The sequence below is a fragment of the Amia ocellicauda genome, chromosome 14 (genome assembly GCF_036373705.1).
Source record: "Amia ocellicauda isolate fAmiCal2 chromosome 14, fAmiCal2.hap1, whole genome shotgun sequence".
Taxonomy (NCBI): domain Eukaryota; kingdom Metazoa; phylum Chordata; class Actinopteri; order Amiiformes; family Amiidae; genus Amia; species Amia ocellicauda.
This window is the reverse complement of record NC_089863.1, coordinates 13,261,555-13,317,923: the sequence shown is the minus strand read 5'-3', so window position 1 is coordinate 13,317,923 and position 56,369 is coordinate 13,261,555. Positions and strand designations below refer to the sequence as shown.

The window sequence follows — 56,369 nt, the reverse complement described above, 5'->3', positions numbered from 1 at the left end:
CTGATTGTCAGATCATGTTAAATACCTCGACAGAATCCCCTCTCCACAGGTCCCATTTTCTGTATTTCTGGTTGTTTAATCCTGCTGATAAAGTTACCCAAGAGAGACATCCCCTCACCTAACTGTGGCACTTGCAGAGACCACTATCCTCTCCTTTTCCACATCTGAGAGTGAGAGGAGATGGGAGACTTATTGTAACTGTCAGGATATGATAATGAAATATTAAATTATACAATTAAGTGTAATTTAGCAATTGTTCAACAAGTAAAATATGAAAACTACACCTTTTTACTGCATATGGTAATCCTCTCCCGTTTACAGCACAAGTGTGTATGTACCATGTCATACTGTTGTGTAAATAGTTTACCAGGCCCCTTATCAATTTTCTAATACCTTTTACAAATACAATGCAATTACAATTTTCTATTCATTTCAGCATCAAGAATACACTTTTCTGTGATTTCATTCACCTTTTATACTTCATCTGTAATGCATAAATGCCCAGACTCTCCTCTATGCAAAGCCAGCGGCCGCTCCTCCTTACTTAACCGGCAGCTGCGGCTCTTCTGTGGATCAGCAGGTCTCCAGCCAGTCTCTCAGAAACAGGCAACACTGAGCTCTGTGGGAACGATGCTGCCCGTACTTCTGTTTCTGTGGCTGACGGCTGCACCTCGTGAGTTCAAACTAGTCTGACGGTTCAATGTTAAAGTATAATAATAATAATAATAATAATAATAATAATAATAATAATAATAATAATAATACTAATGCTACTATTTGCTGTGGTTCTTATTTATGTATATTGTTGTTCTTTCTCTAGGTGTTGGGGCCCAGATTGTGCTGACACAGTCTGAATCGGTGCTGAGGCAGCCAGGAGGGTCTGCCAAATTAACATGTGCCGTCTCTGGGTTTAGTGTCAGTGGTGCTTACATGCACTGGATCCGCCAGGCTCCTGGTAAAGGACTGGAGTGGATAGTTTACTTCTACTCAAGTTCTGACAATAGCTACGCCTCGTCTGTCAAAGGAAGGTTCACGGCCTCCAAAGACAGCAGCAGTTTGTACTTGGACATGACCGACCTGAGAGCTGAAGACACTGGAGTCTATTACTGTGCGAGAGACACCGTGCCACACGTGGCCTAAAGTCTGAGTCAAAATCCACCTGATCATCACAGTGCTGTTGTGGGGCCTAGGGGGCCAATATGGTACAGACAGGACACAACACCCTCTTTAACATTAACTGAGTGCTGTATAGGAAGCAGGTAAATTATTTGATTAAATCACCTATTTTTTTACATTTAAAAATCTTACCACATTTTAATTTCACAACACTGTGAAGGTTTATGTTTTAAAATACAACTTTTACAGCAGGTTAGAAATAGCAGATGTCCTGATGAAGTTAGAACTATATGTATTTCTTTAATGAAGAGGTATGTAGTTAAAATAAGTATGTGTTTTGTTCTCAGGGTTATTTCTGAATACTAGTTATATATTGACATCATATGGCACTACAGAAGGAAGCTTGTTGCATAATGTAAACATGGAATATTATATAGTTGTTTTACATATTGTTAAATAAGAATACGATATTTAGTACTTTAAATATCTTGGAAGTCTTTAATATATTGCAAGTATGGATTCTCTAATGCATTCAATAACTTAATGAGGATAGTAGCAGGTTGGGGGGCCTGTCACAAAAAGGGCTTGTATGTAGGCAGGGTCTGGTCTTCAAACACACAGTAGGGAGGCAGGTTGAGGGTACAAAACAGGCTCGCTGTTGTTTTATTGCTTCCCTCAATGGCCGGCACAGTCTCCAAACTAACAAAACAAAACCTAGTTCTGTTCGAGCACTAACTCAACTTAAACAGTCCCTAACTAACTAACGGTACTACCAATAATAACAGTAGATGCCCGGGTCAGCAGAGCTGAACACCGGGCATGCAGGAGTAAGGCAGGTTCTTAACCAAAGTTCATTACCGGTGGGAGGTTGTCATACAGTCCGGGTTCGAGAGGGAGAATGGTCCAGGTCCAGAAAAAGGGTCTCAAGCCAGTGAATCAGTCCTCTCCTCTCTCCTCTCTCCTGTGCAACTTGCTACCCCAGCCAAGAATGCACACAGTGATCAGGTTCCTGTTTCTTTTTATAGGGGAAGTGTTGGGTGGGGTTATGGGGATCAGGAGCCCTGCTGGCTTCTGTGGTTTGGAGTCTTGCAGGAGAGGTTTTGGAGTCTCCTCCACTGAAAGACCTGCCCTGACCCCAGCCTTGCCTCTCACACTGCCACAGGATGTATTTAAGCAGAAATGACAACTTTAACTATGAATACTGTTTTAAATAGCTGTTTCTTCTGTCTATGCTATCTTCTTACATACATAAATTAATGAATAAACAAAAAATCATGTATGATTTCATTCTCACCTTTAATGATGAAGCAAGACAAGCTGTTTGCCTATATATAACTGTCTTTTGAACATGACTTGAAATACATAATTTAGTTTTTATTAAATGAACAGATTAATAAATAAAAGAAGTGGTTCAGAATTGGGCTGTGGTTTTTGTATGGGTGTCGATCACTGTGACTATGATGGTAACTGGTCACAGTGATTCAGACCTTTACAAAAACCACCTTTCATTCTAATACGGTATAATACATTATCTACCAACCACATGATCTCAACATAGGAGTATTAGCTAAACTATGACCGAGTGTCTAAGTGCCACATACCAGCATTTCTCCTCAGAGCCAAATATGAACTGCAGACTGTTCTCCCCTTCCATATAATTCAATTCAATGTAAATTCCTCAATAACTTAATGTTAATTGTTCAGTGGACATACTGTTTCCCCTACGGAAGCGTCCTGGTGACAAAGGAAAAAAAAAAAAAAAACCATAAACCTCCTACGTAGTCTTTTTTTCTCCTACGTAGGACTTGCATGTAATATTATCTTGAAGGTACTGATCACCACCGGCGACACTGCCTTCACCGAAGAAAGTGGCAGAATTTGGGACAGCATTTTCTCGGGCACATGGACGGTTATGACAAAGCTTAAGCCCTATGAAATCTGCATCAACGGTGCTATATTCACGATACATCATCTGGCTGGAAGCCCACAAAACCAACAGTGATCCAAAGGTTGTGGCTGGGCACTTCATAGACGCTGTAAAAAAACGTCAAGGTTGTCCAGCACGATTAAGGGCGGATAAAGGTACAGAAAATGGACATGTTATTCACATGCTGATGTGATTCGTATGTGGACAACTATTACTTGGAAGGATCCAGCAACTGCAATCAACGAATGGAACAATGCTGGGACTTCTTCAGAAAACACAATGCACAATACTGGATGGATGTCTTTGCGATGCTGAAAGATATGGGATGTTTCACTGGAGATTTCCTCGATAAGGCTCTTATTCAGTTCTGCTTTATAGACCTCATACAGGTAAGAGATACAGCCATGTAAATATAAATAATTGTACCTATGATATTAATTTACAATATTGAGGCTTTTGTTGTATTTACTGAAATGTTTGATATGAATTATAAACGAATCCTATTCAAAGCTGATGGTTCATTCTAGGTGATTGATAGGATTAAACCATATTGAAAATACATACACAAAGCAGAAATGCACAGTATATTTCCAAAATGCATGGTAATAGAGATGAATAATGCAATACATATTAAGTACAATTAATATTTACACGACACCCCTGGGGCTGCATATGTGTTGTGCTTTCCAGGAAATAATGGGACAATCACCGTGTTTCTCCAGGCAGAACCATATGGTCACCCAATAATTGCTAAACCCACACCCAATATTTGGTGAAAGTTTCTCATTCTGTAGAAACAAGTGTCCTCCTACAAAATTGATGTAATCCCAACACTGGGCAGCTATAAAAACATTGTTTTGTTTGCTTGTTTCAGGCTGAGTTGGATGCAACTGTGAATCTGTGGAACAGCCATCGGATAAGACCATTGAAAAGTGTAACGTACCAAGTGGACGCCCAGTCATAATGCACACACGTAAAGCACTGTATGGGACACAAGACTGTGTATGCAGTGTTACAGCTGAGGAGGTAAATGCTTGTTTGGAGGAGTGCACCCCTAAAGGACCCTTTACCTGCGACGAGACGGTGTTTGAACTGTGTTCTTTGTTGATGGGAGAAGAAAGTCGTCAGAAGCCGCATTATGCAGAGGAAGCAGCTCTTGTGTGTCAATTTCTTCGGGACAAAATTATTGAGGGTTATTTTGAAGGTGGGCTTATATAGCCTATTTTCCATGGCCATGCATTGAATAGTTTTATCAACTGTAAGACGTGAAGAGAGAGAGAGAGAAAAAAAAAACATGCCTCGTGTTGTGTAAATTTTGTTATTATATGTTTAGCCTTATTTTTTATCATCATCATCTCTTGGGTAGGTTAATTGAAAACACACCCGATATGTGCTAATCCTGGTCTATGTTCCAAAGTGTTAACAAAACTAATTATAGAGTTTTATAGTAGCTGTATAACATGGCTTTATTTATGGTTTGTAAGAATGTGTTACATTTCAAGAACACAACTTTGTGTTAAAAATTCACCAAAGCAAAACACGATGTGACTTTTAAACACAATAACGCATTTTTCCCCACACAAACGTGTGTTAACAATAGACATTAAAGTGTTTTGCTTTGTTGAATTTTAAAACAAAGTTGTGTTCTCCTTTAAGAAACACAGAATGTGTTAAAATGTAAAATTCGTTCAAAGCGTGTGTACTGGATAATGGATGTAAACGTTTTTGTCCTATTTCCAAACAGTCAATAAAAGTGGAAATTAATTTGAGTACATCGTTTATTTTGTCTTACACAATAAACTACATTCAAAAGAAACTAACATCAGCAATAATTGTCTTTGTTTTAGGTCAAACAATGTCAGAGAAGTAAACAAATGGTTATACAGATGTCCGCAGAACAATAAGGGAATGGATTTGTCTTAGCCTTGACCCATGTGACAATCTGAAACACTTTCACAATTAACCCAGGGCTACACATGGAAGTATAGTATTATATATGTGTATTAAAAAAGTGAAAACTAAAGAAGGTCACAGGAAGGGCGTTAAACCCAGACTCACATTAAAAAGAATACAATAAAAACAATAATACAGCAATAAATGAGGTGACAGATGGGATCCGAACCCACAGCCTTGTGGTTGCTACATTGTCACTGTCGCGGTTAGGACCAGCAGGAAAGCGGGTATTACTATAACACATTATTCGGAATAAATACAACGTTTTAATTCATATATATATAACATTTTTTTTAATTAATGTTTACAAAACAATTGATAAAAAGTGTTTATTTAAAGTGTTTAAAGCAACAAGGTGCGTGTTGCTTCCACTTAAGAAAGAAAGAGTAATACACACACATTATATATATATATAATTACTGTTAATACAATGTAAAGTAGTCTTACATAATGCAGGTTCCCCGCTAACACTCAAAAGTGAATTGCATTGCTACGTTGTGGCACCGTTGTGCGTTAGCAGGGTTTCACTGTGCTCCGCATTGCTCATCAGTCCTTGTGATGTGCAGGGTGCGTAATGTGCGCTACACATGCCATTAGCACTATGAACGTATCCACATGTCTCGGGACGGCTTTTACCAATGACGACTAGCATATAATGTAGTTGTGTAACACATTTAAAATGCTTACCGGTCTCTCATGATCGAAATGTACCTCATCGTGAACTACACAAACACCCGATAAAAAGTCATACGTAGGAGATAAAAAGTCCTATGTAGGAGATTTATGTTTTTGTTTTTGTTTTTCCTTTGGCACCAGGATGCTTCCGTAGGTTTCCAAGCTTAGTTATTAATTAGGGAGTAAGTCAGTTACTACTATCATGTTATTTTGTTTCATAGTAGCATAGTAGTAGTAGTAGTAGTAGTAGTAGTATACTGTTATGTTGGTAATATAGTGCACCATTTACGTTTGTTCATACAAACAGTAAAGGCTGTATAGCATGTTCTTGTTGCCATTATATTTTCAAGTTGAGAATGAACCAGAGGACAGGTTTGTGGTTCCATATGAGCAGGTGGGTTAAAGATTGGATGTAATTCTTTCCCAAGATTATATGTTTGTATAACATTTTACGATAAAACAAAGTATCTGAATGTTCATTTTAAAGGGCTCCCATAGGTCACCATGCAGGAGGTTTTTGTCAGCCGGTTTATCACTGTGATTATTATAGTAGTGCTTGGTATGGCCACAGTGATAAACCCCCGTACAAAAACCCCTTGCCAGAGGCACAGACAGTACAGAGAAATCCCACTGACCACAGCATGTATTCAAGAGCTTCAAATCCTGCTCCTCTGGGGAAGCTTGAATTGGATACATGAGTAAATGAGGGTTTAATTAGCAACGCTGTGTATTTTCAATGGCACAACTAGTTTATTATGAACGTGCACCAATGTTTTACACACCCTGTGACGAATATGCCTGCAATACCCTGTGTGTATCAGATTTTTCTGATAATACAAAGCACATTACTGTTCATTTATCTGAACACACGCTGTATTAAACACATGAAATCATTTTACCTTGGACTTCAGTCCACTGCCATTTTTAAATATATAGTTTCATTAAATTACAGGTCATGGGCGGGGCGTGACGGGCAATTCACCACTTTTCTTTTTGTTGTACATTTGTTTACTGGTGTCGGGATTGTTTAATTGTTTCTCTTGCAAGCGCCCGCTGCCAGCCACATTCACACCTGGACTCACCTGCAGGTTTCTGCCTAAATTACCTGCACCTGCATCCCTGGCCTTGGGTTTAGTATTTAAGACCAGAGAGGTGGGGGCTCATCACTGTGACTTCACTGCGCTGACGAGCTACCGAAGTGTCTTCAATCACCAGTTTATGCAATATGGTTATGTGTATTTTGTTTGTAACTATACTGCCTTTAGTTTGTGCGTTTTATGTTTCACTGGTCTTTGAGCGAATCCCCGGCGCACAACTCACCTGGGTCCACCTGCACCCGTCACCATGCGTCCCCCTTAATCGCCCTGCCCTGGGAGAGAATAAGGAGAGCATCTGATGCGAGCGAGAGATCTCTCCCGCACTGGACAGCAGATAGCAGGTGAGCAGGCCGGTGGACTACAGGCAGACCGGAGGGGAGGTCGCAGACGGGGGAGCAGGACCCAGATCAACACGGCACGGAGGGACAGAAGCACAGAGAGACGGCAATGAGGGCACCTTCCGTTTTATTTCCATGTAGTGTGGAAACGGAGAAGTTTAAGACTGCAAGCTGCGAGTGATTTCCTGCTGTGCCCCGCTCCTCTCTCCCCTCCTTGGACTAGAACTGATCGAGGAAAGATATTGAACATTACAGTGTGTTAACATGCGGGACTTGCTAACCTGGGGGCTGTATTGCTTGGGTATTCCTCCGTGCAGTCGGCAGGGCAGCTGGAAACCAGCAAACCGAGAGACCGAGAAGAGGGTTAACATTGTACTCCCCCGGGTACAGCGCATCTATGGACACTTAGCTGCCGAGAGCCGCTTCTGCAGCATCTATGCCACAGCTGGCCCTTGTAGTTTTGTTTAACTACAAACCACATGAGCTCAACATAGAAGATATTAACAAGTGTCTGTGTCCAGCATTTCAATTCTCTTCGGTGCAAGGACTGTTTTATTCATTTTAAATAATACTACTGCCGAATATAAAATACTTTCATAAATTCCTTTATACTTTAATGTTAATTGTTGAGCAGACATTATGCCACCTAGTTTATTTATTAACTATGAAGTAAGTCAGTAACTTTCATGTTATTTAAAAAATAAAAATAAATAGTATCATCATTAATAGTATTTGTTAATACTAACAGTAAGGGTTGTATAGCCTGTTCTTGATAGTGGTTATATTTACAAGTTGAGGATAAACAAAGATGCCACTGAGGACAGGATTGTGGTTCCCTATTAGCAGGTGGGTGTCAACACAGACAGGACAAAATACGCACATTAACATTTTTTTAGTGCTGCGCAGGAAGCAGATAAATTCAATTCAAATTCAATTGAATCACCTTTTGTGTTACATTTAAAACTCTTACCACAATATTTGAATTTCACAACACTATGTCTGTTTGTGTTTTCAATACACTTTTACAACAGCTTATACATAGCAGATGTCCAGAAGAAGTCAGAACTATATGTATTACCTTATTGAAGAGGTATGTGTGTAAAATAAGTATGTGATTTGATCTCAGGGTTATTTCTGAACAATATCTATGTATCAACATATTTTTTCTTGTTATTCATAACTCAATCATGGAATTTAAGAATATTGTACAGCTGATGTACAGTATGTAATATCACTTGGTTTCATGTTTTGGAAACACTTTACAATAAGGTGCTGGTATAACTAATTAATTAATATATGAATTCCACAGGATTTAAACATCAAGAACATCATCTGAGTTCAGATGTCGAGCACATGAACCCACATTTAGCCTAACCCTAACAATAAAACATAACCCTAACCCTGTTATACATGTGATTAACATAAGAACCCAGATGAAGTGCAGGACATATTCCTGTGTTTATCCTGTGGTATTCATATATTAATTCATGGGGAATTACAGCACTTTATTCTAAAGTGTCACCCATGTTTTTGAAGCCTTGTTTGAATTGTACCTTTTGGGTTACTTAATAAATCCATATAAATAGTCTATTAAGGATTTAGAGAGCACAACAGCATTACATTTAAAGTTTATTTTCAAATTATTGTTACTTCATTCTATGTTCTTTACTTACACAAAAAAATAAATTAACAATCTAAAAATCATGCTTGAGTCTATGATTTAAATCTGTCCAATGAAAAACAGCAGAATTTTTTTCCTTTGTGCAGCAGGTTCTTAGCACTCCATATGTATTGGAGCAGCAAATGCACTCAAACAGACTCAAACAGACAAAAACGAGTTTCCTTTATCTAAAAAGAATATATATTGCACCCAAATAAGAATTTGATTTGTAAGTAGCAGCGGATGTAACAATTGTAACAAAAACAAATTATATATCAGTAAAATCCACAATATATTTCCTTTAAAATCCTTATCACAGGTACAGGGCAAACTCCAGTAGAAACAAATAGCCAACAGCTTTACAAAACAATTCCCAATAGCAACACAAAAACACAAAAATAAGGACAATAAATCAACCTTTCATCTATATATGAAACATTCAAAAAACTCATACACACAATCAAAATAATAAGTAAAACACTGATGAATCTGACCCCTTCCCACCAACCAACCAACATCCGTCTCTACTTCAATGTCAATCACACTCCCTAGTTCCAGCTCTTCAAGCGGCAGATTAATCTACCAATACTATATTGTATTTAAATGTCACTAGAACATGACCTCAAAAGCATCTTTTAGTTGTTCTTAAATGAACAAACAAATAAATACAATAAGTGGTACAGCCCACGACTGCCCTTAATATGAGTATTTGAGAACAATACAATAAACATATTAATTAGAATTAAAAACATATTTGTCCTGATTGCAGGGGTTACAGTGTGTGAGATATGAAAGCATCTGGATGCTCATTTTAAAGGACTCCCATAGGTCACCATGCAGGAGGTTTTTGTCAGGCGGTTTATCACTGTGATTATTATGGTAGTGGTTATTATGACCACAGTGATAAACACCCATACAAAAACAGGCACAGACAGTACAGAGAAATCCTATGCAGTATGATTCCTAACAGGATGTATTCAAGAGCTTCAAAACCTGCTCCTCTGGGGAAACAGAAGAGTTTGAATTGGATATATGAGTAAATGAGGTTAAAATAAGTATTGCTGTGTATTTTCTATAGCAGAACTGGTTCATTAAGAACATACACCACTGTTTTACACACCCTGTGACAAATATGCCTGCAATACCCTGTGTGAAACAGTTTTGCTGATCACACTGTCATTACAGCCTCACTGCACAACAAAGCACATTATTGTTCATTTATCTAAACACAAGCTGTATTAATCACATTAAATCAGTTTACCTTGTACTTCAGTCCACCAGCATTTTTAAATATATACAATTTCACTGTATTACACACTGAAGGAGATTCAAATGAACCTTTCCAAGCCAAATTTTTCATCCCATGTTTCCGAAACGTGGTGAAACAAATGTTCCCAGAAATAAAAGTCTGTGAAGGCCAATATGCCTATATGGCCAATTTTCTGACAAAAGTAGTGAATCTTGAATAGATATTATGCAACATTCCCCAACATTGTTATGCCATATTTATATGATTTATGTAATAAGATCAGCATCAGAGGAAACTGTTATAATTTGGAGCTCAGTCTGTTCCAGGTGTTTCCCTGTTGCAGTGACACTGATGCCTCATATTTATTATAGGGGGCTGTTATCAGAAGAGAAATAACGAAAGAAACAGCAGCAGAAGACAGACTTTTACAGGATCACCTTCTTGTTCACAGCACCGTGACTCAAATGCATAATTCCTACATTGTAGGTTGGAAATAATGAAATATCATAATAAATAAATAAAATGTGTGAGTTATTGTGTCTTTTCTTTTAAGAGGTCTGTTTGATAATAGTACATGGACTTATTAAAATTATTATTATTTCAAGTTTGGATTATGACATTTAACACGTGATTTTGATCGGGAGCAAAACACAAAAACATTGAAATCCTATTTTAACAAAATTGCTTAAAAAAAGGTGCAAAAAAGGAGTTACTTTATAGTCAGTTTCATATCTTGCCCCTTCAGTAAACCCAGCCCTAGTCAGTGAATCATATTCTTGAATGCCCTCACAGTGTCCACACAATCTACATGGATATGTTTCTGTCAACGCCTGGCTTTAGCAGCAACAGCAAGATGATCTTCCTTCTCTTCTTATTCTTCCTGCCCCTTGATGCCCAGACTCTCCTCTATGCAAAGCCAGCGGCCGCTCCTCCTTACTTAACCGGCAGCTGCGGCTCTTCTGTGGATCAGCAGGTCTCCAGCCAGTCTCTCAGAAACAGGCAACACTGAGCTCTGTGGGAACGATGCTGCCCGTACTTGTGTTTCTGTGGCTGACGGCTGCACCTCGTGAGTTCAAACTAGTCTGGCGGCTCAATGTTAAATAATAATAATAATAATAATAATAATAATAATAATAATAATAATACTTCTAATGCTATTATTTGCTGTGGTTCTTATTTATGTATATTGTTGTTCTTTCTCTAGGTGTTGGGGCCCAGATTGTGCTGACACAGTCTGAATCGGTGCTGAGGCAGCTAGGAGGGTCTGTCCAATTAAACTGTGCCGTCTCTGGGTTTAGTGTCAGCAGCTACAGCATGTACTGGATCCGCCAGGCTCCTGGTAAAGGACTGGAGTGGATAGTTTACTTCTACTCAAGTTCTGACAATAGCTACGCCTCGTCTGTCAAAGGAAGGTTCACGGCCTCCAAAGACAGCAGCAGTTTGTACTTGGACATGACCAACCTGAGAGCTGAAGACACTGGAGTCTATTACTGTGCGAGAGACACCGTGCCACACGTGGCCTAAAGTAAGAGTCAAAATCCACCTGATCATCACAGTGCTGTTGTGGGGCCTAGGGGGTCAATAGTGTCACCACAGACAGGACAAAATACGCACATTAACATTATTTGAGTGCTGTACAGGAAGCAGGTAAATTATTCAATTTAATCACTAATTGTTTTACATTTTAATATCTTGTCAAATCCCTTTCATTCCACAAAACAATGAAGGTTTGTATTTTCAATTCAGCTTTTACAGCATGTTAGAAATAGCAGATGCCAGAACTATATGTGTTACCTTATTGAAGAGGTATGTAGTTTAAATAAGTATGTGTTTTGTTCTCAGTATGTGTTTTGTTCTAGTTATGTATTGACATAATATGGAACTACAGAAGGAAACTTGTTATTCATAATGTAAACATAGAATATTAGAATATTCTATAGCTGTTTTACATATATTTAAATAAAAATACTGTCTTTAGTACTTTAACTATTTTGGAAGTATTTAATAAATTGCATATATGGATTCTCAAATACATTAAATAATTTAATGAGGATGTATTTAAACAGAGGACAACTTTAACTAAGTTAATCATTTGGCAAAACAGATTAAAGCTTATTTTGTGTAATGCGAATATGGCTATATTACAATATTGTATAGCTGATTAATATATTCTTAAATAAAAAATATATATTGAGTAGGTTAAGTGGGTTACACAAATAAATCAATGAATACATGTTTAAAAATGTGTGCATCTATGATTTAATTCTCACCTTTAACGATAGTCAGATGAAAAAGCAATAGCAATTGTTTTGTCTTGTATTTAAATATCATTTGCACATTACTTCAAATGGATCTTTAAATAATTATTAAAAGAACAGGTCTATAGATAAATAGGTGGTTATGAATTGGGCTGTGTTTTTTGTATGGGTGTTGATCACTGTGATTATGGGGTGGTATGGGTCACAGTGATACAAACCGTTACAAAAACCACCATTCATTCTCACACTGTACAGTATATTCTATACAAACCACATGACCACAACATATTAATTAAGTGTCTGTGTGTCTAGCATTTCAATTCTCTTCAGAGCAAGGACTGTTTTATTCATTTTTTTAAATAATATTACTGCCAAATATACAATACTTCCATATAATTAAGTTTAAAGTCAAAGTTAATTGTTGAGCAGACATAATGCTTCCTAGTTTATATATGAGCTATGTAAGCTAGTTACTTTCATGTTATTAAAAAAAACATTATCATCATCATTAATAGTAACAGTATTAGTTAATACTAACAGTAATGACTGTATAACCTGTTCTTGATAGTGGTTATATTTACAAGTTGAGGATAAACAAAGTTGCCACTGAGGACAGGATTGTGGTTCCCTATTATCAGGTGGGTGTCAACACAGACATTAACATTATTTGCATACAGTACATTATTCAGTTATTCAATTATTCAATTGAATCACCTTTTGTGTATCACATTATTTGAATTTCACAAAACTATGATGGTTTGTGTTTTCCAAACAACTTTTACAGCAGCTTATAAATAGCAGATGTCCAGACGAAGTCAGAACTATATGTATTTCCTTATTGAAGAGGTATGTAGTTGAAATAATTATTTGTTTACAAATCATTGTTTCTTCATTCTGTTATTTACTTACACAAATACATCAATTAACATTTAAAAATCATGCTCAAGTCTATGATTTCATTCTCTCCTTCAATTAAAAAATTAAGACATTTTTTTCCAATAGCAACACAAAAACAGGAAAATAAGGAAAATAAATTAAAATTTAAACCAAACATGACACATTCAAATAACTCATACACTCAATCAAAATAATAAGTAAAGCACTGATGAATCTGACCCCTTCCCAGAACCTAAATCCTGCAAAATCCCCCTCTTGAACACAATCCGATCTTCCTACAAATGTTTCCTAAACCAACATCCACCTCAATCACAATTATATATTTTGTTCTTAGTCAATCACACTCCCTAGTTCCAGCTCTTAAAGCGGCAGATTAATCTACCAATACTACATTGTAATTAAATGTCACTTGAACATGTCCTCAAAAGCATCTTTTAGTTGTTCTTAAATAAACAAACAAATAAATACAATAAGTGGTGCAGAATGGGGCTGTGGTTCTGTATGGTTTCACTGTCACTGTGATACAACCCATTATAAAAAAAACATTTTTTATTCTCACACTATACAGTACTTTATATATAAACCACATTACCTCAACATAATAATAATAATAATAATAATAATAATAATTATTATTATTATTATTATTATTATTATTATTATTAGTAGTAGTAGTAGTAGTAGTAGTAGTAGTAGTAGTAGTAGTAGTAGTAGTACACTGCCAAAAGTCATTTCTTACTACAGGATTATTTTTTCTTCTGTGAAGAAACAATTTCTTCCCTGAAGATCCGTGGGCCAAGATTTTTTTTTTCTTTATGAATTCTTATTGGCTCCAGAAATATATTCTCATCCCATGGTTATGTCAATTCCAGTCAGAATTTACTTGCTACAATAAATTATTTATTGTGTCCAGAAATTATTCCAATGAAACCAATTACCTGATTTCTTGAACAAGAGATTGGTTTCTTCTATCAAGAGAGAACGTTCTTGCAACAATACATTTATTGTGTTTAGAAATAATTCAAATTCCTTTTTTTCCCGAAAAACAGTGCTTTCTTAAAACTTTATTTTAGAAATACTTTCTTAACTAAGTGCAAAAGACAAATCAAATGAACAAAATGAAGGATGCAAAACAAACACACAAAAACATCAATGGGATGTTGTATTAAATTGAAGATTTCATTTATTGATCCATCAAAATACACGTTAGATAATGTACAAACTGGAGCAGCATCACACTATTGTTCAAGCCAGTTGGAGTAAATGCTCCTGCAGAAGAGAGATCTGGCAGAATCTGAAGAGCCTTCCTCGTCTTCTCTAAAGCAAAGAACAAACCTGTTACTCCAGCGTTAATAATATTCATTTTAAATAAGTGGCATGCATGATAATTGTCATTGTTGACTTTTAAGCACATCTGTGAAACAAGATGGCACAATGTTACACTGCCAGACGATTTCACAATATGCACTGACGGGTGTCTTTATTGAAATTACCTAAATTCATATTTTGTATTTGGGGTGTTCCTTATTGTACAGTATAAGATAAGTCCTCTGATGCAGTTTGTGTGAGCAGAGGACAAAGTTAATTCAACTTAAGGCTTATTTTATACGAGACACATTACACAAAACATTGTATCTATATCATTGAGTTTTTAATCTGTAATAGGAGTAATATCAATACGTTTACATGCCGTTATGGAGTCCTGAGTTTGACCTGAATGTGTTACTTCTAATATCATTTTATGAAACTGTATTCAAATACACAATGTGTACATATAATTAGTTAACTCGCAACAGCAATAAAACAATATTATATAAAAAATACTCACGAAATACCGAAATGAATAGGTTAATGACCTCTGTGTTATCTAATTACCTGTTAAGAGTTTTCCATTTTCGAAAGCTAATTCAACATGCGTTGGAAGTTACTGACCCCCAATAAGGTGTGCAATCACAGTAAAGTCGTCTTCATTTTGTGGAAGAGAAATATCGACTGCAGTTTTGAGTGACGCAGTCAGTGATTCAGTTACTCCCTCCTAATCTGCCATCTTCGTTATTTATTTTTCCAAACATTAAAAAATTAAATAAAACCCGTCTCTCGCAAGTGCATGGGTCATATCAATAATATACTCTCAGATTAACCAGGTTTTCATAAACCGTGTAATATAAACCAATGCCCTAAAAAGTGACCACCTGGCCGTCTACAAGTACAGAGACTGCAATTTTAACTTGAACCAAAACGCACATCCATCATTAGTGTATAAGAAAACGTTAAATATAGATTATTTTCCTCACGTTGATATACCTTTGCTTTGATCTTTGCTGCGTTTTAAAAGTGTAAAATATGTTTTGTGTTTCTGCTGTTTGTACTGACTTCCTTTTATTTTGAACCCATTGTTACATTTACAAACAAAATTATTAATTTTGAATTAAATATTCGATTTGTATCCGCTAGGACTGAAATATGCACTGCCATAAACTAGCTATTAATGGCTATTGTACTGCTGTTACTGTATGGTGATTCTTGAAATGTGTATATTTAATCTGTAAATCGCTCTTGGTAAGGTCATCTGCTAAGAAAAAATATAATAATAATAATAATTATTATTATTATTATTTGTATATTTTGTTCTTAGCAGATGACCTTAACAAAAGCGACTTACAGATTAAATGTCGCTTTTTAAACAAAAGTGAACCAAACTGTGTATGTTTAGTTAAAAGCACCAAATTAATACCCAGATTAACTCAGGAACTGTAGTGCATTGCAGAATTTTGCTTGCAAAACCGAACATATTTATTTTCCTTTCTTTTTATTTTTTTTATTTTTTTAATTGCTCCACACCTTTCAAAAAATATTGTGAAAACGATCAAGCAGAGAACTAATCTGCATCTAAAAGAGGAATTCGTCAGCCCTTTACAGCACACAGTTGAAACCAGCTATAGTTTATATGTATATATACACACATATACACAAAAAAAAACGTGTATATTGACACTGCCCATCCCTTGTCACCATGCAGGAGGTTTTTGTCAGCCGGTTTATCACTGTGATTATTATGGTAGTGGTTGGAGTGGCCACAGTGATAAACCCCCGTACAAAAACCCCTTGCCAGAGGCACAGACAGTACAGAGAAATCCCACTGACCACACAGCATGTATTCAAGAGCTTCAAATCCTGCTCCTCCGGTGAAACACAAGAACTTGAATTGGCTATATTAAAGAGGGCAGAACTGGGTCACACCTGTCATGAGAGGTGTCTGATGAGCTCAATTATTCCCAATTATTGTTTGGTTTTTGCTATTTATTATTTTCATTATTATGCATGGGTTTTGCACTTGATTTCTTATTTTATCACTTTATTGTTGAATTACCTTGTTTGGCTTTTTTCACTAATTGTTTGAATTTTCACATGTGCTTTTCACTACATTTTCACAAGTTTCTCAGCACTTAAGACACTCCTGATTTAAACAGTGTCTTTCCCAGGCAACACACAACGTTGTGACAACATTATTTGTTAACAGGGTTTCCTTCCTCCAACTGCAGCGCCTTTCCACCTGTTTCCACTCAATGACTACAATATTCCCTGATTATAAAGACTGGTCTGAAAGCACATCCAAAGACATAGGAGACCGTAATCTAAGTATTGTATTGCTTCGCCCTATTCCAGTGGTTCCCAAACCGGTCCTGGGGGACCCCCTGCCCTGCTGGTTTTTGTTCCAACCGAGCTCTCAATTACTTAATTGAATGTTAATTGAAGTAACAATCTGCTTAGATTTTACTTTTTAAATTGTGTAAGAAAATAGTTGTTTCTTCAATACGTTTTTTAATATAATTCTATACTTAACTTAAAACCCCTACTGTTTAAAATAATTAAAAGTCTCTGATTTAGGAAATTATTAGTTGAATTAAGGGTTCAATTAAGTAATTGAGACCTCGGTTGGAACAAAAACCAGCAGAGAAGGGGGTCCCCCAGGACCGATTTGGGAACCACTGCCCTATTCCCTGCTGCGCTTCGCTCTCCAGTCAAAAGAACCTGCCAAAGAGAGAGCATCAGATACCCAAAAGGTTCCCATTGATCATTTGCTGTTACTTACCTTTCCAGAGACAAAGTCCTTCTTTAGAAGCGATGTCCTGGAGTCTGGACTGGTCCAGCCTGGGGAGAGAGGCACACTGTAAAGGAGGGTGAGAAACAGGACGTGTACCGTTAAATAACCTTGGAGAAGTGTATGGAAACAACTCATCTGTTGTCATGCAGACATTGTCCTGAGCTCTCTTTTGTCTCCTGTTGCGGTTGTTGGCTGTGCCATGGGTAAGAGCCCAGGGAGGAGAGAGCTGTGAAGAGGGACCCATACACCAGACCTGGATTGATAGAGGACTTGGACATTTTCAAGTGAAGGAACTCAGGACTGTGAAGTGTGTTTAAATTTCTCCTTTTCTTGTTTTTTGCTACTAATTTTTATATTCTGTCTTGTTGCTGTGTTTGTATTTTATAGGGCTGTCGGTTTTAGATGTTGGTTTTATTGACATATTGCCCCGTAAATTAAAAGTGATTTTAATATTTACAATTAATCTGTTGTGCACAGCAAACTTCATGTCCTGCAGTGTACCTGTTTGCTCCCTGTTTATCAAATAAACCCATTTGCCTCATAATCTTTGATAGTGAGGTCATCCCCCGCCCCCTCATGGTAAACTAACCTGGGGTGGCATTGTCAATCTGTGGATCAGTGCTCAAACATCCCCCATACCACTGTCATACACCTTGTGACGCATATGCTTGCAAACGTTTTGTCCCATAAGTCTGCACAGGGAGTTTGTGTATTGTATCCCATATTACCCTGTGCATAGCAGATTTTAGAACATAAAGTTTGGAAACGAGAGGAAACCATTCGCCCCATCATGCTCGTTTGGTCTAGGATTGGCAAAGCTCTGTGTGTTGGCAAAGCTCTGTGCTGATGGAGGCCCCCTTGTAACACATTTGGCCAAACTGCCTGGAGGCAACATCAGCAGAAGACTAAGATCACAATGCACAATGGTAAGCGTTGGCTGTAGTGTAAAGCTCGCTGCCATTGGACTCTGGAGCAGTGGAAACACAATTTCTGGAGTGATGAGTCACGCTTCACCATCTGGCAGTCCGATGGACGACTCTGGGTTTGGCAGATGCCAGGATAACACTACCTGCCCGATTGCATAGTACTACCTGTAAAGTTTGGAGAAGGAATAATGCTCTGGGGCTGTTTTTCATGGTTCGGGCCCCTTAGTTTCACTGAAGGGAAATCTTTACAATACAAAATACAATGACATCCTAGATGATTTTGCACTTCCAACTTTTAGGCAGCAGTTTGGGGAGGCCCTTTCCTGTTTCCTTTGCAAAGCCCCATGCACAAAGTGAGGTCCTTACAGAAATGGTTTGTCAAGATTGGTGTGGAAGAACTTGACTGGCCTTCACAGATCCCTGACCTCAACCCCATCAACACCTTTGGGATGAATTGGAATGCCGACTGTGAGCCAGGCCTGATCGCCCAACATCCCGTGCCCGACCTCACTAATGCTCTTGTGGCTGAATGGAAGCAAATCCCCTCAACAATGTTCCAACATCTAGTGGAAAGAGTGGAGGCTGTTATTGCATCAAAGGGGGACCAACTCCATTTTAATGTTCATCATTTTGGAATGAGATGTTTGATGAGCAAGTGTCCACATACTTTTGGCCATGTAGTGTATGCACTTTGACCCCCTGTCCAGTAGTTTCGGAAGATGTCCAGTTAGTTTAAGTACTGTAATCATTGGATATGTCGTTAAAAATGTTATAAGTGTACAATTTGCCCTCAACCTCCCGTCGATCACCAGCATCCCCTATCGGTTGACATTTTGCCAACACCCCCCCTCCAGGGGTCTGGTATTTTCGTATATCTTAAAAGTGGCAACCCTAGTGGCAAACAAGGTGCAGGGGGCATGACTCCCCTTAACTCCTTGGCAACCTACATTTGGACAAACTGAAGTCAGGACATTTCAGATCACAGATGGCTATACAATTAAATTAATTTAGGCAGATGAAGAATTTGGTCTGTAGATACTTAAAACTTCAAAGTTAAAATGGACTTTACTTCTTTTGCAAGTGGTTTATGAGAGATGTGCCCTGAGAATCAATCACTTCTTGAACAGAGTGAGAAAGTGAAGGTGTCATATAATTGCAAGTATGTATTATGTACTAATAGCTGGAGTGAGAACCGATCATATTTTATAACCCCCAACACACAACAATACCTATGAAGTTATATATTTTGTTAATTTAAAACTGTATTTAATATATAGGAGAGGTTAATTGAAGGGGGAGAGAGTGGAACAGCTCTATGACCTCAGCTGCTGGAGTGCTCCGATGTGCCTGAGTCTAGCTCCGCTCCGGCTCTGTGTCCTGGAGCTGGCCAACCCTAGTTTGGTATCCATTAATAAGTAAGTGATCCAAGGATCCTATCCAGTCTATTTTTAAATGTTCCCAAATTTTCAGCTCCACATCGCTGGGGAGTTTGTTCCAGATTGTGACAACTCTCTGTTTGAAGAAGTGTCTCCTGTTTTCTGTCTCAAATGCCTTGAAGCCCAATTTCCATTTGTGTCCCTGGGTGCGTGTGTCCCTGCTGATCTGGAAAAGCTCCTCTGGTTTGATGTGGTCGATGCCTTTCACGATTTTGAAGACTTGAAGCAAGTCCTCACATAGTCTTGTTTGTTTTTGTATCGGGCTGTAACGTTATTAAATCTGTGACTGCTTTGTTTACTGGGGACAAGGGACTCAAGTGGCTGTCACATCAGGTAAGAAATGTAGTATATAACTGGCATATTTACTTTCAGGTTGATAGTTTTATCATTTTTGTTCACGTGTGTAATTAAATTTGAGTAGGGGGCTAAAAGAAGTCCAGTAAAAACATCACAGCATGCTTTAATACACTGCAGGGCATTGAGTCTTCTATATCAGTTTCACTTTTTTGTTGATTTAATACATTATTTTTCTTGTTGCAAGGTTATATGTAATACAGGAGAAAAATGTTTTACTCTGCATTGGGACAGGTATTGGGGAATGATACAGATATTATAATAAACCGTGTACAAGGCTTTTTTATTATTTTTTTTATTTGATGGATTTCAAAATGACAAAGTGAATCTAAATAAAATTACTCCAACTCAAAAAGGATTATTTTCACATGAGCTGTTTATAATTGGAGAGACAAAAGATGTACACAAGCAAAAGTTAGAGGTTCTTGCAATTGCAAATAGTAAATCTTGTAAATTACTGTGTGGGTTTGAGTACTGAGGAAAGGGAACACAAGTCACTGTGACAAATGGTACGAGTACACACTTATTTACTTTCTAAACTTTCATGGTAGATTTTGTTTCTCTTATGTATTTATTTACACGGCACACTAGGATCATGTATCCTGCATTTGACATTTCTGTTTGAACTTTATTTTAAGAGTGAAAAAGTGTTCCTTATGTATTAAAAAGAAATTCAATCCTTCATCTGTAAACTTAGGCTTTTGATCTCCAGGACTAAAAATATAAAAGTTTGAAGTAAAACTACACTGTAAACAATTTATATCTGTGGTCGACACTGAAGACTGCTGTCCACTTTCAAGCCTCCTGAGGGTATTTTATTGCATTTTGAATCTTGTGCTTTAGACATAATCCTTTTTGAAAGAAGAATTAACAAAGGGACTATTCATATTCCAGTTATGAGATGTGCAGTGTTTTTGTGTGAGTGCATTTCATAGTGATATGGGCTGGGGTGGCACAGTGATACATAATTGTACAAAAACCTCCTCTAATATATATCCATGTTTACCTTCAAGCTCCACATCCCTACACTGGATGTCTTTTGTGACTGTAAATTAGTCAAGGAAAAAATGCTTTTCATTCGATTGTAAAGGAACAGTGCTATGAACCAATTTAAAACAAGCTTTAAAGTCCTTTTATGACTTTGAGGTTTTGGTTCAGTTGTTGCAGTAACTGTATCACTGTGATGATGCTTTTTACAACTGGGGGAAAGGAACCCAAGTGACTGTGACAACTGGTAAGAATTTGAACACTATTACTTCTGCTTTATCTTCATAACACTTTACTGTTTACAAAAGGTTAGACTGAGGTTCATGTAAACTAAAGTTGTAATTGCAAGCAGACCTGTTCCTGCACTTTGACTAAGTGTATTGTCTCAGCAGAAAGGTGTTGTGACATTTCTGAGTTAATTACAGCTTTGTGAGAATATGATGTAAAAATATATTCACAGAATTGGAAAAGATGTTGCCAGCACAAAAACCTTCCCTTCAACACTCTAGTACTTTTCTATGAATGTGGATTTCCTCCATCTATCATCAGACTGACAGTAAAGTGAACAAGAACTGTAATCCATTTCAGAAAAATAAAAAGCATTTCTTGGCAGCAATTCATAATTTTCCTTCGTATAAATAAATCCTCAGTGCAGGGTATATTATTTTCCTATAAATTGACTTTTACTGTCCTGTGGAGTAGTTTTTGTACAGTCTAGTATATTTGTTGTATCCCTGTGATTGGTTTGACTACTGGGGGAAAGGAACACAAGTCACAGTCACACATGGTAAGGGATATTTGTCTTTTGTTACCCTTTTTAATTTACTTTAATTCTATTCTGAAGAGTTCTGATGGTCACCAGTAAAGTGACGTCATTACCTTTTAGCAAAAGTCTAAAGGTTAATGTTAACTCAAATGTTTTATATACAAAATGCATGCTGACAATGATATTAATGCAATGTTTAAAATCTGCCATTTAAAATGGTTCAATCTTCTAAAGCAGTTTGCAGCCTTTTTATCAAAATGCTAAATTCTGTATATAATCTTGCATATAGCCAATCACTACATATACTTCTTTCTTGCTTGCTTGAAATTCACATTTCTTTTATGTAGGAAATGTGCCTTAACCGTGACAAACTATTTTACAGATGAATAAATACTTGTCTAATAATAACTATATATATATATATATATATATATATATATATATATATATAGGATAAGTGATTAAGAAAAATCTTCCGATTGGAGAAATAATTTGCTGTTGAATCGATACAATTGGTTTAAAAAATACTTTTTTTTTAATGTACTTAGATTGTACGAACTAATGCATGACATTAATGGCTTTGATCTTTTCTAAATGTAATCAGTGTAATTGACTTACATATAACATGTATCAAACACATACAATGATACTTGTAAGTTATGATTAGTGTAAGCTCCTTGATATTTTCCATTTAGTTATGTAACTAAAGATGTAACTAAACTTACATGTAAGTAATACTTTAATAAACATATCTGGGGAAAATGTATTTGAAGTTATAGGTGTAGACCAAATCAATGCTTCGGGTACGCTCAATTTAAAAACATAGTATGGTGGGTTTGCATTAGGTAGTAGGAAAAATTGTTTATTAAACACAAATATTTTTTTTAATTGTAATTTGCAAATGTTTCAAAGTTTATAGTTTTTTTGTTCATGAACCATAGAGTAATTATGAGAGCAGTATTCTGATTAGTGTATTCACTCACATCAAAATGTGTTGACTGTTATATATTTTTAATGTTGATTTTAATTAAGGAATTGATTGATTAATTAATGTATTTATGTTGCTTTCCTTCATAGATGGTTTTATACATGTTTCTTTTATGGACTTTTTTTAAAACAACATCTTTAACAAAAAAGTATTTTCAATTTAGTTATTACCTGAAAAAATTAGTTTTACCAATAAATGTATGCCTTTTTTGCATTATATTTTACATAATCATTAGTTAGAAATTACTAATCTACAGAACATTTTATAACATAACATGTATTTGTGATAAACTTATTACCTGAAGATATAATACTTTTGAGTAACATGTCGATGTTTGCAAGTTTGGAAAAGAAAAAGATGACACTCAAATACAATTCTCGGAATAACAGCTCAGTGTAATATTTTATTTTTCTTCGGCACAGCAAAAAAATACCTAAAATACCAAAAGTTGCATTTTGTTTTATTTTTAATTTTATGTAAAAGTACCTGTTTTGGGCAATTACGGGGTGCTTGCTTGCATGTAAGTTTAAAACAGTTTGGAAGTTATTTGGAATAATCTTTCCTTTCTTATAAAAAGCATAATTTTAGGGTAAACAATATGTGTTAATTTTTATTTATTTTTTATCTTCCAAAACAACAACAAGGTTTTTGATCAGAGTATTAAACATTTTAGAAACCAAGCTTTCTTTTCAACTAAATTGGTCTTTTTTTGTTTGCTTTTTAAAGAAAACAGATAACAATACATGTCAATGTTGTGTTGCTTATTTCTTGTGGTATAGCTCCAGAAGTGGCACCACATGTCTATGTCCTGCTACCTTGTGAAGAAGATCTGGAGACAGCTGGTAAAGTCACCATTGGTTGCCTTGCTAAAGAATTCAGTCCTTCATTTGCCACCATGACTTGGTACAAAAATGTCTCAGAAATCACTGCTGACATAGTGATGTACCCCTCTGCGGAACTAAACTCAAGATACAACCAGGTGAGCACGATCACTGTGTCAGAGAGTGAAAGGCAAGAGGACACCAGTTATACCTGCAAGGCCAGCACGAGTGCACAGTCAATGGCAACATCAAGTCCTCAAAAATTCCCCAAAGGTAAGTTGCATATTAATGCCATTAAATGTTCACTTACAGATTGTTTGGTTTTGTATTTATGTGCCATCTTGTTATTTTACATTCTTGTGAGTCCAATTTCATAACTATGTATATGTATTATTATTATTATTATTATTATTATTGCATTTTTTATTGTATTGTTTAAAAAAGCATTATCCTCTGGGTTTTTGGTTAGATTTTAATTGGCTTATAACCCACTGGGGAAAGTACTCAATTCTTCAATGGGCTTTAAAATAATGAAGTATACAGTATTTGTACAGACACAATTATTTTTATTTCTGTATGTGGTGTATCATGTATGTTAGTGATCAATATCTAAAGTATTTCTTTTGTTTTCCAGGAATTCCTCCACAAGTTTCCATTTTCCCTCTGTCAAAGCAACAAACAGATACCTTAATCCTAGTTTGTGTTGTCTCTGAGTACTATCCCAAAACAGTGAATATATCATGGACTCGTGATGACACTTCTGTGACAACAGGTTTCAGCACAATGGCTCCTGTTCAAAATCCATCAAACAGTTTATTCTGGACAATGAGCCATCTCTCAGTCACCACTGATTCCTGGAATAAAAACAATGTGTTCAGCTGTATAGTAGAACACAAAGCAAGCACCACCAGAAAGCAAACCAGTAAAGCCCAAGGTAAATATTAAAATGTATACATTTACTTCAGTTGAACCCAACCTTTTCATGTTTTCAGACTTTCAGGGTATCAGTTTTAAAATAATCTGTTCTTCATGATTTCAAACATTTGATGTAATTTGGCACTGTGTTTAGGGTCATTATCATAATGAAATGGACATGTACAAAACATAAACATCTGTGTGTGTGTGTGTGTGTGTGTGTGTAACTGAGATTAATTTGAGGGTTAGTCTCAGTCTGTGTTGAAGCATTAATTGAGAAGGTAGTCATAAAGAATATTTGGCTGAATAATATAGCAGAGGAAAAGGACCAGAAATAAAGCTGTGAAAATTAAGATGTAACAGTTTGACCTGCCCATTTCTTATTCTCTAATCCAAAGGAAGCAGAGTGGAATAATGCAAATAATATGTCAATATCAATTTAATTTTGAATTCAATGCTCTTATCATGTTTTTTAACTAGAGCACATAATTTCTGTTAAAGAACTCTGACTCTCCATTAAGAAGCAACAGATCATAGACTAAGAAATGTTAACCAGATTTGGAAGTTAAATCACTATACAAACAAATAACACATAAGAATCCAGAATAATTTTTGACAGAATATAACCTGCTGGTATAGTAACTCTGTAAACATTGCCATTTTCAGTTATCAGTTTAATCACTTATATCACATATTCTTCAATTGCAGAGGAAGATCCAGAAATGCCCTGTCTTGAGGTGGTCCTCCGTGAGCCAGGAATTCGGGAGCTGTTCACTTATAACAGAGCGGTGTTGGATTGCGAGGTTGTTGCTGCAAACTCAGATGTAAAGATATTCTGGACCATAGATGGAATAAACGTGACAAAAGACAGCAAAAAGACAGGCCCGCATACTACCAATAACAAAGTCAGCATGAAGAGCACCCTGAATGCTTCTCACGAGGACTGGTTCAACAACAAACGGTTTGAGTGCACTGTGCAACACAACTCCGGTTCAGTTGTAAAATCCACTCGGGTTTCGGATGGTAAGAGATTTTTGTGGCCTGTTTCAGAGTAATACTGAAGAAGGTCTTCACATTTCTTACTAGAAAGACACCATCACAGCTGCCAAATATAGTCAGCTTTGAGAAGGTCTTTGGCTTCGATCAGGAGCTTATAGTTTAAGATTGTGTTCATCTTGAGTTATGTCATTATGTGTTTAATTAGAAAACCAACAAACAGATATAACCAGAAATGGATTAAAGCCTATTTTCTTACCCTCTTAATTTGATATTTGTAACATACAAGATGTGATGTGTGTGTGTGTGTGTGTGTGTGTGTGTGGCTTTTCACAATAGTTTTTCTTTGTTTGCTTCTTTTGTTTTCAGTCGTCCAACAGAGGCCTACTGTATATACTCTGCCTCCATCTGAAGAGGAGATTAACATAAATAAAACCGCCACCATGATGTGCTATGTTTATGGATTCAAACCCAGAGATATATATGTCTTTTGGAAACATCACATATTAGACGGAAGTGACCTCCCCGCCATCACTGGAGAACCCGTCATGAAGGGAAACAGCTACTCTGTCATCAGTCACCTGACAGTGTCAAAGGCCGACTGGGAAACTAATTCATACCTGTGTGCAGTCAAACACTCCTCAATGGGAAACAATATTCATATACCTTTAACCAGCCACGTTAAGAAAAATGGTAATGACACTTGTGTCTGTCCCGAATAACCTAATGTCTGACGAGCACCTCTGTCCTTGTGTCTCCTCATGCTGTCAGTGGTGTTGCATTGATTGTGTGCTTTGTTATGCTCTGAATCCCTGCTTGTATTGTCCAGCTTTGAATAAGCAAAGCACAATTATGGAAAGTAACTTAAATTAAAAATGCAATACAACTTATTATTATAATGAGAATAAAAAACAATCACAGACAATTGGAATGCAGTGAAACAAATTGTGTGGTATGTATATCAAAAAATGTAATAATGAACAAGTAAGAAATTAATTTACAGAGATAGCATAATTGATACCATTCCTGTGGTCTCTTAATATCAGTTAATGCTTTTCCTCAGTTAGGACAGAGGATTTAAACAGACATGTTTGAATAGAGAAACAAAAAACATTCAAAGTCTATCACAATATAATTATCATTTTAGAATACTTTTCTGTTCAGTGTGTAAAACAATGTTGCATTTAAAGTCTGTGTACGTTTTGTTAATCTGTGATTTGTGTAATTATTTTGTTAAGTATTGTCTTGTACGGTTTTGTTTTTTGTAACACTGTTTCTGTGTGAAATGTCTGTGCAACCACCCTGTTTGACAGTTTGGAGATTACAAGACACAGCTGATTGAACTTTTCAAAAACATTTGCAAAAATAAAGACAAGCATATCATACTTCAGTCTAAAAATATTTTTTAAGCTCTAGGATATCACACTGCACAGCTGAACGACAACAATGTCAATAAAACATTCACCTGGGATTTATTCACAGGCACAGCCCATTTTACTTTACCTAGTTAAGATTACTTTACTACTTTGTTTAATGTACTGGTACTCAGTTTAGTCTGATCCCAATCTCTCTAAAATTACTGGATCATGGGAATTGGGTCTGGTTAGAGGGAACAAAGTTTAACTATTTAATTAGCAAATCTCCGAGTGTGCTAGAATTCACAGTTGATCTGAATGGTCAGGTGACCATTACAGCTTGTGTACTGGAATACTTTCATAACATTGCAAACAGAATATGAGCAAACCTAGTCCGTCTCCAATGATATATGGGATCAGATTTGAAAGACAACCCAGATTCATGTATTGCCACAATAGAAATGTGGTCCTGCCATATATTATATAACAGCTGTTTAAGCTGTACATGTATCCCTATGATATTTACATCCAAGATATTTCAACTATAAACAGAGCAAGAAAAAATAATGCTTACTAAGTTTCACACAGTGAAGCTATAAAGTGTAAACTACTAATACTATTCATAAAAACAATTATAATAGGTATGAATGTTGCCTATGAAAAGACTAAATGCCATATAAATCATTATACCACATATTTCACAAAATACTTGTGTGCATTCTAGCAACAGATGATTTTCAAACCCAAATCTCAAAATTACTCATAGAGTTAGAACTGGCTTGATGATGGCTTCTCTGTGGACAGAAGCACCCATAAAGGAAAAAAAAAAGATCCTATAATGGCTCTGAGGTTAAACATTTCTCACTTTTCTTTATCATTTGAAATTTTCAGTGAACATTCTAGTATTAACAGCCTTGTTAAACTGAACCACTGGGCGACATGTAGTGGAAAGTTACTTTTTATTTTTGCCCAAAACCTATTATGTATACTGTCCTGACATTTGGTAACACAATGGCCATTGTTGTTGATCCAGTATGTTATTATTTGCAGGGATGTCAGAGTACTTTAGCTGTAATGGGATTGAGGACGAGGAAGATGTGGCCAGCCTGTGGTCCACAGCCTCCTGCTTCATCATCCTGTTTTTATTCACCCTGATGTACAGCGCCCTCGTCAGTGTGGTAAAGGTACTACAGCACTAGAAAACTGCGTTTCGTATCACAAACACCTATACACACATGGTAAAATAAAAAACAGTATAAACAGACATAGTGCAAGTGTTGATAAGCAGAATTAGCTCATATGTTGTATCAAATAATGTTAATCTTAAACATGACAATGGTGTAATTGGAGTGTAACTGACGAGTGATTGATCATTTACCTGAATTACAGTCAATACAATTGTAATTGTAATTGGGTTATGGGGCCAGATTAAATCATAACTTTGACCCACCTGCTAATAGAAAACTACACATATGTACGTAGTTGTGGTTACATTTACGATTAAAAGAAAGAGGCATCTTACTAAAAATGAACCGCAACTGTATACAGTTTTGTCGTTTTCTATTAGTGCTTAGGTCAAAGTTTTAATTAATCTGGCCCATGATCCCCAACTGCCAGCCTCCTTCACTAATACATTAAATAGATTGAACGCACCATCTTCTCTGAACACACATCTCTTTCTCCTTGCAGGTAAAGTAGACTTTAGTGAAACTGCAATCAACTACGAGGATAAACTCAGGAGGAAGGAAGGGGAGCGCCTTCAAGGAGATTTGAAAATATATTGTTTTTATAATGCTAAAATAAACATTATTTGAATTGTTTAGAAATCAATCAATCAATCATCAATCAATGAGCACCAAATCACAAATTCCAAATTACTGCTGTAATTCTGTTAAGTAAAAGCTTAATTGTACTAAAAAGTTGATTTGTACTAATTTTGTATATATATATATATATATATATATATATATATATATATATATATATAAAATTCTGTTTCTGAACATATATGCATTTTCTACAGTTTTAATTATTAATTTGCTGCATTATTCGAGTAACTAATGACAAATCAAATATGTGAATACTATAATGATATTAATATGTGTTTGATGAAAATAAATTCAAATGGAAAATTATGTGTCTGTGCTTATGTGTTACTAAATGGAATCATATAATATCCAAAGTCATTTATTCTTGTTTCCCCATCCCAAGATGTTAATGCTAACTGTACACATCTTAAATATATAAATAAATACTATATATTTAATACATAAATATATACTTTAAAATATTACTTGCTATCTGAATTTGATATTCATAATAAAATACACAGTGTAAAGCATTACCTTTTTAAAACATTTATTGAACATAACTTCTTATATGTAACTCCTTATATTACCCCCTGTTAACATAATTAATTATACAATAATTAACTTGATCTAGCATTGCTAATATAAAATTGTAGGTTACAGTGTGGTTATTATTATTATTATTATTATTATTATTATTATTATTATTATTATTAAAAGAAAAGAAAAATTAAAGTTATTCTACATTCATTTAAATGAATTATATTATATAATTGATTGGATTTTACACATAATCAACGGGGTGAAAACAAAATAAACTAATGAACTGCAATACAAAACTACAATGAACGGACTAGAGAGCTGCTTCCTGGCCGGGGTTTGCATGCCGCTTATCTGCAGTTGTCTGCGGGGCACAGAGACCGCAGGCTGCCCGCAGCGGCCCTTTCAGGCGGGTTTGGCCAGATGTCGGTCTTGCATGGGCGAGGCTGCAGTCAGAAATAGACCCGACTGCTGCCCTGGGCGGCTGACCGCAGCACACACTGCAGCTGGGTTTCCTGGAAAGAAAGGCAACACTGCTCTGCTGCCTCTGTAAACCACAGTTAGAAAAATAAGTACACATCTGTACCAAAGAAAGTAGAAATGCTAGTTACTGCTTTCAAGGTACTATATAAGTACCCTTTTATGGGGTACAACATTTAACATTTGGATCTAAAATGTATCCCATTAAACAAGTTAAATACATATCTCAATTCATTTTAAAATATGACCATTTCAGGATATATTATTTCAGACAGCAGCGTTTGGACATAAACTGTGTGCTTACATGTGGAAATTGATGTGTTTCTGACTTTTTTTGTGGTGGAGCGTCACATATTTTTTTTTTAACTAATCAGAAGGTCATTCAGGTTGTCATTGCTCCTTAACATCTGATTACATGGTATGTTGTGTTGATTTCAAAGCTACTGATTCCGATTGAAAACTAGTTCAATAATCGCTAGCTTGTTGAATGCATTGAGGTCACACACAAGCAACACTCAACACAACAGGTGAGGTGAAATAATGAATAACGTCTGAGAAATGCCTCTACCTTGCACGTTCTTGTCCTTGTCCTCTTTTCTGCACTCTCTTTTAAAATATGCCTCTCTCCACCTCACATCAGCACATGCCCCTCGCACACTACTTCACATGGCAGCTCGGGCTACATCAGAGTCACTCCACTCGTAGCTGGGAAAAACGCTGGGTTGAATTATTATTATTATTTTATATATATTATGTATGTCATATTTTAGGGGCCCCTTGATGTTCTGGGGCCCTAGGCAACTGTCTAGTTCGCCTGTACATCTGGCCGGCCCTGAATGTAGTGGCCAACAATAAAGGGAAGGAGCCTTAATAAGCACCATTTCTGTGATGCAGATCCAACAATCCCTCCATTCTGAAGAAGTTTCTCAGATATACATACAGGTTTGTTTGCTTTGCCATTTTGACCGGTAGCTATTCTTTTAAGTTCTTTACTTACTTCATGCAGTGGTATGTGCCTCTCTCTCTGCATTTTTAATACAAGTTTAAGAACTAATGTCACTATACCATCTAAAAAGTCATCCATCAAATCGAGGGGGAAAGCTGTTGGAGTAGCAAAATAATGTAATTCTTCAAAAGGACAACAGGTTTGTATACCATAAACTGCTGAAATCTCTGGATTTTCTCTGATGGATTGCAAGCTGTATTTATGAACTTTTGAAGTTCTTAATTGGAACTGATCCGCCGAAAACTTTATTGTATGTCTCTATAACTCACTATGCAGTACCTACAGACACAACCTGTGTTAAATGACATAGTAAACCCACCAATTTAGTGTGCTGACAGGTTGTCTGCAGATATTGTTGCTATTGCAGCATGAATTTTAGTCAATTTCATTTACAGTTACAGTGACGCCATTAAATGCCAGCTCTTGTAGATCATAAAGCATTTAAGCATTGGTTGTAAAATGCTATTTAAACGGCACTGCTGCACAAATTTGTATGGAAGTAATAGTCCTAGATGACAATGTGTCAATTGTGACCTGTACCTACTGTGTATATTCCCTACAGTCTAGTACATGGCACACAATTTATGTTTGGGTTTTTTAGACCCCAGAGGGTTCACTACTTCAAATTAATCTTCATAGAAATGCAAACGTAAAACATTTGGGTCTGCTGAAAAGACTGGATGTTCCCTAAAATTAAACCCATCACAATAGTCAGTTAGCTTTTCTCCATTCCTTTCTGTGTGGCTTGAATATGATCCCACACGTCCTCATGACTACAATACTTTCTCAGCACATCTGCAATGGGAATGTATGAGTATGTTCCTACTTTACTACCATTTTCATTTCGGAGAACATACTGTACAGGTTCTGTCATACCTAGTAATAATTTGCAGTATTCTTTTAACATGTACTGAGAACGAATTACATTTGCAGCCTCAGAAAATAAATTAGGTGTCCAAACTAACTGTTCAAGTTGAGGACATTCGGAAATATTGAAACCACTCTGTTGGAGATGATACACAATGAATGCATCATAATTCTCTTTGAAAAATGTGAACAGGAAATGTACATCTTCGAGAATTTCTTGCTTTCTTCAAATGTTTTTTAAATTACTGTCACCCAAAACTTCAGTCATTGCCTCGGTATATGGTTTGTATTCAACAGATTTTTTTGTCCTGGGTCAACTTCAACACATCGCTAACAAGGTTTTCAAACATTTCAAAGGAATTTTCTGACAATATTTCCAGTGTGGTGTAATAGTATATGCTCAAATTAGCGCCATAAGTAAACAATTAAAAATTAAAAATATGAAGAATTCATATTTCATTTCATACGATCGTACGACTCCCATCCCACAGACATCACCCAGCCCAGCCCACCCTGCTCAATGATTGGGTTAGGACAAACAGTCACTCAAACGTAGTGGACCAATGGAGAGCCATGACCTACGCCTCCCTCTAAGCCCCGCCCCCACGACAAAACCCCGACAAAACTCGTTACGGAAAAAAAAAAAAAAAAACGAAATCAAAGAAACTGGCGGCGAAAGCAAAGCATCGCAATCAAACACAGGGACTGCAGTGCTCTGCTTTAACATTATTCCCTTTATTTGTTTCGTTGCATTTTATGTAATTATATTTGTTTACAATTCTATAATTTTTGCTCTCGGTTGTTTTATTTTTTTATGTCAACATCATTTTCTTCTCAACTTTTTTACAATATTTTTTATTTTGAGTTCGTTACTTATGTTGCTAATTTGAGCCCATACTATTAGATCATACAGAAATAGCATCTAGGAGAGAACTTATGTATTTTTTTCCAAAGTTCATAGTTCTTGGAGTCAATAATAAAAACGAAATGGTACATTTCAATATTTAAAAATAGAAGGTAACTATGTAATGGATTAGATAGCCTATATAAAATGCACTGCGTGTAAAGAAATAAATAAAATGTAACCAAATAAAATAAAATAACCAAAGAATTATAAAGAACAATATAACAATGCTGTTGGATATAGATAGAACTATATACAATACAGTGTAAATTATTTTATTTATTCCTATTTGGAAGTTCACAAACACATTGCTACACACAACACGAGATTGTGTTAAGCAACAGTAAGAATATCATACAATGCAAAGATGAAAAGTACAATTTATTGCAGGCTATATGAAAAATAAGCAAGTAAAAGAATTGATGAAATGTTGAACAATTCGGACGAATCTCTAGAGAATAAAACGGCAACGAAAGACTAGTTCAATGAAACCGAAAAAAAAAAAAAAACGGACTAGAGAGGGTTTGTTTACGGTTTCAGGAGCTGTTTCGGTCCCGCTCGTCAGACCACACTGTCCCTCCTGCGCCGTGTGCGCAGCTGCTTCCTGGCCGGGGTTTGCATGCCGCTTATCTGCAGTTGTCTGCGGGGCACAGAGACCGCAGGCTGCCCGCAGCGGCCCTTTCAGGCGGGTTTGGCCAGATGTCGGTCTTGCATGGGCGAGGCTGCTGTCAGAAATAGACCCGACTGCTGCCCTGGGCGGCTGGTTTCCTGGAAAGAAAGGCAAGACTGCGCTGCTGCCTCTGTAAACCACAGTTAGAAAAATAAGTACACATCTGTACCAAAGAAAGTAGAAATGCTAGTTACTGCTTTCAAGGTACTATATAAGTACCCTTTTATGGGGTACAACATTTAACATTTGGATCTAAAAAAAGGTTTCCTGGAAAGAAAGGCAAGACTGCGCTGCTGCCTCTAAACCAGGGTCGGGCTGCTGTGAGTTAGACGCCACGTATTAAAACCAGTTAACAGTTAACACATGAAATAAAGGAGGATCTGGAACAAGATTAGCGGCGATCATAAAAGGTCTTCGCCTGTTAAACTTAAAATCCCAAAATGATTAAAACGAACTTGCTTTCATGACGGTTTGTTTGTCTGTTTTGCTTTACATTAAAACCCCCGCAGTAGGCTACAGTTCTATACATTGTGTAGAACATTTTGAATTTGTACAATGTATTATGTCTTGAAGTGCACTGTATTATTGAACTTTGTATTGCGCTTATATTTTGTAATTTGTTCTGGACAAGGGCGTCTGCTAAGAAATAAACAAACAAATAATACAAATATAATTAATAATAATAATAATAATACACATTAAAAATGTGCACAATGTGTACAAAATGAGTTCAAAATACAGAAGGAAGATATTGCACCTAGTGTACGTCCAGGTTATGTACACGCAAACAATCATATTCTGGATTTCTAGATGTGCTTCTTATTTTGTTTGTCTTTAACAACCTGACCGTAACAAACGCTCAGAAAATTACATTGTACCATTCAAAGAAAATGCACAATTACAGAAAATACGTGACAGTTAATAATTCAAGATACTTTAACAGTAACGTGTTTTACATTCGAATGGATAATATTGGCGTCTAACTCTTATGATTTTATAGTTTGTATATTTGTGTATGTATTGGGCGACTAGCCTATATGTTCTTAAGGGACACAAGGGTTTTATTTTTCATGCAACAAACAGAATTGCAGTAGCATCCCTATACAATTCTAAATATTATTTTGAAGATTGTCTAACGCCTCACTTTATACAGCAGACAAGTGCTAGGAATTGAGTGTCTTATTAAATGCATATTGATATGTTTTTATTATTAATATTATTGTAGATTTGGTTTGTGTGTGTATGGGTGGTTGGGGGGCGTGGGGGGAGGAGGGTCCTTTTACAACTGAACCAATCATACCGTGGAAACCGTGGATGACTAATTAAGTCATCATAACGTCATTAATATGTAAATAATAGCCAAATAATGTGTGGCAGCGGACAAGTGTGAATACCCGGTTACATTGAACTCTTAATACATTAAGAACTTTGCATTCATGAATAGTGCTTTGGAAATAATTAACAAAGCAACAAGCTGTATTAATTAAAGCAACACTACTATTTAAATAATCGATGATTGAACATAAATAAATGTTCATCTCAATGATTGTTATAATATACCCCAGAGTAAATAATTATTCGCTACCATCAGTAGAGAAACTCCACGTACTATTTATTTGTCAAAATATCTATAAAATGATGCGAGACGCTATTTTCATGAACATGAACATATACATGTGAACAAAGTTTCAATGTATTTTGCTTTTACTGCTTCAACCAATCATAGTGAAATAATCTACTGTGATGGAGTAAGTAGATTTAATATGAGTTAATATGTTGTTAGTAACTAATGACCAAGCAAAAAAGCATCGGGATCAAATTTACTCTTCTGTAGAATCAAAACGAATCAAAAGACAGTACTTTTACACAGAGAAAAGACCACAAAAACTGCCGTGACCTAAATCATAATATAATGAATACATTTATAACAATCCATCAGTGGATACAAAAAAAAAATGTCAAGAGACCGTGTATGATGTATCCCCTGGCACATATAATATACTCCTATTACAAACATAATGTAAGGACCCCAGGGTTCAGGGTAATTGTGAAAATAACACAGTTCTGCGAGGTACATTCTTGCCTGCAAAAACACTCAGCACGACGGGTCGAATGGCTTCCTCTCGTTTCGAAACTTTCTTGTTCTTCTGTTCCAGCTCTGTTCGTCAGAAAACTCCCACTCGCGTCACCTCGCCATAATATACCCCCGGTCCTGTGACCCCCACCCCCCAATCACCGCTCCCCGGCTGAACCACCCCGGAGACATGGGGGAGCCACATAACCTCAAAACACACAACCATCCCTCCCTATCCCAACACAACAAACACCCCACATACACACACTCATACAGACAGACAGGGTCCCCACCCTCCATACACACTTGTACAACCCCCCCATCCCTTAGACTGCCCTACTGGTACACACACACTATTTATCTCTGCAGGTCCCAGGTAGGATCACTATAATATAAACAAAACCCCGAAGATGTCAAATGTGATAATTTCCCGAGAAAGAATGACAATTATATTAAACAAATCATGAAATATGTTATAATTCTTACAAAATGAAGTCATTGATATGATACATTTTCCATGGTATATTGTTTGGTTTTGGTTTGTTTCTGAATCTCCAGTTGACTTTCACTTCACTTCAAGTGCTTCTTTTCTCTTTTCTCTTGTGTCTTAATGAAGTGGTGACTGTAGAGTTCTCTGTAGATGCATATTAAATCAAATGATTGCCTCGATTCCGTCTTTAACAGATGACTCTATACACTGTGTAGAATAAGACGTCTTGTACGTCAAATCACGTGTAATACGGGACAAACATTTAAATGTAATGTTATGATTATGTAATCCATATTAGTTTTTTGCAACCAATATGTTTGATTCAACCAGCCTGAAATGAGAAAATAATAAAGCACCAGACACGTGCATGTATTGCACAGTAACCTGCTTTAATGGAAATAAGTCCAGTTTTCCATAATGAGTGAACATGCTGCCACCTGTTGGCTCGAGTGACGCTGTGTTGCATTTATTGTCAAATTAAACGATTTCTGTCCAGAGCTTGCCATCTACTGTTAAGAAGATGCATTGAAAAATATACAACCAATAACAGGTTTATTTTGCTGTTTCATAAATCATGTTATAAATCAATAAATAAAAAAGTATGGTCATGCATGTACTGTTCATTTCAATGCACACCAGCACCATCATCAACAAGAACTCATCGACTGTATTGGAAACCTCATACTACTATAGCAACATTTCAGTAGTATGCAGTATGCATATTGGACGTAGTATATTAATTTGTAATATGGGAGAACAGGGGTTCCCAAACCTTCCCTGGATGACCCCCAGTCCTGTTGGTTTTTGTTCCAACCAATATAATTGATTCCTTAATTGAACTAACAATGCAATATAAAACTCAATTATATAATTATGTACTGGGTTGGAACAAAAACCAGCAGGCAGGGGGGCCTCCAGGACCGGATTGGCAACCCCTGTAAGTACCAAGATGGCTTGCTACATTCTCCAAAGCATGCAGTATACATCCAGGGGTCCGTTCTTCGTACGTGGATGAGTAGGTTAGCCGGCTAAGAGTCAGGATAACTTGCATAAACCCGGGACTTGCCGTTCTCTGAATGGAGTTTAAAACTCTAGCTATTTACCAGAGAAACATGTCTTTATAAGTACTTTGATGAGTGCTGTTGTGGGAATCGAGTGTTGTCAGGGGGATATTTTCCTTTGAAAAATAAGTTTATTGCACCAAAGGCATCAGGGATCAGCCTGTGAACAGAAAGATACATAATCAGATCGCAACAGATTGCTGGGCAGTGCACAGGTGGTTCGGACCCAAGTACAGAGAGGCAAAAGGCAGAGTCGGAGCCAGGTAAAGGGTCGACAACAGCAAACAGAGTCCAGAGGGAAATCCAGGAGACGTGGTGGGTTAACAAGCAGGAAGGTCGGTACACAGACGAAAGTAGCAATGCAGGAAGTCTGGGAGACAGGTCAAAAGGAATGCATGAGTCAGTAATGCAGGACTCAGCGGTAAGTAAACGATGCTTGGACATGCAGCTCAGAGAGAATACAATGTTTCGCAAAGTGTTTGGGGTGCTGGACCAATGGGAGGAGAGGGTGGAAGAAGCAAGTGCACATGATGTGAAGGAATGTCAATTGAGGAAGTGCACATGCTGCCGAGGAATGTGAGAGTCAGGGTTAGATTGTGGGGGATGATGACCTCAGGTGGCGAACTGGTGAAGTGTGGGGTGAAGACATCACACAGATCCAGTTTAACACTATATATGTGGTTGAAACATTGATTAGTGTAGACATGACTAAAGCCCTGCCCGGCCCTTGTCCGACAGCTCATCACAATCTCGCCCCGAGTCCGACTGGAGCCCGTGGTTTTATGTTCTTTTTTTTTTTTCCATTACACAGCCTATACTACTGTTGCAGCCATTAAAATAGTTCAGTTTTGTTTTTAATGGCAAAGTAGTTATTTCTTGTCGTTTCTTTATTAAGTTAATTTAGAAAAATGTTTGGAGCATTTTTTGCTTGTTAAATTAAAGTTTTTGTTTTTTAAAGTGACGACCAAGCGGCCAGCGACCGACAGTGAGTTGATCACGTTTGATCAATTTAGCCTCTCAAATCAACACTTGACTTGCTTACAATAAAATCCATAGATATAAAACACTTCAAGCAAATCACACAATGCTAGTTTAAATGTTCATGATCACCACCACAGTAAAAAGGCATTTTTGACGAGCTGACCAGGCTGCTCTGCTGCTCGCAACGACGTGCGGAAAACCGAGCGATCTAAACAAATACAATAAAACACGCAGGTCATGTGACGTCACAAATCAATCGTCACACAGAACATGGCCATTCAAATATCCAACAGTTAGACTAATGGAAATAAAGTCCAATCAAACGAAACACAAGACAGCCTGCTAGTCTTAACATGGAGCCAGAAGTACAGTCTGTTACAGAGCATCGTGGAGAGAAAGCACCGCGTCCACAGCGGAGGTTTCAGTCAGTCCGGTTTCTTCTGTAACTTCCAGCTGCGCTGAAGACGCGCCGCCGCCGCCGGGGACACTACCAGCGTGCGAGCCGGTCTGCGCAGGCGCGTAGCCTGTGTGCGTGTCAGTGTGCTAGGTTATATAACATCTTTCTATGTTTGTTTTACCATCATCAACTTCTCATAGTTTCTTTTAATTAATTAATGTCTAAAATATAAAAAGGAGGAGGAGCCTAAAACAGGCCCGATGCCCGGCTCGCGTGTGAACTATGACGTGAAAATTGGCCGGAAGCCCCCCGGCCCGAGGGGTTTAAATAAGTCCGGGCCGTCGGGGTCGGGCAGAAATGCAGGGCTCTAGACATGACAACTAAGTTGTTTACAGGTCTATATTTTATTTTGTTGTATTTATGTATTTTATATTGCTTTACGTTTGTTGTATGTTTACCAGTCTGTAAAGCGCTCTGTAGGGCGCTATACAAATAAAAATTGATTGATTGATAAATAAACTTTTATAAACTAAAGTTCACACTCTCAGCCAGCTTATTATCCAACAATTTATTTTCCGTCTCCACCATCCACATCTTTAAGGAACTGTAATTCAAATAGGCTTTAAGCAAGATCAAACAGGGTACATGTTCTAGCAGCCAACGAATCATATACACTACCGGTCAAAAGTTTTAGAACACCATTTTACCAGTTTTTATCGAGATTTCAGCAGTTCAAGTCCAGTGAATAACGTGAAATGCTACACAGATAAGCAGTACAGTACCAGATGTTAAAAGATAAAAGAAAAACTGAAAAATAATGTACATTTCCGAGTTATATACTGTGTTACTACACCCTCTTAAGCATTATTTGGCAGTGTTACACGCAGCTCCTGTGCATAGAAGTTACACTGTATTCCTACAAAGCGCTTATTCTCTTGGTTTACTGGGGGGTTAACACACAGAGTTTTCCAACTTGACATTTTGAGCTCTCTACTGGTGTGTGTTGCTTCTACCAAAACGTGGATGGTTTTGTTTGTTCAGAAGACTGCCTGGTTCCAGAATGTCATAATTGTCAATATCAAGTATCCCTCCTCCCCCCCATTTTAGAATGTGGGGGGGGGGGGGGGGGGGGGTAAAAAAACATTTTTTTAACATTAGAGAATGCTTCAAATCATTAGAAAGCTGAGAGTCTCAGCTTTCATGGGATAACAAACACTAATATATATAAAGTGTTCTAAAACTTTAACTTGGCTAAATTATGAATATATATTTCTATAAGGTATACTGTTGGCCAGCACAGAGCTCTATGTAATATTTGCATACACCGATCAGCCATAACATTTTGACCACCTGCCTAGTATTGTGAAGGTCCCCCTTTTGCCGCTAAAACAGCCCTGACCCATCGAGGCATGGACTCCACTAGACCTCTGAAGGTGTGCTGTGGTATCTGGCACCAAGACGTTAGCAGCAGATCCTTTAAGTCCTGTAAGTTGCGACGTGGGGCCTCCATGGATCAGACTTGTTTGTCCAGCACATCCCACAGATGCTCAATTGGATTAAGATCTGGGGAATTTGGAGGCCAAGTCAACACCTTGAACTTGTGATTGATCAGACCAGGCCACCTTCTTCCATTGTTCCGTGGTCCAGTTCTGATGCTCACGTGCCCATTGTAGGCGCTTTCTGCAGTGGACAGGGGTCAGGGGAACATGTGTGTTCTGACGCCTTTCTATCAGAACCAGCATTCACTTTTTCAGCAATTTGAGCTACAGTAGCTCGTCTGTTGGATCGGACCACACGGGCCAGCCTTCGCTCCCCACATGCATCAGTGAGCCTTGGCTGCCCATGACCCTGTCACTGGTTCACCGCTTCTCCTTCCTTGGACCACAATTGATAGGTACTGACCACTGCAAACCAGGAACACCCCACAAGAGCTGCAGTTTTGGAGTTGCTCTGACCCAGTTGTTTAGCCCAGTGGTTCTCAACCTTTTTTTAGGGAAGGCACAACCAGGCACTTGGAATTATCCTGATACAAAATAGGCCTACCATTGTAAACTTATCAGTGCAATTGCAATGGCCAGCCTGAAATTCAGGTTCAGACTGGACAGATAAATGTATCCATGTTTTTGACTAAAATGTAACAAGTGACAATCTTAAACATTGCAATGCACTCCTATACAAATCGAGAAAAAATACTATAAAACAACTGAGCTAATATGGCATTGTATTCATTTTAAATTATTAATCAAAGTATTAATTCAGACATCGATAATGTGTGTCAAAGGAAGTGTATTGTGCACCGTAATTTTAATGCAGGCGTTAGTTTGTTTTCTGATAATCACTTGGTGTCACCACACATGCACTCGCCCACTTGTCGAGAATATGGTGAAGGATGAGTCATCTGACGAGATCACTTTTTCCACATCTCTGTAGACCAGTGCCTATGGTTTTTGCACCACTGAACTCTCAAATGTGCATTTGTCTTTGTAATGATGGGTTTCTGCACTGCAGTCCTACTATAATATCCCTCTCTGTGTAGTTCTTGATGGACTGTTCTTGCTGACACAGTCTGATCACGTCCTGCATTGACATTCTCAGTCACCTGGGAAAGAGCTGCTCTTCTGTTTTTCCTTACATATTGCAGTAATGCACAAGCATCAGGGTCATTGAATGTATGCTTTCTACCACAGTTTCCAGCCATATTTACTGTTGTCTTTCCCACAGATCTAAATGCAGATTAGTCACTGTTCCTATTGAAACACTAGCCAGTTCATGCCCCAATAATGACCCCTCTTTCAAAGTCACTTAGATCCTTTTCTCTTGCCATCTTGCCTTGTTGTGCGTCTAAGCAAAACAGTATTTTACAAAGGTGGAATGCTGGGCCATATAGAAATTGGTGAGAAGCACCAATTGACTTTAGCACCACTCACTCCAGCTGCAGGAAACTACACCAAGATTGACAAGGAAGCCTTCTATGATCCTGGGTGTAGAGAAATTCAACCAATATCTTGAAGGATGTAATTTTGTGATCCATACAGACCAAAAGCCCCAACTTGGCTTATTGCTCCATTGCCAAGCCTATGCCACAGATATTGTCACCTTGTATGCTATGCTGGAGTTTGATGTTAGAGATGACTATGAGTTGTGTTACAGAATGGCCAGTGGACAGCCAAGGCAGTTGTTTAACACCCTTCTTACATTGTCAACATGAGCTAGCTGCACACAAAGACTGTGTTCTGTGTGGAAACCGTGTGGTTAATTGGCAAGGAAGGGGGTTATGGCTATGTTGTAAGCAGCACACACAGGGATATTGCATACGAAAGCACAAACCAGAAGCTATACATGGGGACCAGAGATGGACACACAGGCTGATGAGGTTGTCAAGGGATGTGAAGTCTGTCAAGAGGCACACCATGCACCACTGTAAGCCCCAGTGCAGCCCCCACCAGGCCTTTGTCATGCTTGCACATACATTTTACTGGCCCATTTCAAGAGAACATTTTACTTATTATAGTCATCTCTCACCCTAAGTGGCTAGAAGTCACTAGAAATTGGAAGACTTGAGGTCCATGCCTTCCAGAGCTGTGGTCACCTAGTTTGTGGCAACCCTTATCAAAGCATGGAAAACTAGATGTTATGTGTCTGACAATGGAACTCCTTTAAACATCAGTTGAATTCCTGCTATTTGTGCATCATAACTTTCTGTAGTTGATAACTGTGTAAAATGCAATTCTGTTACTTCTGTTACTTCTGAGTTGGAGGTTGATGACTTATTCCTGGTGATTGGCTGAGTACTGTACAGTTTTCAATAAATAAATGCAGTTGACAGTTACATTACATCGAAATAGCCTAGTCTTAAACCATGAAAGGAATAGTCTTTTAATACCACTAGAGGCCGCAGTACACAAACGTAGTTGCACTTTATACTGTGCAGTAGCAGTAGAGCTTACTCTAATTACACTATGCCGTAGCCTAAATACCTTTCAGACAGTCGCGTACAATACAAAATTAAATTTGGAGTGCCTTTATAGCTTTGATATTATAGCCTAGCTAAATCGTTATTTGAGTAATTGAACAGAATTAATTCTATGCATTTGATTAGTTTTATATATCAAATGTGATTGAGGTTGTTCCCAGTTTGTATATTAAATTGATTCAATTGAACCTTTCCTTGTTTCTCGTATTTATTTGAAACCGGAGAAGCTCCTGTTTGCAGGGATATTCATATAAGGATTGAGATTGAGCAGGATCCCTCTCCTTTTTATTAAGGGCTTGCTGTACTCAACTGTGCCCACCAGGGGGCACTACAAGTTCACCTGACCCTTTCGTTTTTTTAATGTGGGGCTGTTCAGACACTGATATAACTGCATTTGTGTCACTGTATTTTTTTGGCTTGAATATAGGACAATGTTGTATTTTTAAATTAGTTAAAATCACTCTGCTTATATTAAGGCCAATATGGTATATCTATTTTTGACAATGTACAATTTTACATAAGTGTTCATATGATGTACCTGATCATTGTGAAATATAGAATTAATAGTTGCTCTCTTCCATAAAAGTCCAGCAACTAGCTTCTCCAAGCTTTCTTATGGAACTTCCTGCATGGGGACATCATGATTAGTGTAGCTTGCATATATACACACAGTACACATAACCAGTGGTGTAGTCTACGTGATACGCAGGTATACCCACTAGAAAAGCTCAAGGATTTCCGTATACCCACTTAAAAAAGCGCCAGCATACGTAACAACATCGGTCATTCCCGGCGCAAGTTTGAAATTAACTAACGTGACTCATTAAAGGACTCAAACTCAAACTCCACTCTGTCAGTGTTTTTCGTAAGCCTGGCCTGAAGGTGGCACTGCAGCTGCAGCAAATGACACGCACGTCGCAACGTTACCTGTAAAAGCAGCATGTACGTTACCATTAACGTAACTGTAACAACAGGGGATTGTTGGTATCTTGAATTGTATCTAGAACTAGCTAACTTCACTAACGTCAGTCTGGTGGATCAATGAATGTGGGAGAAGGGGGGAGATAACGTAGATACTGTGTGTGTGTGTGTGTGTGTGTACAGTAATAAACAGAATACAATGTTTAGATCTCCTTGTTTCAGATGATGAGAGAGATCAGAACTCCTGGCCAGCCCTGTGGCCTGAAAGTCAGGCTAGGGAATTTAAAAACACATCCTTGGTTAGAGTGGAGGGACGTAAAGTTAGGTAGATATCACTACATTATTTGTCATTTAGCAGACACTCTTCTCCAGGGCGAATTACATTTGTATCCATTTATACAGCTGGGCATTTTACTGGAGCAATCTAAGTGAAGTACCTTGCTGAATTCAAATTCATAAAGTCAATTACTATGCAAATGAGAGTTAATTCATGGTCATCTTAAATGTGCATTAATTTAAAACATTTACACCATTAAATTACTATATGGTGATGTTAGTTATCAATAGTTGTCAGATAATTAGCTATTGAAAGAGAGGAACATTTTCACCTTTCTCCTGCTTTTCATGAATTTGTTAGCTATGATGTGAAGCTTATTTGTTAATTAACCTTGTTTTTGTTTTTTTCTTATTTGAAGCTTATTTGTCTTGTAGCAGTTCCTGGATGCTTTCTCATGCATTTAAGCTGATACAGTACATAGCCTAAGTTTGACAATGGTTTTGGAAGATATAGACCACTTTTTGTTTCCTCATAATTCAGTTCATAATATTCTGTAATGAATGAGTGTTGGTGATAGAACTGCACAAATGTTCATTGTTAATACTGCTACTGATAAGCCTCAGCTTTCCATTATTATTAATAATAGTTGCAACTTGCACTCTTAAATGTGCATTGAAAATTGCCAGCTGATAAAACCTGTGCTCCAGGGACCATATTCATATAACATCTAAGGCTAAATGTAGCTTTAGATGATTAACACTAATCAGTAGAAAATCAGTCCAGTCTCAGTCTTGTGTTGCTTATTATAAATTGTCATGTTGATAACACATAAGCAGTCTTTCAGAATGTTCTCAATTACATGTAGATGCATGCTGTATGCATTAGTGAGTGTGGTGGTGCTTATGGGGTGTCGCTCTGGGACAGGTGAGTATGAGGCTGGGAAGGAAAAATCACAGTATACGCACTACAAAAAACTAGACTACACCACTGCACATAACCCCCATGTGTGTCATAGTTTGTGTTCATTGTCAATGCAAGAACCCATAAAACTGAATTGGCACTTTAGTATAGGTCAATGAACCTGTCACAGTAACTAAAACACATGTAATGCCCTTCCTCCATTGGTTCATTTATACCACTCCACCCCCAGAATAGATTAAATGTGTGTGTAAAACTACCATTTATATAAACAAAGTACTTTTCCATCATACAGAAAACCACAGAGAATTCTCAGAATATGAAAAAATTGAAACATCACAGCTTTTTCACAGACCACTTGTTTAAATAAAGTAAATACAGTGTTTCCTTGAAGTGAACTAAATAGGACTGCACTTAATTTATGATATAAGGAGAGCTTTTAAACTCCACAGCTTAGTCAGATGGGTATCTGCCCATTTAATGTATTTAGCAGCCCTTTCTGCTTTAAAAAAGTGCTTTGAGAGGAGGATTTAACTGGTCTGAAATTAAGGAAACTAAACCGGGATATTTAGGGAGAAGCTGCCAAAGGATACTGTAATGGAACACTGTGCTCTGCAGAAATGACTCTGTGGATTGGGGGAAGTTACATATCAATGCAGTGAGCTATAGCCTTTATGCTGTGGGAGTCACTTGAAGAAACAATGGGGTAGATGGAAATCTTGGAGAAACTCTTACACCTGGTCAAACTGGATCTTTCTCAAGCTTGGAAGCTGCCAGCAATTCTTATGAGAACAAAGCCAAACAGTAGCTAGTAATAGACCAGAAGGTATGCAGACGCTTATACACGCCAGTAGGTGGCCCAAATATGCTCATCAATAGAGCAGGTGTTGCATCCAAGTGTGTTAACATTCAGAAAAGAAAGCCATTATAAAAATAATTTAAACACATCTTTTTCCCCTCCAGTCACACTTTGTCTCTTCTCTAGAAAGTGAAAATGAAACTAGAGAATCTAGGACAGCCAATGACTTTGGTTTTCATTTTGTCTGGATTGGATTTGGATTTGGAAATAGTGGAGCACATTTTTCAACCAGAGGAGCATGATCTCAAAAGCATAGCGATAATAGAACTAAAAAGTAACAGTGCTCTATGTGGCACAGACATTTGGATATGCATTTTAAGGTCATACATTTTATTTGACATAGCTGACATTGACAATTAGTTTACAATATACACAGAGTGACCAATCAACAACCTTCCTGTAGAGCAAATATAGCGGTTTAAAATACACACTTTGTGTATTCACCCAAGCAGAATCCACTGGCACAGGACTTCAACTCTGCCAAAAGCAAAAGGGTCAACTGCAGTTCTTGGCACATTTTCCACAAGGAGCAGTTGAACTTACAAACATGAAACATGAACTTGTAAATATGAAAGTACTTTTAAGCACAAGGTATCTGCTTTGCAAGTTGTATCAATTTTGTGGGGAATTAATTCTGGTTTTCATAAAGGATTCATTTTGTAAACCTGCTTCATTGGAGGTCATGGCTTTCCTCAGCATCTTCAGGTGCTTAACCAATCTTGCATTGTATTGAAATGTGACAAAATGGTTTTGAGAGACAATGAATCTGTCAGAATCCCAGGTTTGGATGAAGTTATTTTATGAGGAAAACACAAACAAGCCCCTACATTTAAGGAAAGAGAAAATAAAAACAGGACCAATACATTTATGATGTATACATTTTATTAAAATGTAGAACAATTTCAAATAAATACAATACCAGGCAACCTTATTAAGAGATAGACCAGTGAGCATTGACAATTACTTAAATAAAATTAAGACCGCAGAACATTTTTTTGTATCCTTATTTGTAACATGTACTGGATCTGAAATGCAAGACCAACAACTCCAAAAGATGTTTTTAATTGGTTTTGTGGAAGACTATCATATCTTTAAGAGTCCTTGAGTCAGTGTTATATTGATCCAAGGGACTAAAATGTCTTCAATCACAGTTTCCTCACAGTAGATGAATCTTAGTTTACACATTTCTCATTATACCAAAGCATAATAAATTCTAGTAGTTAAAAAGATAATAAATATTGAAAAATAAAATAAAAAAATCCTAAAAGGACAAACTATTTGTAGATTTTACAGTTCAGGCAAAATAAATAAAGAGTACAGTAACCAACAAATGCTTATTGTCGACAACAGGTAGATAGGATACATAACAAACATAACCATCCTGACACCTCTTAAATAAAAAACTTCCCATAGCAACATTTGCGCGAACATTTCAGCAACTTCCCAATTACATGGAAACATTGTTGATCTGTGTGGTAATGTTCATGTTCAAGTGTTAAGGTATTTCTTAAATCACATACTAGTAACTGGTGACAATTCAATGTAATACGCTGGCTGTTAGTCAGCATTGTGGAATATTAGTCCTTGGTTTAGGTTTTTCACCACTGCACGTTCCCAAATACCAACACACAACATTCATCAGTAACGAAGACGATTAATCATACCTGCATCTGACCGCTATCACATTAAAAAATGGAAATACAAGACTATTAGGATTCATAAAATGCCACTCCCAGATCTCTTCAATAGTGTACAGTATATGCTCATCCTAGCTCCACATTATTCTGGATTCAAGTGTAGGTCATACTGTAGACTAATGCAAAACAGGGTCTGGAAAAATCATATCTTTAACTTGCTCCATGGACCGTTAAAAGGATTTCTATAAGCGATTATGCCACTTGTTTTATGTACTTTATTTAAGACTATGCATCTCTTTGTAGTTCCCAGTCCTACTAAGATAGGAATGATATGGAAAACTCAATTATATGGAAAATTTCAGTAGCGGATAATGGTTTGAAATTTCTAGGGAAAAGTAGAAAATTCCCTGTGTGCAAACTTTGGAACAAAACAAATACAATTTTAAAATTAACTTCCTTCCGAATTACATTAAATATCTTACAGAGGACATTTGGGTTGCCTAGTATGGATAAATAAACAATGTTAAGAAGAAAAAAAAAACAAAAACAAAAAAACTCAACATTACCTATAACACATTAAAATGTACCGTATATATATATGCCAGATAAATAGATACGTTTTTCTAAATTTAGCAAATAATAATTTAGACGTACAAGTAGCAGATACAAATGAAACCACATAGATCTCAGCTGGATGACACTTCTACAAATATATTGGGTGTGACGTCTCATTTTGTCATAAAGTGTCTGGATGCTGCTTTAAAATCTACATTCCATTGGTTGTGGAGTTTTTACATTTTGAGATACAAATTGACTCATAGGATATAGTTGGTACTGCGTCACTTACCTCAAAACATCAAAACCATCAAAATCTGCAATTGTTAAATACATTTTATACACTTTAAATGCTTCTAGATCCGCTTTTATGCCATAAGGTGCTCACATAATGAGAATGATGCCTATATTACAATTAAACCACGGGCCTTCATTTCTCATCAGTTGTGTAACAGTTCTGGTTGCAATTCCTCCATCTAAAAAGGTGTTTGACAACAGGGGACTGTTTCAGCCCATTTTAGAGGTTTGTGTGCAATCCAGCAAGCTCTACTGCAGTTTCATTTCATTTCCAAACAGAACTGTACACTACAAACATTGAAAGATTTACACAATGTTCTTTCAGTGTTGTCCCCCCACAGTTTCCTAAGGAATGTACACAAATACTCAGAAAACAAAATAAAGTTAACTAGCTGCCTTTTGGGTTTGTTTCCCCTACCCTCAGGCTTGTATTTATAATTTGGGGGGGGGGTGGATTTGGGTTGGGGGATAGATCTACAGGTTGAGAGAGAGAGAGAGAAGCAAGTGGGGGTCTTAGAAATGGTAATTCAATTCTGCACCATCATGAGTTCACCAGCAAAGGCTCTGGTCGACTGAAGGCATAAAAGAAAACCCAAATACTTCTGCAGAGTTGAGGGGCAGCACAGACGCAGGGGAGCAGAAGTACAGAGGGTCGCCTAGGCCCCAATTCCGGCACCTCAGAAGTTGTTGTTGTGCTCGATGCGGCTCACGAAACTGGTCACCAACTTCTCCAGCTGGCCGGCCCTCAGCTTGCCCGTCTCCAGAACCTCCTCGTGGTTGGCTCGCTGTTCGCTTTCGTAGTCCATCACGGCCAGGTTGGTGATGAGGGACAAGCCAAAGACCCGCATGCCGCAGTGGCGAGCGACGATCACCTCGTGGACCGTGCTCATGCCTGGGGAAAGGGGAGGAGAGAGCAGCCGTCGGCTTTGAGAGCAAGACATTGCACCCAGAATCAATTGAAATTGAAAAGCGCTGTGATTTTCCCATAAGTCCTACAAACCGCTCTTTAAAGATCACGGAGAAACAAGCTCCGCCACTTCTCAGAACTCAGACCATAATATTCAAACCCCTTGTGTATGCATAGCAATGGAACGGCAAAATGAAACCACAGAAGACAAAGTCATTGGCTTACCAACAGCATCAGCACCCAGACGGTTCAACATGCGACACTCGGCGATGGTCTCGAAGGACGGGCCCCCCAGCACGCAGTACACCCCTTCCCTCAGGAAGTCAGAGTACCCCAGCTCAGCGCCCATCTTCCGAGCCAATTTTAGCAGATCCCGATCGTAGGCATCTGACATGCAGGGGAAACGGGCACCGAACCTGAGAAATACAATTACATTGAAAGTTAAATAAATGTAATGCGTTCTATATGCAGTCTAACTTGGAACAAAGGTTTTAAAATTGGATAGGTATCATTTTTGATATTGTGCCCCAGAGGAGGGAATCGAGGCACGTCCAAGACAGACCTCAGAGGAGAATTTGGGTTTTCACATTGCAGAGGCTTTGGAAATACAATACCCAATACTTAAAAATAAACAAAACGAAAGAAATCTCCACTAAACTTCAGCACCGATTAATAAAAGTCCATTTACTCCCCAGATTACATGCCGCCACCTCAATGGAGACCTGCCAAGTGGCTGGGTTGTTTAGCGATGAAAACACCGGTATGGTAAGGGTGAATTGGAAAGCGATACTTATGCACCCACAGGGAACATGACTTGCTATAACTGGACTTAAAAACAAAACATTTACAAGCACTGTGTAAGCTTCGAAATTGAATCCGATACTCCCAGCCTAAACCTTTTCAACAAGCATCTAAACCTGTTACTACCTCATTACTGCAGCAGCCACTCCGTCCCTGTCCTGACTGGGCTGGACTGGCGCCACCAGGCATGCGAGCCACTTAAACCAAAAGGTTATTTGTTTTGTTGCCATTCCTAAAAGACACGTGAATGCATTCTCAGCCCCCATGAGAGAGAACCGACTTTTCCGCATTACAGCCTCAAACATCCAGCAGCCAAACTAGCCAGGCGAGTTCTGAAGAGCTGCTCTGCCCCACACTTCCTGAATTCCTGCAGTGCCTTCCAGAAAGCTTACTGTTCTTCATTGGGTCCCACCAGGGGGTTGTTTCCAGCAAAGCCAGGCATGTTGATGTGGTCTTTCATCAGCATGATGTCACCCACTTTGTAATCCTGGTTGAGCCCCCCCGCGGCATTGGTCATGATCACGGTCTGCACCCCCAGGAGCTTGAAGATCCGGATGGGGAAAGTCACCTGCAATACAAATCAAAACCAGTAGAAGAGGTTAATACCAGTTTATGGAAACTATATAAACTATTTGCACCAGTTTAAAATGTTATTCTAGCACTTGCTGTTGTTGATGAACTATAAACAGCTGTATAGGAGGATCTGACATGTCCCTTTAAATGAACTAGGAGAGGTTTCAAAATAAACAGGTATAAACTTGATCACATGGTCTGGTTTTGGTCTCATTATGGAAGCAGGAACTTGGGTTCAATCAAAAACCATTCAGAGCTGACCTGACTCAATGTTTAAAAAGATAATCATTCTTTGTTTAATACATCTGTATTAGTCCCTTAAATGCCCTTACCTTCCAGATGGGATACCCTTCATACAAGTGGAACCTGCCCTGCATGCAAACGCACGGCTTGCCATTCAGGTTCCCGAAAATGAGACGTCCAGCGTGTCCATGAACTACAGAAGCAAAGAAGGAAACTGATTGTACCATGTAGAGTGCGTGTACAAACCATACAACCAGACATTAAAACAGGGAACTCAGGTGCACTATTAATACGTTCTACGAAATCTCTTGATCAAGTAGGGGAACTCTGGTGATTGAGGGATTTGCCCATTCCAAATTATGTTAAATTTTTCAAAACACCCACTTAGCTAATCATTGCATCAGTAATAAATTGTACTGATTGTACTACTGCTCTTTCATAATGCTTTCAATTGTATTTTGTATTATTGTGCTTTGGTAATGATTGAAGTGTTTGTGTAAAGTAATTCACTCTGGATAAGGAAATCTGCTAGTAAATAAATAATTAGTCTTCACGAAGTGATCATTTAAAGGTGACAAGGTAGACTGTGTTGGGGGGGGGGGGGACAGAAAGAAAGAAAGACAGTAAGAAAGGACAGCCACATATTTTACCTGTGCTCTGGGGGAAGTTGGGAATGTCCGAGTACTTGATCACAGTCTGGTCCTTCAGCATGTCCGCCAGCCCGCCCAGGCCGGACCCACAGACAATAGCAATCAGAGGCCGGTGCTCGGTCTGAGACAGCAGCCAGTCTGCGGTCAGCTTGTAGTCTTCAAAGGTGTATCTGCAATGGAGGGCAAAGGTCACAATCCAGAACTGTTCAGACAAAACAAACAAAACCAAAACATTGAATCATTTGGTGGTTATAAACCATTACCTCTGATGAAGGAGGAAAAAAATTAAAAGGACTTCACGTCTATTTCAAATCACTGAGGGTTTTATCGTAAATACATATTTGCACTAGAACATGTAGCTCAGCTGATTTATGAACCGTTCCAATACAGAACTTGCAAAGATTAGCCAGCAGTTAGCACACTGGCTGGGAAACACTGGTCTTGAGTAAACAAGATTCCCTGCCCCTCCTTTTATGATGAGAGAAAAAAAGATAAATCTACATTCTTATCTGTATGATAACACTCATTTAAAAAGACATGTTCTGGGAATTATCACTTCCTACAGGTGCCATTAAGTCAATAATAGCTAGCTAAGATAAGGCACTGCTGTAACCATAAACATTTGTTTTGCTTATGAAACGTTAGGGTTGCGCAAAAGACAACTACCTTCCTTCTTTTTATTATAATTAGTAGCAATTTCTGAGCTTCTCCTTTAACTACTGTTTTGACCACTGCATTTAATAAAACAAGCCAAAAGCAGAACTATCAGTTCACCCAGAGTGCTTATTTGTTCTCTTGGGGCCACACAAATCTACTGAAATGACATGGGACCAGAATGTCCAGAAACCTCAGCTGACAGAATGGGGGTTTTATGTATTCGACTTAATGCATTATTTATTTCACTCAGTCCAAGAAAGCCGTGGGCACCCCTGTAGCAGAAAAACTAAAGAATTTCCTGGCATTGTTTGACTCCAAACACCCAACACACAACCCTCAGAGAAGCCATGCAATAGAACAATCATTCCCCCTTCTTTATGTAAAGCACTAACTTACTGCATTATAATTTTATTAAGCTAATCTACATTGCTTACATTTGTAGTTCCTGTGTAAATGTGACTCATCGTGGACACTTAATCAGCAAAGTAAATAAAACCTCAGGTCACATGCACTACAGTACAACATTGCCACCCCTTGCTCACTGTGACCTCAGCCTTTGGCATCCAACACAGCTACAGGAGCCAACAGTGTTTTAAAGCAGATAGACTTTCTAAATGTTCTCAATTGGGCCATTTGTGCAAGAGAGGTAGCTGGCCGAGTCAAATATGCACACCAGTCATAACCAAAAAAGGACGCAGGGCCAATATTACACTCCTAGTCAGACCATGTTAATAGGAAATGAAGCCACGTTCTTGGTAATGATAGAGAGGCACGAAAATTCCTTAGTTTGTTAAACTTTTTTTTTGGAGGGGCACCAACAAAGTGGCCAATAGGAATTATATACATTGTTAACAATGCTAAGACTATGCTCTATAGAGATTAGAGATGGGGAAGAAAAAATACATTACATCAACAAATCTAATCAAAAGCCAATTTATGCAATGAAGTTCCTTTTCCTTTTTTTTTTTTTTTTTTGTGAAGAAATCCCTCCTCATATGTCCAGAAACGCAGGGAATCTTATCAAATCAAACAATTTAATAGTTGTGGTGCCATTACAACAGACTGTCTTTGTGGGCAACTTGGTCACAATGATAACCCCTGGCAGCCAGAAGCACAAATTAAATAAGCAAGTCCACACATGAGTTTTATTAGACTGTGAAAGCTTTGCCTTGAATGTTGCAGAAGAATGTTATGAAGATAACATGCAATTCGCTCGGGTCTCGGTTTAAACCTACAAGAGCTGTTCATTTAGGCCGCTTTTGACATGATCCAGCAATACAATCTGGAATGTCAGTCGTGACATGATACAGAGATATATACAAGGCTTTTATTATTCAGGGTTACATTGCTTCCCCCCCCCACATCCAGTCATGAGAGTGCCCTTAGTTGGTGAACTATTAGGAATTCAATCAATTTCTAGGCAACCACTACAACAAATCATCTAACAGGCTAATGTTTGGTGATGCAGAAAAATCGAAAATATCTGCAGACATTTATACATTTACACACACAGTACACACTACAGTATTATAACAAACTGTAAATAAGTAGTTGATGTGGTGGTGGTGGGGGGGGGGGGGGGGTAGGGGGGTTACTTTAATGGTACATTCATGTTCACAACTACACCACATTATAATGTCCCCTAGTCACAATTACTATAAAACATGGTGCACTTCCTGTTTTTGTATGGTTACTATTTATATGAACTTCCCAAGGCCGGGGTGTAAATATTCTGGATGAACTCAAATATGTTCTAGAAGGCTTCTCTTGAGAGCAGGACGTGCGTCACATCACTTTTGGCAATGACTGTACAACTGATCCCACCACTCCCTTTCCCCAAAACCCACTAAAACACGCCTCTAAACCCAGTCACAGCCTGCCTGCTTCGGACACAGAAAATATTATTCATGTGCCCGTTCACGTTTGCAGGAAATCATGGCCCAGTGACGCAACATGAGTGAATGAAGATGAAGAGACGCATGTGGGCAGGGGCACCGTGACCGTGTCCAATATCACGTAGCTCTGCCTGACACACACATCATTTAATTTCCCATATTAAGTCATAGCCTGAGGGATCCAAGTCAATTACACAAGCAGCAACACAGAACTGCATTAAAAACGCATTTAGATACACATAAATATGCTCAAATGCGCGAATATAATCTATTCAATCTATTCTCCATCAATCATTTTAAGCCTAGATGTCATGTTTGTTAATAAATACATGACTGATAATGTGCGATTGATAATAAATAGCCTCTCCTCACTGCACATGGCGGGATACACATGTACACATGGCCAGATGCTGCTCTGAACAGCCTGCGCAGTCCCACAATTCAGTGCACGGATACAATGAATCAATTGTAGCATACACGTTATCACATACTTTGTCTCAGCTAAGTGCGCTGTCATAGTCAATTATATTATTACGTAGGTCACAAAAGGGACTTCCGCAAATGCATGGGAAGTCGCTGTATAATATCCAGCAGACACTACACAGACGAGCCCGATCGAAACGAAAATGAAATCAGTGGAGAAGCGCCTTCACTCACCCGGCTTTAGTCGATTCGGGAAACATCCTGTACTGTAGTGAAGAGGGAAAAAATGTACGTCAAAAAAAAAAAAATTAAAAAAAAAAGGAAGCAAACGACCCGTGCTCAAGCGTTTTCAGTCGCCGTAAAGAAAGCGATTTAAATGAACGTCGCAAATATAAATAACAGATGGTTAATAACAATGATCAACAGTATTCTTCTTCGGTTTCCCAGAAAAATCGTGTCCTCAGTAGTGTCAGTCCTCAGTCTGTGCTGCGCGCAATGAAAACTTGAATGGATCCGCTGGAGCCGGATGGTTTATGAAGTATCCCCCCCGCGTCATCCCTGTGACGTACGTGGGCTTGTCTGAAACGACACTCACACACCTCCTGCCTGGGGGCCAATCAGAGAAGACCATTATTCCAGACAGTCGAAGCGCATGACGCAATCATGTACCACATTGAATGGACTGTTTCCTTCTATTATTATTTATTATTATTATGTATTTATTAGCAGACCCACTTACCCAGGACCACTTACAAAATATTAGTCCTTTACTCTCCTGTAAGATGGCACTTTACAACGTTTTATCATACTTCTTGCGTTACTAGTACTCTTATTGTTATTTTGATTTCCCCTCTGCTCCCTTCCCCTAGGCCCTTGACTGTGACCTAACATCTTGTCTCCATCTTGTGCATTTACAATCCACGATGTGTAGACCTCATATATTGTAGTCACTTGTGTAAATCGAACTTGTAAAATGTATTTTGCCTTGAGTGGCACTTTATTATGTAAATTTGAATTTTATTTTATGAATGTTTTATGCCTTGTACTGAACTGTATTTTTGCACTTTGTATTACGCTTGTATTTTGTAAGTCGCCCTGGATAAGGGCGTCTGGCAAATAAATAAATAAACAAACAAATAAATAAATAAATAAATAAATAATAACCGCATTACAAAAGTGCAATAATACAGTACAACATTACAAATCAAACCAATACAATTACAAAATTACACAAGTGCATAGGAAAAATGTACAGTTAATACATAGTACTACATCCTAGATTGTAACAGCTAATAATTGCAAACAAGATGTGAAGTCATAGTTAAGAGCTCAGGGGAAGGGACATAGGGGAAATCAAAATAAACAGCATGAGTATTACCTGTGTAAAAGCAAGTAGTATGATGAAAATGTTGTATAAGTGCAATTTGTACAGGAGATCTGAACGACTGAGCTTCTTCTTCTTCTTCTTCTTCTTCTTCTTCTTCTTCTTCTTATTATTATTATTATTATTATTATTATTATTATTATTATTATTATTAGTTATTAACCTACACATGGATTATTGTGTTCTGTTCTTCCTGTACCAGATCCAATATCATTGTCATATCACATTATATTAAATGATTGGTTTTAATTTAGGAATATGTGTAAAGTTCACACTGGGGGGTGAAAAAACCCATAGCAGGTTGTTTACAGGAAACCCAAAAAGTACATAGCAAGAATTGTGTAACCCAATGTGCTGTAAATCTGTTTTGCAAGTCACCCTACAATGAGCAAGAACAGGATGCTAACAGCAGACGACTGCATTGCCTACTAAATGTTCATGTACGTAATGGACATAGTTATTAATTTAATTAGCTCTTTCCTTGCCATATGTTTTGCGGTGATCAGTTGGTTTTGTAATGAAAATAGTTTTCACACTAAAAACTACACTAAACACTGGCACTAAAGCTTGTTAGGCCTATTTATTGATGTATTAATGTATTAATTTTTAAATATCCAGACAGTTTAATTAAACCTGTTTATTCATTTTTGTAGTCTCTTTCTAATTTAAACCGATTTTACACCCAAGTTCGCTTTGACAGAGAAATGCAGTACTGTAATATGTACATATTTTAGTTTCAATGTCTTGTAACAGTAAGCAGCTGACCAATTTTCCACTGCCTCCTAGTTTGCCAGAATGCCCTGGACATGTTAATACATGTAAATGCATGTACAGGTGTTTGTTTTCAGGATAATCCACAGCCTCAATGCCTTTTGAGGGTCCTGACCAGTAATGATCAATACAATAAGCACAGTGGTAGAATGTAACCTGAGTTGTTGGTTTTTTTTCATGTGGGGACTGTGAAATTACAAAGAATGATTAATCAGCATGATAACCTAGTGACTTTATCTATTTTCTCCAAAACATTTGTAAAGACACTGGGGGGGTGAAAAAACCCAAAGCGGTTGTTAATTTACTAACTGTACAGGAAACCCAAAAAGTGCATAGCAAGAATTGTGTAACCCAATGTGCTGTAAATCTGTTTTGCAAGTCACCCTATAATGAGCAAGAACATCGAGCTAACAGCAGACTGCACTGCCTACTAAATGTTTGTGTATGTATGGTATATATTTATTTATTTCCTTGCCATATGTTCTGCGGTGATCAGCTGAAATTGGTTTTGTAATGAAAATAGTTTTCACA

At 37.6% G+C, this 56,369-nt stretch overlaps 1 protein-coding gene and 3 gene segments (V, D, J or C); 3 read left to right on the top strand and 1 right to left on the bottom strand.

Moving 5' to 3' along the window:
• The first annotated feature begins 489 nt into the window (after positions 1-489).
• Positions 490-1,199, top strand: LOC136767281 (immunoglobulin heavy variable 3-66-like). The segment is given in 2 exon segments: positions 490-673; positions 821-1,199. Coding segments are annotated over 2 exon segments (504 nt in total).
• Positions 1,200-10,928: 9,729 nt separating this feature from the next.
• LOC136768770 (immunoglobulin heavy variable 3-66-like) lies at positions 10,929-11,622 on the top strand. The segment is given in 2 exon segments: positions 10,929-11,081; positions 11,220-11,622. Coding segments are annotated over 2 exon segments (363 nt in total).
• Positions 11,623-21,723: 10,101 nt separating this feature from the next.
• On the top strand, positions 21,724-28,716 carry LOC136768769 (immunoglobulin heavy constant mu-like). The segment is given in 7 exon segments: positions 21,724-21,765; positions 23,512-23,826; positions 24,188-24,487; positions 25,177-25,491; positions 25,834-26,157; positions 27,870-28,003; positions 28,509-28,716. Coding segments are annotated over 6 exon segments (1,281 nt in total).
• Positions 28,717-45,909: 17,193 nt separating this feature from the next.
• On the bottom strand, positions 45,910-54,204 carry LOC136768768 (purine nucleoside phosphorylase). Its single transcript, XM_066723133.1, has 6 exons — positions 53,918-54,204; positions 50,709-50,878; positions 50,148-50,251; positions 49,635-49,810; positions 48,667-48,857; positions 45,910-48,426 (listed from the first exon to the last, which is right to left on the bottom strand). The coding sequence occupies exons 1-6, from the start codon at positions 53,941-53,943 to the stop codon at positions 48,212-48,214; spliced, it is 882 nt and encodes a 293-aa protein (XP_066579230.1). The 5' UTR covers positions 53,944-54,204; the 3' UTR covers positions 45,910-48,211.
• Positions 54,205-56,369: the final 2,165 nt, after the last annotated feature.

Excerpts from the sequence above, each read along its gene's own strand:
- LOC136768768 (XM_066723133.1), bottom strand. The coding sequence starts at position 53,943 with ATGTTTCCCGAATCGACTAAAGCCGG. Across the intron at positions 50,879-53,917 it reads CCCGAATCGACTAAAGCCGG|ATACACCTTTGAAGACTACA; the intron begins GTGAGTGAAGGC and ends CCTCCATTGCAG. Across the intron at positions 50,252-50,708 it reads CAACTTCCCCCAGAGCACAG|TTCATGGACACGCTGGACGT; the intron begins GTAAAATATGTG and ends TTGCTTCTGTAG.